This window comes from Arachis hypogaea, chromosome 15 (genome assembly GCF_003086295.3).
Source record: "Arachis hypogaea cultivar Tifrunner chromosome 15, arahy.Tifrunner.gnm2.J5K5, whole genome shotgun sequence".
In the NCBI taxonomy this organism is placed as follows: domain Eukaryota; kingdom Viridiplantae; phylum Streptophyta; class Magnoliopsida; order Fabales; family Fabaceae; genus Arachis; species Arachis hypogaea.
The window spans coordinates 133,816,507-133,888,595 of record NC_092050.1 but is presented as its reverse complement, the minus strand read 5'-3'; the positions used below and the strand labels follow the sequence as shown (position 1 = coordinate 133,888,595).

Here is a 72,089-nt window from a genome sequence, read left to right as displayed (position 1 = left end):
TCAGTGATGGGGGCACTCACTTCTGCAACAAACAACTTTACTCTGCCAAGGTCCGGTATGGGATTCGCCACAAGGTGGCGACTCCATATCATCCACAGACAAATGGGCAAGCTGAAGTCTCTAACAGAGAACTAAAAAGAATCCTGGAACGGACTGTAAGTACCCGTAGAAAGGATTGGGCACGAAGCTTGGATGATGCTCTGTGGGCTTACAGAACAGCATTCAAGACTCCTATAGGGACCTCTCTATACCAACTTGTGTATGGTAAGGCATGCCACCTGCCCGTGGAACTGGAACATAAAGCCTACTGGGCAACCAGATTCCTAAACTTTGATGCCAAATTAGCCGGAGAAAAAAGATTGCTCCAGCTAAATGAGCTAGAGGAATTCAGATTCACTGCTTTCGAAAATGCCAAGCTTTATAAAGAAAAATAAAAAAAGTGGCATGACAGAAAGCTGTCATCTAGAATCTTTGAACCAGGACAAAAGGTTCTGTTGTTCAACTCTAGGCTCAGGCTATTTCCCGGGAAACTGAAGTCCCGGTGGAGGGGACCATATGTGATTACAAGTGTATCACCATATGGTTATGTGGAGCTTCAAGATATTGATTCTGATAAGAAGTTCATTGTTAATGGACAGAGAATCAAGCACTATCTTGAAGGCAATATTGAGCAAGAGTGCTCAAGGCTGAAGCTAGATTAAAAGCTCAGCAAGGTCCAGCTAAAGACTATAAAGAAGCGCTTGCTGGGAGGCAACCCAGCCATGGGGCATCACTTCCTCTAAGCATTTTGCCCTATTCTTGATTTTATTTGTTTATATAAAGTTCACTGATACTAAGGTAAAGAGTCAATTGCATGAGTTCACAGGGTTACAGAAGGATTCTGCTCACAAAACAGAGAAAAAGAGCTCACTGGCAAGAAAACGCCAGTAAGGATAGCCTTCTGGGCGTTAAACGCCAGAAAGAAGCTCCTTCTGGGCGTTTAACGCCAGATTTACAGCGTCCTGGGCGTTCAGAAAAACGCCCAGTGACAAAGGAGTTCCTGGCGTTCAACGCCAGAAAGAAGCAGCAGCTGGGCGTTGAACGCCCAAGAGAGGCAGCAACGCCCAAAACATGCAGCGTTTGGGCGTTCAAACGCCAGGATGGTGGGGAGGAGGTGAATTCATTTTTTACTTCACATTTTTCATTCTAAATTTAATTTTCATGTTTCAATTCTTGATTTCTTGCATAAACATGTTAAGAACACTGATTTCTAAAATCCCTAATTTCTAAAAACCCTATTTTAAAAATATCAAATATATCTTAATCCATAAGCACAAATCCTTTTTTTTATCCAATTCAACTCTTTTTCAAAATTTTCAAAACAAATCTATCTCTTTTCATTCAAAAATCTTTTCAACTAATCAATATCTTTTTCCAATCTCCATACTATCTTTTTCAAAAATCCAAATCTATCTTTTTCAAATATCTTTCATATCCTTTTAATCTTAAATCATATCTTCTATCTTATCTTTCTTTGTATTTTCGAAATAACCCACCCCCTCCCTTTAAATATGGGTTCGGCCTCCCTCCCCTCCCATCTACAATTGCACCTAGCTCTCCTTCTCTCCCTATCCTTTCTTTTCTTTTTGCTTGAGGACAAGCAAACCTCTAAGTTTGGTGTGCCTATCCGTGATCACTAAGATCATGGCTCCTAAAGAAAAACAACCCACTCCAAGAGGCAAGAAAGAGAGTGTTCCAAAACCACTTTGGAATCAAGGGAAGTTCTTAACTAAAGAACATTCAGACCATTATTACAAAATAATGGGTCTAAGATCAGTGATCCCGGAAGTTAGATTCGATCTGAAAGAAGACGAATATCCGGAGATCCAGGAGCAAATCCGAATCAGGAACTGGGAGATCCTAGCCAATCCTGAAACGAAAGTGGGAAGGAATATGGTCCAGGAGTTTTATGCTAATATGTGGCATACAGACAGGCAAAGACTATCTGGATCTGCTATCTATGACTATCGGACCTTGGTCAGAGGAAAGATTGTTCATACCCACCCTGACAAGATCAGGGAAATCTTAAAGCTACCTCAGCTGAAAGATGATCCAGACTCCTTCAATAGGAGAATGATGAGAACAGACAAGGGCCTGGATAAGATTCTAGAGGATATATGCATCCCTGGAGCCAGGTGGACCACCAGCACGAAGGGTGTCCCAATTCAACTCAAAAGAGAAGATCTCAAACCAATCGCCAGAGGATGGCTGGACTTCATTGGGCATTCTCTGCTGCCCACAAGCAACCGTTCTGAAGTCACTATTAGAAGAGCAGTGATGATCCATTGCATCATGATGGGAAAAGAAGTGGAAGTTCATCAACTGATTTCAATTGAATTCTACAAAATTGCAAATAAAAATTCCAAAGATGCCAGGTTGGCTTATCCAAGCGTGATTTCTATGCTCTGCAAGGACGCTGGAGTAAGGATGGGAATAACTGAGTATATCTCAGTTGAGTGGCCAATCACCAAAGCATCAATGGAAAAACAACAAGCACAGGATGGCCCCATCAAGAAGAGAACACAGGAGATTCTCCCAGAAATCCCTCAATCTGAATACTGGGAGTATCTTGAAACATCTATTACCAAGATGCAAGAAGCTATGGAACAAATACAGAAAGAACAGAAAGAACAAAGTAGCATTCTTTGCTATTTGCTTAAAGAATAGGAGGAGCAAGGGCGTGATTTAAGGGAATTGAAGTGCCAGAAATTATCTCTTGAAGGACCAAGCACCCCGCAAATTAGAGGAACATCCACTTCCCAGAACAAAGGTTGTTAAATTCCAATCTTAGCCTTAACTCTGTGATAACTGTTTTTATTTTAGTTTTACCTTAGGAGTCATATAGTAGTAATTAGTATCTATATTTTTGATTTTATCCCCAATTAAGCTATAATTTAATTTTATCATCATCATTGAACATGAATAAAATAGAAGAATTTCTTTAGAATAAGAGGCAATATTTTTCGAGTTTTTAATAAGATAAATTCTAATTATTTACATGTGGTGGCAATGCTTTCTGTCTTCTGAATGAATGCTTGAACAGTGCATATGTCTTTTGAATTTGATGTTTAAGACTGTTAAATATGTTGGCTCTTAAAAGAATGATGAACATGAGACATGTTATTGATAATCTGAAAAATCATAAAAATGATTCTTGAAGCAAGAAAAAGCAGCAAAGAACAAAGCTTGCAGAAAAAAAAAAAGCAAGCAGAAAAAGCCAAATGCTCTTAAAACCAAGAGGCAAGAGCAAAAAGCCAATAGCCCTTAAAACCAAAAGGCAAGGGTAATAAAAAGGATCCCAAGGCTTTGAGCATCAGTGGATAGGAGGGCCTAAAGGAATAAAATCCTGGCCTAAGCGGCTAAACCAAGCTGTCCCTAACCATGTGCTTGTGGCGTGAAGGTGTCAAGTGAGACTGAGCGGTTAAAGTCAAGGTCCAAAGCAAGGAGAAGAGTGTGCTTAAGAACCCTGGACACCTCTAATTGGGGACTTTAGCAAAGCTGAGTCACAATCTGAAAAGGTTCACCCAATTATGTGTCTGTGGCATTTATGTATCCGGTGGTAATACTGGAAAACAAAGTGCTTAGGGCCACGGCCAAGACTCATAAAGTAGCTGTGTTCAAGAATCAACATACTGAACTAGGAGAATCAATATCACTATCTGAATTCTGAGTTCCTATAGATGCCAATCACTCTGAGCTTCAATGGATAAAGTGAGATGCCAAAACTGTTCAGAAGCAAAAAGCTACTAGTCCCGCTCATCTAATTAGAATCTGAGCTTCACTCAAAAACTCTGAGATATTATTGCTTCTTAAAAATTATTTGTATTCTATTTTATTTATCTAGTTGCTTGAGGACAAGCAACAGTTTAAGTTTGGTGTTGTGATGAGCGGATATTTTATATGCTTTTTGGGGTTAATTTCATATAGTTTTTAGTGTGTTTTAGTTAGTTTTTAGTTTATTTTTAGTAGTTTCTAGGCAAAATTCATATTTCTGGACTTTACTATGGGTTTGTGTGTTTTTCTGTAATTTCAGGTATTTTCTTGCTGAAATTGAGGGAGCTGAGCAAAAATCTGATTCAGACTGAAAAAGGACTGCTGATGCTGTTGGATTTTGACCTCCCTGCACTCAAAATGGATTTTATGGAGCTAAAAAACTCCAAATGGCGCGCTTCTAATTGCGTTGGAAAGTAGACATCCAGGGCTTTCCAGAAATATATAATAATCCATACTTTGCTCAAGGATAGATGATGTAAACTGGCGTTCAACGCTAGTTCCATGCTGCTGTCTGGCGTCCAGCGCCAGAAACAAGTTACAAAGTGGAGTTCAACGCCAGAAAAGGATCCAAAGCTGGCGTTGAACGCCCAAAACAGCCCTATGCACGTGATTAGCTTAAGTCTCAGCCCCAGCACACACCAAGTGGGCCCCAGAAGTGGATTTCTGCACCATTCATCATAGTTTACTCATTTACGGTAAACCTAGTTTACTAGTCTAGTATTTAAACAACTTTTAGAGACTTGTTTTGTATCTCATGACATTTTAGATCTGAACTTTGTACCTTTTGATGGCATGAGTCTCTAAACTCCATTGTTGGGGGGTGAGGAGCTCTGCTGTGCCTCGATGAATTAATGCCAGTATTTCTGTTTTCTATTCAATCACGTTTGTTCCTATCTAAGATGTTCATTTGCGCCTCATTATGATGAATGTGATGATCCGTGACACTCATCACCATTCTCAACCTATGAACGTGTGCCTGACAACCACCTCCGTTCTATATTAGATTGAATGAGTATCTCTTAGATTCCTTAATCGGAATCTCCGTGGTATAAGTTAGAATCCATTGGCAGCATCCTTGAGAATCCGGAAAGTCTAAACCTTGTCTGTGGTATTCCTAGTAGGATTCTGGGATTGGATGACTGTGACAAGCTTCAAACTCGCGAGTGCTAGGCGTAGTGACAGACGCAAAAGGATAGCGAATCCTATTCCGGTATGATCGAGAACCTACAGATGATTAGCCGTGCGGTGACAGCGCACTTGGACCATTTTCACTGAAAGGAAGGATGGTAGCCATTGACAACAGTGATCCTCCAACACACAGCTTGCCATAGGAGGGACGTGCGTGCGTGAAGAAGAAGATAGGGAGAAAGCAGAGATTCAAAAGGCAAAGCATCTCCAAAACTCCAACATATTCTCATTTACTGCATAACAAGTAACCTTTAATTCATGCTCTCTTGTTCATTTGTAAGTCAATTGATAACCACTAATTACTATCCTGACTAAGAGTTGCAAGATAACCATAGCTTGCTTCAAGCCAACAATCTCCGTGGGATCGACCCTTACTCACGTAAGGTATTACTTGGACGACCCAGTGCACTTGCTGGTTAGTGGTACGAGTTGTAAAAAGTGTGATTTACAATTCGTGCACCACCCATATAAAGAGAAGCTGCACTAAGAAACTTTAAAATTAATTAATCAAAATATATCGTATTAAGCAAATAGAAGACATAAACTAGTTAAAAATGTTTGAATATATGAAATTAATTACTGCCCACTTTTGAAACCATCGCTCTCTGGTCTCAGAGGGAATTTTCTTGTAGCTCGGCCATGGATGGTTGTACATTGACGGGCTCCCAAGGGTGTATTGGTAAAGATTTTTCTCCAATAAAACCGCGTTGCAAGTATAGCTCTACCAACAACAATTCTCGGGGGTCAAATTTAGAAGAGGGATTTGGTTGTCACAAGTTCAACCCCAATAGAAATAACCGAAGTATTCAAACCTCGGGTCATCTCACAAGGAATGGGCAAACATGTGCTTCAACATTGGTTAGAAATCCGGGGTTGTGAGTTATGAGCATGAAAATGAATGGGAATCTTAACAAGCAAGTAATCTTAGATTGCAACAAGCTAATTCAATTAACTAAGCAAAACATGAGCAATTCCAATGAACAAGCAACATTCCACTTAATTCTATTATAAACCAAGCAAGTAACTATAACTAAAGCAAAGAATTGAGAAAATTGGTTTTCAAATATGAATAATAAAAGCAACTCTTGGCTAGGCATGGGAATTTGGGTCACCATCCTTGTCTAACAACCATATCTTGACAATTATGAGGAACCAAGCTCATTAAGTCTACCCTCAAAATCTTAAGTACGTGATATCTACTCCTAGACTTGAAGTACGTCAAATGGCTTTGATCACATCAACCCATAAGTCCCAACCTACCTACTAATTAGATTATAGTGGGTTGGCGTCAATGAGTATCAAATTGACCACCAAGGGCTCCCAAATCATCAAATCCATTAGACCCAATGACTTAAGTTTACCCAATTCCCTTGACCTAGGCCAAGAGTGAAAAAGACTACTCCATAATCAAAGTAAACAATTCATCAAACACTTGGTAAGCATTAACAAAAGACATGTTCAAAATAGCAATTAAATTGAAATCTACAAGTACCCACTAACAATTATCAACTTACAATCATCCAAACAACGAGATTAAACATAGAAATCATCAATGCAACATCAACAAGTCAAGATTCACAACATTCATGAAATGAGTATAAAATAACAATTGACAAAAATTCATAAACTATCACAAGATATAAGCAAAATTGTAACAAGGAATTCAAATTGAACAATTAAAACTAGTGATTAACAAGATTCAATCCACAATCTAACAAGGGAAGATCAAATTAAGACTAGATCTAGAGAGGAACAATGGTTTCTCTCTCTAGAATAAACAAAGAACCCCAAAAACTAACTAAAATTATGTCTTAGTGTAAAATGATTGATCCCCCCTTTTCCCCTAGCATCCTTGGGCCTTTTTCACGCAGAAACAGCTTGAAATTGGGCCTGATGAGCCTCAAAAATTGCCAGGCACAATTTTCTTTAATGAGGTCACGTGCAGCTTCCCACGCGTGCGTGCCATGCGTGCGTGCGCGCCGATTGCTTTTGCGATCCACGCGTGCGCGCCAAGTGCGCGTGCGCGTCGATAGGAATCTTCTGATCCGCGCGGATGCGTCCATCCTTGCGCGCCGCTTCCAGCCAATCCCATCCACGCGTGCGCGTGGAGTGCGCGGGCGCGCCGATGCTGCTCTTCCCAAGATTTTAATTCTTCATGTTCCTCCCTTTTTGTACATGCTTTCTCCCTCTCTTCTAAATCATTCCTACCCTATAATTCCTGAAATTACTCAACAAATACATCACGGTATCGAATGGCAATAGAAGAGGATTAAAATATGACAATTTTAAGGCAAAATAAGCATGTTTTCCATCATGGAGCAATATTGGGAAGTGAACACAAAATCATGTATTTCTTGCGAATAAGTGTGAAAAATATTGATAAAATCCCCCAAAATAAGCACAAGATAAACCACAAAATCGGGGTTTATCAAATCTCCCCACACTTAAACCAAGCATGTCCTCATGCTTAAAATAAAAAAGACCAAAGATCATGATGGGAAAGGGTTTATGAAATGCAAACTACCTAAATGGATGCATGCAACTAATGTAAAATCATCTACCTATTTGGTCAAGAGTAAATCTATCCTCCAAGAATACATGTGAGCATATAGGGTGAAAATAGTATATGATTCATGAATCCTACCAAATTGAACATTACCATGGAATGCATATGACTTGTTAAACGAACGCTTGTGAAAGCCAGGAACAAGCATTGAGCATCGAACCCTCACCGGAAGTGTATCCGCTCTATTCGCTCAAGTGTATAGGGTTCGTCACTCAATCTTCTCCTAATCATGCTTTCCAAGATTTGTCTTTCATCTAACAATCGATAATTACTTAATGCATGCTTACAAGTATCATGAGGTCTTATTCATGGGTTGTAACGGGGCTGGGGTGAAGGTAAGGATGTATATGGCCAAGTGGGCTTAAAATTTAAGTCCTTGATCAACCTAGGATCCACTAGACACATAGAACAACCTATACAACTACAATACATTACCTAGCTACCCTTGAGTTTTACTCTTTTTGCATACTCATGTATTCTTTTCAATTCACACCCATATGCATTATTTTTGTCACTTTATCTTGGGACATCTTTGTCCCCTTTCATTGCTTTCTCTCTCTTTTTTTTAATTATTATTATTATTATCCCCTTTTTCTTGGGGTTTCTTTGTGAACAAAAGTTTCACTGCATACAGTTTCGTCATTCAACACATGAGTATGTTCCCAAATCCTAGAAATTTTCAATTACACTACAATTACACACCTATATATCTACCCGAATTTCCCAAGTATACCCTCCTATTTGAATGATACACATCCTAACTTACCTAAGCTAATCAAGGATTCAAATTTTGGGACATTCATGGTTTTTTGCTTAGGGTTGTTGATGTGCTCTATTTAAGAACAAAAGGGTTTATCATGGGCTCAAAATTGGTTAGCAACGGTAGATAAAAGGGTTAAGGCCATTTGGAAAAAGTGACTATTAAAATGATGGCCTCAATCATGTAAATACATTCATACACCAAGCAATGGACATATAGAATCAGACAAAGCAAGGATCACAATCATAGAGAGAGAGATATGCACACAAGAATGGAAATAATGGTTAAAAGATGTAACCATGCAATAGGCTCAAAACTTTCATGCTCGTGTTCTTAGCTCAATCACTATGTTTCAAAATACATTCTTAAAGCATGTTTACTGCAAAAATTTTTTCAGAATTTTGGTAGGTCACCCAGAACACAGTTTCTTGAAAAAGAAGTTATTGTTTTGACCAAGTAACTCTATAGAAACTAACTATCATGCAAGGGTATTTACAAGCAAAACTAACTACACATGCAATATACTAACTTCTAAGCAAAAGATAAATCTATGGGTATTGAGGGGAAGAGAATGTTACCCATGGAGATCGGTCGAACGACCTCCCCACACTTTAGAAATTAGCATGGTTCTCCGTGCTACGAATAATACGTAAGGGACAGTCGGGACCAGAACCTTCACTATCCCCTTCATCAGAGCTCCCATCACTTGGGTTTGAGGTGGATGTGAACATTTCGGGTTCCTCCATGCTAGGGGTAACACAATGCAGAAGCTTCTTGATGTAAGTGTACCAGCGGTGGTTGCGCCGCTCATATCTATCAAGCTTCCGGTGAAGATCTTCTATCCTTTGATGTGTGGATCTCAGTGGTGGTGATGATGAGCTAGAAGAAAAAAGAAGTGGCGAGGCCATGTCGAGGCTTGGTTTGCTCATGGGAAGGTGTAGGTATTTCCCGCTTGGGACCACATCGCCCTTAGCCGGAACTATGATCTTTTTGTCCTTGGCTTCCCAAGAAACACCCGCAGCAGCAACTAAGTCAGACACCAATGCTGGAAATGGCAAATTACCCCAGTCGTGAACTTGACTCATCGCTTGCCTGACAAGAAGCGGAATATTCACCAGCTTCTCCGTGAGGGACGACTTGTGGGTGCTAGATAGCACATAGTGGGATAGGATCTGGGCCCAAGCTCTAGCTTCCACAGTGAGGAAGCGAGCGTCAATGCTCTTGGGCCTCATCCGGAGTCGACCATGGATCCAAAATGCCTCTGGTTCAGCAATGACTCAGAGAATCGAGTCCCAATTGAATCCATACTTCTCACGCTGACGTAAGACTTCTTGGTAGCCATCCATGTCACTTGGCACTGGTAGGACATTAAGTACTTGCTGAATAGCCTCTTCTGAAACTGAGACTTGCTTTCGGCGCATGTATACCGATTGGAAAGAAGGAAGATGGTAGTTAGTGTAGAATTCTTCCACCCAAGAGAGGTTGATTTCCCTTGGTTTCCTCAAGAGAAACTCCCATCCTCGCTGTTCAATGCGGGGCAAAATATAAGGAGCAACCTTGTCCGGCGGAGCGAGTAGATGCTCAGGATGATAGTTCCTTACAGCTATGGAGGGGAACATAAGTTCACAAAAGCGGTTGGGGAATCTTGAAGAATCTTTCGCCGGTTTGCCCTTGTCATTCTCATCAATAGGAGCAGGTGTCTTCCTTTTCTTAGATAGGGGTTTGGCTCCTAATGAAGAGCGCGCCTTAGAATTTGACTTTTGGGGTGCCCTTTTTGCGGCCGGTTTCCTTGGAGCTATCTCCTTGCCTTTCTTGGTGGCTATCCTGAAAAGGAAGAGAAGGAAGGAAAACATTAAACCCAAGAATCAATTTGACAAAAAAACATGCAAGTGACTTGTGGTGCCCATGATGAATGTAAAAGCAAGGGTCATAACACTTGGCATGGGATGCAAGAGGAAGTAAAACATGCAATGACATGAGAAGAGTGGTCTCAAGCATCCATAATAAAGAGCAAGTCATGTTCAATTAATATCTAATTGGCAAGTATAAACCTTAAGCACACAAATTAGACTCAATGCATTTAAGAGAAAGCAAGTGAATGAGGAGGGAGCACCAATTTGAAAAATATATGACTAAAATGAACCAAAATGGTATGTGTGTATTTCCTCGAACACTTGGCGTGCAATAATCAAGCAATGAGAAATTATGAGATACTAAACCAATTCAAAGTCCAAAATGGAACATTAATCATCACATAAACATCACATAATGGCAAAGATAAGAAAAAGAATGACAAAAGATCTATTAATGCAAAGTAAGCTCAAATTCAACATCCATGGAGAAATAAGGAAAAAGGAAAGGTAAGCAAACAAAAAGCAAGAAACATCATCATGCAAGTAAAAAGGGAAACTAAGTAAAGCAATAAGAAGCATCTAACTAGAGGAAATAATGCAAGAGAAAATAAAGAAGAGAAGTAGAAGAAGTGAAACCTTGAAAAGTATGAAGGAACAAGGTTGAATCTTCTTGTGTGAAGATGAGAAAGAAAATAGGAGAAGTGTAGTGCCACCGGAAAAAGGTGGTCGTCGCCAGTGAGTGGCCGAAAATAGTGGTGGTGGATTATGGAAGAAGAAGAAGAGAAGGGAAATAAAGGAGGGAGAAGGAAAAGAAACTAAGAGAGAAAAGGGTTTGAGAGAAAGAAAAAAAAACAGGGCAAGGCGCGAAGTACAAAACTGACTCGCGCAACCGGCACGCACGCGCAAGGTGCACTGGCGCGTCGGCGAGGATGCTAGCAGGGGACGCGTGCGCGTCAGTGGCGCGCGTGCGCGAGGGGAGTTGTGCTTCAGGCACAGAAGTGGCATAAAGTTGGCTCAAGTCTCTAGTTTTTTGTACCAGAGTGAGTCAGTGAAGCAGGCGCGCGGATGCGCACCTTGCGCGGACGCGTGCTTGAGGTATTTCGCAACTGGCGCAGACGCGTACAACGCGCGGACCCGTCAGTTTTGGCACAAAGTTGGCCCAGCTGTGGCACAACTCTCTGGCTTTTTGTACCAGAGAGTCCACATATCTCCATCGGCGCGCCAGCGCACTGGTTAAATTGCAAGGGTGCGCGCAGGCGGCATGTACGCGGACGCATGGGTGCCTGGCGCGAGTTGGGCACGAAGTGGGCATGACTCTCGGGTATTTGGCCCAAGAGTGGAATTCAGCCACCGGCGCGCGCGCGCACTGTGCACTGGCGCGTCGGTGCCCTTCTTCAAAGAATTTTTTTTTGTTTTCTTTATCTTTTTCACATCCTATTTACATGAACATTCTACCTACCCAATAAAATCAACAAAGCTAGCATTTCTCAGCATTCAATCAATCATCAAAGGATCACAAAATTCACAATAAACTAAAGATGGTATAAACAAGGAAGATCTTACCATGGTGGGGTGCCTCCCACCAAGCACTTTTCTTTAACGTCCTTAAGTTAGACAGTCCTTTTCTTAAGCTTCCTCTTTCCGTGGTGCATCCTCCAATATGTACACCTATAGCTCTCTTGGGGGCTTGCAACCATGATACTTCTTCACTCTATGTCCATTTACTTTGAAATTTGCTTCACTCTTGGGATCAAATAATTTCACCACTCCATAGGGCTTCATCTCCTTCACCTTGAAAGGTCTTTCCCATCTAGAGCGGAGCTTGCCAGGCATAAATCGGAGCCTTGAGTTGTAGAGGAGGACCTCATCACCTTCTTGAAAGTCCTTCTTCCGGATGTGATGATCATGGAATGCTTTAGTCTTTTCCTTGTAGATTCGGGCATTCTCATATGACTCGTTCCTCAAACACTCAAGCTCTTCTAGTTGTAACTTCCTAGCTTCACCCGCCTTGGCTAAATCCATGTTGCACTGCTTTACCGCCCAATAGGCTCGATGTTCAATCTCCATCGGAAGGTGGCATGCCTTACCATAGATGATCCGAAAAGAACTCATCCCTATCGGAGTCTTGTAGGCCGTTCTATACGCCCATAGCGCATCTCCTAACCGGAGGCTCCAATCCTTTCTTTGTGGATTGACCATTTTCTCTAAGATTCTCTTGATTTCCTGGTTGGACACTTCCGCTTGTCCATTTGTTTGCGGATGATAAGCAGTAGCAACCTTATGCGACACTCCATAGCGCTTGAGCAATGCTTCTACCTTCCTGTTACAAAAGTGGGATCCTTGGTCGCTCACGATTGCTCGTGGCGACACATAACGACATACAATGTGATTCCTAATAAAAGAAACAACGGCATTGGCGTCATCAAGGCGGGTAAGTACGGCCTCTACCCACTTTGACACGTAGTCAACCGCTAACAGAATATACAGATACCCACTAGAGTTGGGAAACGGTCCTATAAAGTCAATGCCCCATACATCAAATATCTCACAGAACAACATAGGTTGCTGAGGTATTTCATCCCTTTGGGATGTGTTTTCTGACTTTTGACACTGATGGCAGGACACACATAACTGGTTAGCATCCTTGAATAAGGTTGGCCACCAGAATCCACAATCCAACACTTTTTTAGCGGTCCTTTGTGGGCCAAAGTGGCCACCACATTCGGATGAATGACAAGCTTCAAGAATTGGTTGGAATTTAGACTCCGGGACACATCTTCGAATTACTTAGTCTACGCCCCTCTTCCACAAGTGAGGGTCATCCCAAATATAGTATTTGGAATCACTCCTCAACTTGTCCCTTTGGTTTTTCAAAAAGTTGGGAGGGAAGATTCTTGCAACCAAGTAGTTTTCCATTGGGGCAAACCAAGGAAAGCTATCCGACACAGCATGCAAACTATCCAATGGGAATGAGTCATTGATCGGAAATGGATCAATTTTTAAATTCTCAATGCGGCTTAAATGATCCGCAACCAGGTTTTGAGATCCACTCCGGTCCCTAATCTCAATGTCGAATTCTTGCAAAAGCAAGATCCAACGTATGAGTCTAGGCTTTGACTCATTCTTTGTCAATAAGTACTTTAAAGCTGCATGATCCGTGTATACCACTATCTTTGAACCTAGAAAATAAGATCTAAATTTATCTAAAGCATGAACAATAGCTATGAGTTCTTTTTCAATAGTGGTATAGTTGGATTGTGCCGCATCTAGTGTCTTAGAAGAGTAAGCAATGACATAAGGAAGTTTACCATCGCGTTGTGCAAGCGCGGCACCCACAGCATAGTTTGACGCATTGCACATTATCTCAAATGGCAACGTCCAGTTGGGGCCTCGCACAATTGGTGCCGTGGTAAGAACTCTCCTTAGCTCTTCAAAAGCCTTTATACATTCACCATCAAACTCAAAATCCACATCTTTTTGGAGTAGGCGCGACAATGGCAAAGCAATCTTGCTGAAGTCCTTGATAAAGCGCCTATAAAATCCTGCATGTCCCAAAAACGAGTGGACCTCCCTCACGGATGAGGGGTGAGGCAAAGTGGTGATAACATCGACCTTGGCCGGGTCTACAGAAATGCCTTCATGAGATACTACATGTCCTAACACTATACCTTATTGTACCATAAAGTGACATTTTTCAAAATTTAAGACAAGGTTAGTGTCAACACATGTAGCTAGGACCTTGGCCAAGCTCTCTAAACAAAAATCGAATGAAGTACCATAAACGCTTAAGTCGTCCATGAAGACCTCCAGACAATTCTCCATTAGATCGGAGAAGACACTCGTCATGCACCGCTGAAAAGTAGCGGGTGTGTTACATAGTCCAAATGGCATCCTTTTATAGGCAAAGGTGCCAAACGAACAAGTAAACGTGGTCTTCTCCTGATCTTCAGAAGCAATATGTATCTGGAAGTAGGCAGTAAATCCATCAAGAAAGCACTAGTGAGATTTACCTGCCAAGCGGTCTAGCATCTGATCGATGAAAGGTAAGGGATAATGGTCCTTCCGTGTGGCGACGTTCAATCTTCTATAGTCAATACATACTCGCCACGCATTTTGTACTCTTTTAATGACCATTTCACCGTCGTCCTTCTTGACCGTTGTGATGCCTGACTTCTTGGGGACAAGTTGAACTGGGCTCACCCACTCACTGTTGAAAATTGGGTATATGATATCCGCATCCAGTAATCGGGTGACCTCTTTCTTCACTACATCGAGGATGGTTGGGTTGAGCCTCCTTTGCGGTTGCCTAACCGGCTTAGCTCCATCTTGGAGAAATATCCTATGCATGCACTTGCGGGGGGTTAATTACCACAATATCCGCTAGGCTCCATCCTATTGCTTTCTTGTACTTTCTTAGAACATCTAGGAGCTTTCCCTCTTCTTCAATTGAGAGCTCACTAGCAATAATGACCGGAAACCTTTGGTTATCCTCTAAGAAAGCATACTTCAAATGAGATGGAAGGGGCTTCAATTCACTTTTTATCTCAAGTTGAGGTTCCTTTTCATCAATCTCATGGGATTCATTCTCGACAACTTCTTCATGTTCATCTTCTTGGTCATCCGTCTCCTCAACAATGGGGTAGTACAACTTGTCATGGTATTCTTCTTGCACTTCCGCTACCACTTCATCAATCACATCACATCGGAGCACGGAATGTTCTTCGGGAGGATGTTTCATGGCTTCCTCTAAATTGAACTTGATAGTCTTATCTCCAACCCCAAAGGAATATATACCGGTGAAGGCATCTAACTTGAATTTGGAGGTTTTGAGGAAGGGTCTACCAAGTAGAATAGAGGAGGAGCTTCTATTTTCTGTTGGAGGCATTTCAAGGATGTAAAAGTCAACCGGAAAAACCAAATCCTTAATTGCCATGAATACATCTTCCGCTATCCCCATCACTGTGATCACACTTTTATCGGCTAAGGCAAACCTCGCCGCCGACTTCTTTAATGGAGCTAAATTCAACCGCACATAGATAGAAAGTGGCATGATGCTTACACAAGCTCCCAAGTCACACATACAGTCATGAAAAGTGCATCCACCAATACAACAAGACACTAAGCACGGTACAGGGTCACCACATTTTCTTGGAATAGGTTCCATCAAGGAAGAAATTGAACTACCCAAGGATAATGTCTCCAATTCTCCTATCCTATCCTTGTGTATACACAAGTCTTTCAAAAATTTTGCATACTTTGGAATTTGTTGAATAGCATCAAGGAGTGGTATGGTTACCTCAACCTTTTTGAACACTTGAAGCATGTTCAAATCAAACTCCGGTGTCTTCTTCGCCTTCTTCACCATGGAAGGAAATGGAATAGGAATTGACTCATCCACTATAGCTTTCCTCTTGGGTTCCTTGAGGTTTACTCCTTCTTCCTCATGCCTTTTGTCTACCACTTCTTCTTCATGTGGAGCTTCAATAATAACCTCTTCCTCATGAATTTCTCCCACGACCCTTGGAGGTATCTTCTCTAATGTAGTCCCCGACCGTAGAGTGATGGCATTGAGACCGCCTCTTGGGTTTGGTTGGGGTTGGGATGGAAGGTTAGAGGAACTTGAGGGTTGATTGGTGTTGTTATTGGGGGTTGGTGATTAGCTTGACATGTTCTTCTTTGAAAGCATGTTGGTGAGGTTGACCAATTGAGTATTCAAGGCCTCGAATTGAGCCTTGCTGCTCTCATTTCATTTTTCCATAGCGGCTCTAAGCTCATCAACTTGATTATTGGAAGATGGAGGAGTTTGGTTTTGATTTTGTTGTCTATGGTGTGGTGCTTGGTACTTGGTGTAGTTGTTTTGGTTTTGGTTAGAGTGGCCTTGGTTGGCTTGGTAGTTGGTGTTGTTGTGGTGGTATTGGGATGAAGATTGGTTTTTGTTGTTGTGATGAGAAGAAGAGTTATTCCACCTTTGGTTTTGATTGCTTCCTTGTGCATTATCTCTCCACCCTTGATGTTGATTGCCACCTTGATGGTAGTTGTTTTGACCTTGAGAAGGGTAGGGTGGACGGTTATTGTAATTCACATTGGCCACCACAAGAGCATGTTCCTCTTGAATTTGATGGCATTGGTCAGTGTAATGTGTGGTGCTAGAGCACAAACCACAAATTCTAGGAGGGCCTTCAAGTTGAGCAATCGGAGGTGGGGCTTGGACGGCTTGGATGGAGTAGTATTCCTTTTGATCCCTTTAGATTTGTGTAAGGATGGTGGTCATGTCCCCAAGTGCTTTGGTTAGACTTGCTTCGGAGGGGGATGATTCTACCACACCCTTGAGAGGATTACTTCTCACCCTTGTGTGTTGTGTAGCTTCGGCAACATCTTTTATCAAATTCCAAGCTTCTCCCTCCGTCTTGTTTTTCGAAAGGGAACCGCCACTAGAAGCGGTGAGCAATCTTCTATCTTCCGCACAAAGACCTCTGGTAAAGTAGCTAATGAGCAAGTGAGTGGTCATTCCGTGGTATGGACATGACTCTAATAACCTCTTGAATCGAGACCAATACTCGTACAAACTCTCTTGGTCTCTTTGTATTATACCCGAAATTTCTTTCTGGATGTAGTCGGTCTTCTCCGGTGGGAAGAACTTATCAAGAAACTCTCTTCTCAAGAAATCCCAATCAGTCACAATCTCATCCGGTAGCGAGTAGAACCATGTTTTTGCTTGCGCTTCAAGAGAGAAATGGAAGGCAAAAACCATGATAGCTACCTCATCGGCTCCATGCCTTCGAGCCGTAGAACAAGCAACTTGAAAATCCTTCAAATGTCGGATGAGGTCTTGACCCGGCAACCCATGATACTTAGAAAGTAGATTTATCAAGCTACTCTTCAACTCAAAGTTTGGATCAAGGTTAGGATACCTTGCTTGCAACGGTTGAAGTATGATATCCGGAGCTTCTTGCTCATGCAAAGTGATCCGGCGTGTCTCCGCCATGTGTGGCTCACCTGTAGGATGCAAAGATGTATTAGTAGTGTCAACAGAAGAATAGGAAGTAGCGGACTCCAAGTCACTTTCGGTGACGTCTAGTGATTTGGTATTTTCCTCAAGAGATGCCGAAGTACTAGGCGTATAGTCCAACCTCCGTCTAGCTTGCCGAGTGTGTAACAAAGTTCTTTCGATCTCGGGATCAAAATTGGCTAAGCTAGAATTCGGTTGAGACCGAGTCATCAAACTTGAAAGTCATAGCACAAATGTAAAAGAAATCTAAAATATAGCTAAGTATTGAAAGAGGTAAAATATCTACAATATTCACATATTCACATAACCAATATCAAGGCATATGTTGCAACCATTCCCCGGCAACAGCGCCAAAAATTTTGACGGGCTCCCAAGGGTGTATTGGTAAAGATTTTTCTCCAATAAAACCGCGTTGCAAGTATAGCTCTACCAACAACAATCCTCGGGGGTCAAATTTAGAAGAGGGATTTGGTTGTCACAAGTTCAACCCCAATAGAAATAACCGAAGTATTCAAATCTCGGGTCGTCTCACAAGGAATGGGCAAACATGTGCTTCAACATTGGTTAGAAATCCGGGGTTGTGAGTTATGAGCATGAAAATGAATGGGAATCTTAACAAGCAAGTAATCTTAGATTGCAACAAGCTAATTCAATTAACTAAGCAAAACATGAGCAATTCCAATGAACAAGCAACATTCCACTTAATTCTATTATACACCAAGCAAGTAACTATAACTAAAGCAAAGAATTGAGAAAATTGGTTTTCAAATATGAATAATAAAAGCAACTCTTGGCTAGGCATCGGAATTGGGGTCACCATCCTTGTCTAACAACCATATCTTGACAATTATGAGGAACCAAGCTCATTAAGTCTACCCTCAAAGTCTTAAGTACGTGATATCTACTCCTAGACTTGAAGTATGTCAAATGGCTTTGATCACATCAACCCATAAGTCCCAACCTACCTACTAATTAGATTAGTAGTGGGTTGGCATCAATGAGTATCAAATTGACCACCAAGGGCTCCCAAATCATCAAATCCATTAGACCCAATGACTCAAGTTTACCCAATTCCCTTGACCTAGGCCAAGAGTGAAAAAGACTACTCCATAATCAAAGTAAACAATTCATCAAACACTTGGTAAGCATTAACAAAAGACATGTTCAAAATAGCAATTAAATTGAAATCTACAAGTACCCACTAACAATTATCAACTTACAATCATCCAAACAACGAGATTAAACATAGAAATCATCAATGCAACATCAACAAGTCAAGATTCACAACATTCATGAAATGGGTATAAAATAACAATTGACAAGAATTCATAAACTATCACAAGATATAAGCAAAATTGTAACAAGGAATTCAAATTGAACAATTAAAACTAGTGATTAACAAGATTCAATCCACAATCTAACAAGGGAAGATCAAATTAAGACTAGATCTAGAGAGGAACAATGGTTTCTCTCTCTAGAATAAACAAAGAACCCCAAAAACTAACTAAAATTATGTCTTAGTGTAAAATGATTGATCCCCCCTTTCCCCCTAGCATCCTTGGGACTTTTCTATGCAGAAACAGCTTGAAATTGGGCCTGATGAGCCTCAGAAATTGCCAGGCACGATTTCCTTTAATGAGGTCACGTGCAGCTTCCTACGCGTGCGCGCCATGCGTGCGTGCGCGTGCGCGTCGATAGGAATCTTCTGATCCGCGCGGATGCATCCATCCTTGCGCGCCGCTTCCAGCCAATCCCATCCACGCGTGCGCGTGGAGTGTGCGGGCGCGCCGATGCTGCTCTTCCCAAGATTTCAATTCTTCATGTTTCTCCCTTTTTGTACATGCTTTCTCCCTCTCTTCTAAGTCATTCCTACCCTATAATTCCTGAAATTACTCAACAAATACATCACGGCATCGAATGGCAATAGAAGAGGATTAAAATATGGCAATTTTAAGGCAAAATAAGCATGTTTTCCATCATGGAGTAATATTGGAAAGTGAACACAAAACCATGCATTTCTTGCGAATAAGTGTGAGAAATATTGATAAAATCCCCCAAAATAAGCACAAGATAAACCACAAAATTGGGGTTTATCATACATCAACTTGATGACGTTGGTTATCTCCTGAGTACATGCGATGTTGTTTGGCGGAAACCTATCAGCAATTCATAAACAAACTAATATGGCAATATAAATTTAAACTTCAGAATCAAATAACCATAATATATAGAGATTTTTTTAGAAAATTTAGCAGAGTTTCATCTATAATTGGAATGCGCCACAAACTCTATCCATAAACAATTAACTTAAACAGTACCAAATGTCAAAATCAATGAACAACAGGCAATAATCAGACACTTTCAGCAATTCAATAATCAGGATATATTAAACACTTTCAGCAATTCAAACCTACAACCCTAAATCCACTAAAACTAGAATCAACTATCAAGAATCACTAATCACGACATATCAAACACTTTGAGCAGTTCAAACCTACAACCCTAAATCTACTAAACTAGAATCAATAATCAGACACTTTCAGCATATAGAAGACTTAAAGTAGTACTTACTATGTTCTGCCATCAGGCCAAATCATCAACCGTACAATAGGAGGTGGTGAAGGGGCATCGGCTGGCTCACTTCCGTGAGAGGATTCTGGGGCCACAGTGTCTGTCGCTAGAGGCAGCGTCATCGAGACATTGGGCTGCTGAGCGGATAGAGGCGGGGTCGTCGACGTAGACGCAGGAACATAATTAGGGTTTGGGACTATGATGAACGGCTAGTCTGATGCACTCGCTACCTGTGACGTCACCGGAGTAGTCAGAGTAAAGGGAGAAGATCCAGAATTTTCAGGGGTACTGATGAGCAGATAATTTATACGCTTTTTGGCATTGTTTTTAGGTAGTTTTTAATATGTTTTAGTCACTTTTTATTATATTTTTATTAGTTTTTAAATAAAAATCACATTTCTAGACTTTACTATGAGTTGGTGTGTTTTTTTGTGATTTCAGGTAATTTCTGGCTGAAATTGAGGGAGCTGAGCAAAAATCTGATTCAGGCTGAAAAAGGACTGCTAATGCTGTTGGATTCTGACCTCCCTGTACTCAGAATGGATTTTTTGGAGCTACAGGATTCCAATTGGCGTGCTTTTAATTGCATTGGAAATTAGACATCCAGGTCTTTCCAGAAATATATAATAGTCCATACTTTGCTCAAGAATAGACGACGTAAACTGGTATTCAACGCCAGTTCCATGTTGCATTCTGGCGTTAAACGCTAGAAACAGGTTACAAGTTGGAGTTAAACGCCAGAAAGAGGTTACAACCTGGCGTTTAACTCTAGAAACAGCCTAGGCACGTGTAAAGCTCAAGTCTCAGCCCCAGCACACACCAAGTGGGCCCCAGAAGTAGATTTCTGCACTATCTATCTTAGTTTACTCATTTTCTGTAAACGTAGGTTACTAGTTTAGTATTTAAACAACTTTTAGAGATTTATTTTGCACCTCATGACATTTTTAGATCTAAACTTTGTACTCTTTGATGGCATGAGTCTCTAAACTCCATTGTTGGGGGTGAGAAGCTCTGCTGTGTCTCGATGAATTAATGCAATTATTTCTGTTTTCTATTCAAACACGCTTGTTTCTATCTAAGATGTTCATTCGCACTTCAATATGATGGATGTGATGATCCGTGATATTCATCACCATTCTCAATCTATGAATGTGTGCCTGACAACCACCTCCGTTCTACTTTCGATTGAATGAGTATCTCTTGGATTCCTTATTTAGAATATTCGTGGTATAAGCTAGAATCCATTGGCAGCATTCTTGAGAATTCGGAAAGTCTAAACCTTGTCTGTGGTATTCCGAGTAGGATTCAGGGATTGAATGACTGTGACGAGCTTCAAACTCACAAGGGTTGGGCGTAGTGACAGACGCAAAAGGATCAATGGATCCTATTCCAGCATGAGTGAGAACCGACAGATGATTAGCCGTGCGGTGACAGCGCACCTAGACCATTTTCACTGAGAGGACGGATGGTAGCCATTGACAACAGTGATCCACCAACACACAGCTTACCATAGGAGGAACCTTACGTGCGTGAAGAAGAAGACATGGGGAAAGCAGAGATTCAGAAGACAAAGCATCTCCAAAACTCCAACATATTCTCCATTACTGTATAACAAGTATTTAATTCATGCTCTTTTATTTTTCGCTATCCAAACTGATAATTATAATTGATATCCTGACTAAGAATTAGAAGATAACCATAGATTGCTTCAAGCCAACAATCTCCGTGGGATTCGACCCTTACTCACGTAAGGTATTACTTCGACGACCCAGTGCACTTGCTGGTTAGTGGTACGAGTTGTGAAAAGTGTGATTCACAATTTGTGCACCAAGTTTTTGGCGCCGTTGTCGGGGATTGTTCGAGTTTGGACAACTGACGGTTTATTTTGTTGCTTAGATTAGGAAAAATTTTTCTTTTTTAGTTTAGAGTCTTCTATTATTGTTTTTGGTTGAAATTTTTTTTCTCTAATCCTTATTTTCTCTTTTTAATTGTTTCAAAAAATTTTATAAACTAATAATTGAGCTTTTCTATTTAAGTTTAGTTTCATATTTTAAGTTTGGTGTCAATTGCATGTTTTTATTTCCTTTTAAATTTTCGAATTTGTGTTCATTGTTCTTTCTTAATCTTCAAGTTGTTCTTGTTTATTTTCCTTGTTTGATCTTTAGTTTTTCTTGTTTTGTGATTTTTCTTGTTTTTCTTGTGCATTTTCGAATTATCAGTATTCAAAAAAAAAAATTATACATTAAATACCTTTATTAAAACACTTTAAATTTATAGCTCAATTGGCTAGAGCAGTGTGCTTATGTTCTTGGTAATTAGGAATTTTCTTTCTAAAATCTTTTCAAAAATAATTTTTCTTTGAATAAATCTTGTGCCAAACTTTAAGTTTGGTGTTCTCCTGTTAACTTTTCTTTAGTTTTCAAAAATTTTATTTTGATTTTCTAAAAATTTTAAGTTTGGTGTTCTTTCTTCATGTTCTTGTTGTTCTTGTGAGTCTTCAAAGTGTTCTTGAGTCTTCCTTGCATTTTGATCTTAAAATTTTTAAGTTTGGTGTTCCTTGGTGTTTTTCCTCCAAAATTTTCGAAAACAAGGAGTATTAGATCTAAAAATTTTAAGTTGTGTGTCTTTTGTGTGTTTTTCTTTTTCATCATAAAATTCAAAAATAAAAAAATATCTTCTCTAACTATTTTTGAGCAAATATTTCGAAATATTTTCAAAAAAATTCAGATTTTTATTTTAAATTTTCTATTTTATCTTATCTTAGTTTTAAAAATTTCAAAATTCAATTTTTTTCAAAAAAATCATATCTTTTTCAAAATTTTATCTTATCTTATTTCAAATTTCAAATTTCAACTTTCAAAATTTCAAATTTTAAAATTCAAAATCTAATTTTCAAATTTAAAAATAAAATCTTTTCAAAATTCAAATCTTTTTCAAATCCTTATCTTATATTGTTGATTTTTTCGAAAATTCAAAATTCAATTTTCAAATTTCAACTTTCAAATTTTAATTTTCAAATTTCAAATTTCAAAATTTTAAAATTTTAAATTTCAAATTTCAAATTTCAAATTTCAAATTTAAATTTCAAAACTTTTTAATTTAAATTCCTTATCTTCTCTTACCTAGCTTATCTTATCTTTTCTAATCTCAAATCTTAAAATCAAATCTTTTTCATATCTTTTCTTTTTTATTTTATTTTATTTTATTTTCTTACAAGTATCTTTAATTTTAAGACATATCTTTTTCAAAACTTCCTAACAAATTTCTCTCTCTTCATTTTTTTCGAAAATCCTCACCCACATCTTTTTCAAATCTTTTTAATTAATTAATTTAGTTTTCAATTTTCTTTTATTTCTTTTTCTTCTAATTTTCGAAAATATAGTCAATTTTTCATTTATTTTATTTAATTTTATTTAATTTTACTTTCGGTTTTCAAAAAAAAAATTATTTGCAATCCGCATCATCTCCCTTTCTCCATCATGGACCTAAGTGAAAATGCACAGTCCAGAAGGACTCTGGGGTCATATACTAACCCCATTACTGTTGCATATGGGAGTAGCATCTGTATACCTCCCATCAAAGCAAGTAGTTTTGAGCTAAATCTTCAGCTCATTGTCATGGTGCAGCAAAATTGCCAGTATTCCGGTCTTCCACAGGAAGAACCTATTGAGTTTCTGGTGCAGTTCTTGCAAATTGCTGACATAGTGCATGACAAGGAGGTAGATCAGGATGTATAAAGGCTGTTACTGTTTCTGTTTGCCGTAAAAGATCAAGCTAAAAGGTGGTTAAATAACCAACCCACAACAAGCATAAGAACATGGAAACAGTTATCAGACAAATTCCTGAATCAATATTTCCCTCAAAAAAGGATGACACAGCTAAGGCTGGACATCCAAGGCTTTAAACAAGAGGATGATGAATCCCTTTATAATGCCTGGAAGAGGTACAAAGGGATGCTAAGGAAATGCCCCTCTGAAATATTTTCAGAGTGGGTGCAATTAGACATCTTCTACTATGGGCTTACAGAAAGAGCTCAGATATCTCTAGACCACTCAGCTGGTGGATGTATACACATGAGAAAAATTATTGAAGAGGCTCAAGAGCTTATTGATATATTTGCTAGAAATCAGCATCTGTACATAAGTAGTGGGTCCTCCATAAAAAAGAAGCCAAAGCAGTGTCTACTGAACTTGGTCCTCCAGAACAAGTTGCTGAACTCAATCAACATTTGTGCTTTCTAACAAAACAGCTAGCAGAATTCAAGGAGATGCTACAAGACACTAAAAATGCTAATAAAAATATGGAGGCATAATTGAATCAGACAAAACAGCAGTTATCAAAGCAGATAACAGAAGAGTGCCAGGCAGTTCAATTAAGAAGTGGGAAAACATTAAATATCTCACTTCAGAGCAGCAGAAAGCCAAGAAAAGAACAACTGACAGAGGATGAGCAAAATATTATCCAAAATCCCTCTTAGGACAGTAAGGGCTCAGAGAGGAACAACTCTGGCGTTCAAACGCCAGAAAAGGATGCAAGGTTGGCGTTAAACGCCCAACCCACGTGCAGTTCTGGCGTTCAAACGCCAGGAACAGGCATGGAGCTGGCGTCAAATGCCCAATGGAAGCTCAGTTCTGGCGTTCAAACACCAGAAACAGGTAGGAAGTTGGCGTCCAACGCCAATCAAGCTTCCAACCCTGGCATTCAAACGCCAGTGAGGGATCAGACACACACAAGTGCTGATAACAACCCCTGTAAAAAGGCTTCTCCAACCACTTCTATAGGAAATAAACCTGCAGCAACCAAGGTTGAGGAATACAAAGCCAAGATGCCTTATCCTCAAAAACTCCGCCAAGAGGAGCAGGATAAGCAATTTGCCCGCTTTGCAGACTATCTCAGGACTCTTGAAATAAAGATTCCGTTTGCAGAGGCACTTGAGCAAATACCCTCTTATGCCAAGTTCATGAAAGATATCTTGAGTCATAAGAAGGATTGGAGAGAAATTGAAAGAGTTCTCCTCACTGAAGAATGCAGTGCAGTCATTCTGAAAAGCTTCCCAGAAAAGCTTAAAGATCCCGGGAACTTTATGATACCATGCATATTAGAGGGTAATTGCACCAAGACAGCTTTATGTGATCTTGGGGCAAGCATCAACCTAATCCCTGCATCCACTATCAGAAAGCTTGGCTTGACTGAAGAGGTCAAACCAACCCAGATCTGTCTTCAACTTGCTGATGGCTCCATTAAATACCCATCAGGCATAATTGAGGACATGATTGTCAAGGTTGGGCCATTTGCCTTCCCTACTGACTTTGTAGTGCTGGAAATAGAGGAGCATAAGAGTGCAACTCTCATTCTAGAAAGACCATTCATTCCTAGCAACTGGACAAACCCTCATTGACGTCCAAAAAGGGGAGATAACCTTGAGAGTCAATGAGGATGAGTTTAAGTTGAATGTTGTCAAAGCTATGCAACATCCAGACACATCAGACGACTGCCTGAGTGTTGATATTATTGACTCCCTGGTGGAAGAGGTCAATATGACTGAGAGTCTCGAATCAGAGCTAGAGGAAATTTTTAAAGATGTTCAGCCTGATCTGGAGGAACCAGAGGAAATAAAAGAACCTCTGAAAACTCCTTAGAAAGAGGAGAAACCTCCTAAACCCGAGCTCAAACCACTACCACCATCCCTGAAATATGCATTTCTGGGAGAAGGTTTCACTTTTCCTGTAATCATAAGCTCTGCTTTAGAGCCACAGGAAGAGAAAGCACTAATTCAGGTGCTAAGGACACACAAGACAGCTCTTGGGTGGTCCATAAGTGATCTTAAGGGCATTAGCCCAGCCAGATGCATGCACAAGATCCTATTGGAGGATGAGGCTAAGCCAGTGGTTCAACCACAGAGGCGGCTAAATCCTGCCATGAAGGAGGTGGTGCAGAAAGAGGTCACTAAGTTACTAGAGGTTGGGATTATTTATCCTATTTCTGATAGCCCCTGGGTGTGTCATGTCCATGTTGTCCCTAAGAAGGGAGGTATGACAGTGGTTCATAATGAAAAAATAAACTGGTTCCTACAAGAACAGTTACAGGGTGACGTATGTGTATTGACTACAGAAGGCTCAATACAGCCACCAGGAAGGATCACTTCTCTTTACCATTCATAGACCAGATGCTAGAAAAACTAGCAGGTCATGAATACTAATACTTTTTGGATGGCTATTCAGGTTACAACCAAATTGCAGTAGATCCTCAGGACCAAGAGAAAACAACATTCACATGTCCATCTGGAGTATTTGCATAAAGAAGAATGCCTTTTGGTCTGTGCAATGCACCTGCAACCTTTCAGAGGTGCATGCTCTCTATATTCTCTGATATGGTAGAGAAATTTTTGGAAGTCTTCATGGATGACTTCTCAGTATTTAGAGACTCATTTAGCTCCTGTCTTAACCATCTAGCACTTGTTCTGAAAAGATGCCAAGAGACTAACCTGGTTCTAAATTGGGAAAAATGTCACTTTATGGTGACTGAAGGAATTGTCCTTGGGCATAAAATTTCGAACAAGGGAATAGAGGTGGATCAAGCTAAGGTAGAGGTAATTGAAAAATTACCACCACCCACCAATGTTAAGGCAATCAGAAGCTTTCTGGGGCATGCAGGATTCTATAGGAGGTTTATAAAAGATTTTTCAAAAATCACAAATCCTCTGAGCAATTTGCTAGCTGCTGACATGCCATTTGTGTTTGACACAGAGTGTCTGCAGGCGTTTAAAACCCTGAAAGCTAAGCTGGTCACAGTACCAGTTATTTCTGCACCAGATTGGACATTACCTTTGGAACTAATGTGTGATGCCAGTGACCATGCCATTGGTGCAGTATTGGGACAGAGGCATAACAAGCATCTGCATGTCATTTATTATGCTAGTCGTGTTTTAAATGATGCCCAAAAAAATTACACAACCACAGAAAAAGAGCTGCTTGCAGTGGTTTATGCCATTGACAAGTTTAGATCATACTTAGTAGGATCAAAAGTGATTGTGTACACTGACCATGCTGCTCTTAAATATCTACTCACAAAGCAGGATTCAAAGCCCAGGCTCATAAGATGGGTGTTGCTTCTGCAAGAGTTTGATATAGAAATAAGAGACAGAAAAGGGACAGAGAATCAAGTAGCTGATCACCTGTCCCGGATAGAACCAGTAGCAGGAGCATCCCTCCCTCCTACTGAGATCTCTAAAACCTTTTCGGATGAGCAATTATTTGCTATTCAGGAAGCTCTGTGGTTTGCAGACATTGCAAACTATAAGACACAAGGTTCTCCTTCTGTAACCATAGAGAGGAAGCATGAAAAGCTTCTCTCAATACAGAGTCAAACAAAACCCCCACATTCAAACTCTAAGTTTGGTGTTGGGAGGCCACAACCAAACTCTAAGTTTGGTGTTGAGAGGCCCCAACCCTACTCTGATTATCTGTGAGGCTCCATGAGAGCTCACTGTCAAGCTATTGACAATAAAGAAGCACTTATTGGGAGGCAACCCAATTTTTACTTATCTATGTTAATCTTCTGTTTTCCATTTTTATTTTATGTTTTCTTTAGGATGATGATCATGTGGAGTCACAGAAATCAAAGCAAAGTCAAAAACAGCATTAAAACAGCTCACCCTGGAGGAAGAGCTTACTGGCATTTAAACGCCAGTAAGAAGCATCAGACTGGCGTTTAACGCCAGAAAGAAGCATCAAGCTGGCGTTAAACGCCAGAAACAAGCACCAAGTTGGCGTTTAATGCCAAGAAAGGGAAAAAGCTGACGTTTAACGCCAGAAACAAGCAGTAGTCTAGCATTAAACGCCAGGATTGCACACTAAGGGCGTTTTGCATGCCTCAATGGAGTAGGGATGCTAAGTCCTTGACCCCTCAGGATCTGTGGACCCCACAAGATCCCCACCTACTTCACCATTCCAATTCAAACCATTCCCCTCCCATACCCACCCATTCACACACCTCCTTCTCCTCCACTTCTCCTTCTACTCCCTTCTATCTTCTTTTGCTCGAGGACGAGCAAACCTTTTAAGTTTGGTGTGGAAAAAAGCATTGCTTTTTGTTTTTCTATAACTATTTATGGCACCTAAGGCCGGAGAAACCTCTAGAAAGAGGAAAAGGAAGGCAGTTGCTTCCACCCCCGAGTCATGAGAGATGGAGAGGTTCATCTCAAGGGTCCATAGTTCAGTGGTAGAGCATTTGACTGCAGATCAAAGAGCTATGAGGAAGGAGCAACAAAGACAAGGAAGACACATAGAGGAGCTCAAGAGCACCATTGGTTCTTCAAGAAGAGGAAGACGCCACCCTCACTAAGGTGGACCTGTTCCTTAATCTCCTTGTTCTTATTTCTCTGTTTTTCGTTTACTATGCTTTATGTTTATTTATGTTTGGGTCTTATTACATGATCACTAGTATCTAAGTGTCTATGTCTTAAAGATATGAATGTCCTATGAATCCATCACCTTTCTTAAATGAAAAATATTTTCTGAAAAAGAAAAAGAAGTACATGAATTTCGAATTTTAAAATAGTTTAATTATTTTGATGTGGTGGCAATACTTTTTGTTTTCTGAATGAATGCTTGAACAGTGCATATGTCTTTTGAATTTGTTGTTTATGAATGTTAAAATTGTTAGCTCTTGAAAGAATGATGAAAAAGGAGAAATGTTATTTGATAATCTGAAAAATCATAAAAATGATTCTTAAAGCAAGAAAAAGCAGTGAAGAACAAAGCTTGCAGAAAAAAAATGCGAAAAAAAAGAGAGCAAGAAAAAGAAAAAGCAAGCAGAAAAAGCCAAAAGCTCTTTAAACCAAAAGGCAAGAGCAAAAAGCCAATAGCCCTTAAAACCAAAAGGCAAGGGTAATAAAAAGGATCCAAGGCTTTGAGCATCAGTGGATAGGAGGGCCTAAAGGAATAAAATCCTGGCCTAAGCGGCTAAACCAAGCTGTCCCTAACCATGTGCTTGTGGCGTGAAGGTGTCAAGTGAAAACTTGAGACTGAGCGGTTAAAGTCGAGGTCTAAAGCAAAAATAGAGTGTGCTTAAGAACCCTAGACACCTCTAATTGGGGACTTTAGCAAAGCTGAGTCACAATCTAAAGAGGTTCACCCAGTTATATGTCTGTGGCATGTATGTATCCGGTGGTAATACTGGAAAATAGAGTGCTTAGGGCCACGGCCAAGACTCATAAAGTAGCTGTGTTCAAGAATCAACATACTGAACTAGGAGAATCAATAACACTATCTGAATTCTGAGTTCTTATAGATACCAATCATTCTGAACTTCAAAGGATAAAATGAGATGCCAAAACTGTTCAGAAGCAAAAAGCTAATAGCCCCGGTCATCTAATTAAGACTGGTCTTTATAGATATTTTTGGAATTCATTGTATATTCTCTTCTTTTTATCCTACTTTGTTTTTAGTTGCTTGGGGACAAGCAACAATTTAATTTTGGTGTTGTGATGAGCAGATAATTTATACGCTTTTTGGCATTGTTTTTAGGTAGTTTTTAATATGTTTTAGTCATTTTTTATTATATTTTTATTAGTTTTTAAATAAAAATCACATTTCTGGACTTTACTATGAGTTTGTGTATTTTTTTGTGATTTCAACTAATTTCTGGCTGAAATTGAGGGAGCTTAGCAAAAATCTGATTCAGGCTGAAAAAGGACTGCGGATGCTGTTGGATTCTGACCTCCCTGCACTCGGAATAGATTTTTTGGAGCTATAGGATTCCAATTGGCATGCTCTCAATTGCGTTGGAAATTAGACATCCAAGGCTTTTCAGCAATATATAATAGTCCATACTTTGCTCAAGGATAGATGACATAAACTGGCATTCAACGCCAGTTCCATGTTGCATTCTGGCGTTAAACGCCAGAAACAGGTTACAAGTTGGAGTTAAACGTCAGAAACAGGTTACAACCTGACGTTTAACTCTAGAAACAGCCTAGGCACGTGTAAAGCTCAAGTCTCAGCCCCAGCACACACCAAGTGGGCCCCAGAAGTGGATTTCTGCACTATCTATCTTAGTTTACTCATTTTCTGTAAACCTAGGTTACTATTTTAGTATTTAAACAACTTTTAGAGATTTATTTTGCACCTCATGACATTTTTAGATCTGAACTTTGTACTCTTTGACGGCATGAGTCTCTAAACTCCATTGTTGGGGGTGAGGAGCTCTGCTGTGTCTCGATGAATTAATACAATTATTTCTATTTTCTATTCAAACACGCTTGTTTCTATCTAAGATGTTCATTCGCACTTCAATATGATGGATGTGATGATCCGTGACATTCATCACCATTCTCAACCTATGAACGCGTGCCTGACAATCACCTCTATTCTACCTTCGATTGAATGAGTATCTCTTGGATTCCTTAATCAGAATCTTTGTGGTATAAGCTAGAATCCATTGGCAGCATTCTTGAGAATCTGGAAAGTCTAAACCTTGTCTGTGGTATTCCAAGTAGGATTCATGGATTGAATGACTATGATGAACTTCAAACTCACAAGGGTTGGGCGTAGTGACAGACGCAAAAGGATCAATGGATCCTATTCCAGCATGAGTGAGAACCGACAGATGATTAGCCGTGCGGTGACAGCGCACCTAGACCATTTTCACTGAGAGGACGGATGGTATCCATTGACAACGGTGATCCACCAACACACAGCTTGCCATAGGAGGAACCTTGCGTGCGTGAAGAAGAAGACAGGGGGAAAGCAGAGATTCAAAAGACAAAGCATCTCCAAAACTCCAACATATTCTTCATTACTGCATAACAAGTATTTAATTCATGCTCTTTTATTTTTCGCAATCCAAACTGATAATTATAATTGATATCCTAACTAAGAATTACAAGATAACCATAGATTGCTTCAAGCCAACAATCTCCGTGGGATTCGACCCTTACTCACGTAAGGTATTACTTGGACGACACAGTGCACTTGCTGGTTAGTGGTACGAGTTGTGAAAAGTGTGATTCACAATTCGTGCACTAGGTACCAGTAGAAACCCTCCCTCTACCACGACCATGACCCTGATCCGCAACACCTCTACTTGTCATTATGTCTGCAAAGAGCATGCCAATTAAAAATGTGCTAAACATATTCCCAACATCATTCAAAATGCTTAATCAAAATAAACTACGCTAAACTTAGTTCAAAATCAAGCAAAGAAAACTAAATCAACAATAATCAATACAAATCAACAATAATCAACACAAATTATAATGACTACTTCAAAACAAATCAACAATAATCAAAATATGTTTTAGTTAGAATTGGAAGAAATTTAGTACCCTAAGTTTAAAACAAGTTCAGTACCCTAAAGTCAGAACTAAATAGGAAACACAAATCCGCCAATATTCTAATTAAAATTGAAGCTACACAAGTTCAGTACCCTAAGTTCAGAACTAAATAAGAAACAGAAATCAGAACATGTTCTAATTAAAATTGAAACTAAACAAGTTCAATATTCTAAGTTCAGAATTTTAGAAAATCCTAAATTCAAAACAAGTTCAGTACCCTAAGTTCAGAACTAAATAATCAATGATAAGTCGACATACCAATGTAATTCTTATGACTAATACCACAAGATTAATTTTAACATTTAAAATTCATTCCTAATATAACCCAAAACTAATTAAACATACAAAGTTGATATAATTGGATTAAAAAAGACTAAATTAGTCTTGTACTATTAAATAAATGCCTCAATAATTAAAAAATTCAAAAGTTTTGGACAATTAAAAATAAATCAAATTCTATTATCAATGCATAATAACAATCATAACATGCAAACGAGCATTGATTTTTAAGAATTAAACCAAAAATTGCATTAAATACTCTGAGGCATATTGACAAACACTTGGCATGCACAAACATCAAACATGCAAATTTAAGATCAAATAGCAATTGACAGCCCCAATTTCAAAACAACAATCAACATCAGCAACAAATAATTCAAAATCAGCAACAACCAAGCATAATCTAAATAATTCGGCAATCAAATCTCAACAAAACCAGCCATAACACAATGAATCAACATAATTCATACAATTTCAAACAAGTCCAGCAACAATATTCAGCAAGTCAGTTTAATAATCCAAACATTTTTCAGTAATTTAGAACCTAATAACCTAATTTAACCTATCCTAACCACCTAAATTTCACTAACAGAAAATTAATTCTAACTAACTAGAAATCAGATTAATAAAACTAAAATTAATTGAAACAAAAATTAAAAACAGAGTAGTAACCTAGGTTGCCAAAACAAAACAGAACGAAAAAAGAGGAAAGGAGTTGTAGCGACACTACGATATTGCTGGTGTGAGAAGCGGCAAACGAATGGTTGCCGGAGTTGGAAGCTAGCCGAAACGAGGAACAGGGGCTGTGTTGTTGCTTTGTTCTACGAAGAAGAATGAGTGACAGAGTTCGAGCTAGAGTAGGTTAGAGAGAGAAGGGAAGAAAGAGAAGGTCGCCGTGACGGCTTAGGGTGGCTGCGGCGACAGGGAAGGTAGAGGGTTAGAGAGAGAGTGAAAGGCGATAGGTTTAGAGAGAGAGAGAGAAATTCAAATGAGGGGGAAGATGGTTCGGGCTTCAATTTTACGGCACTATTACCGTCAAATTTATCGTCAAAAAATCTGACAGTAAATCATTGCAGGTCAGCAAAATGCAGTGTTTCAATAAGTGGGTTTACCGTCAGATGTTTTCGATGGTAAATCCGACCCTAAAGGTGGATCCAATTTAATTTTGTTTTTCTCCAATTATTACCGACGAATTTACTATCAAAAACGTAAATCCGCCGGTAATTATTCAACCTTACAAATTCGACGCTTACCACCGGTAAATCCGCCGCTACTCTGCGATGCTAAATCCAATGGTAAATTCAATGGTACTCAGCATTTTTTTGTAGTGCCAAATAAAATAGTATCTATGATTTTATTCTCATTTAATTTCAAATCAGAAATAATAATGACTTATTCAATTCAGTATTTATGACAATAAATAAGATTACCATTATATAAGTCATTTAATGTGACGTAACTTAATTTGTGATTATAATTGATAGATCTATTGCCCATAAATAGATTAGAAAATTAATAATTTTCTAACAATACACTGATGCAGATTGGATGGAAAACCCAAACGATAGAAGAGTAACATCGGGTTACTTTATACTTGTTGGAGGGAACCTGGTAACATGGAGAAACAAGAAGCAGAAAGTTGTAGCACTTTCAAGCACAGATGTAGAATTTTGAGAGATTGTTAAAGGAATAATTGAAGTCTTGTGGAATAGAAAATTAATGACTGAGATTGGGTTTCCACCATAATTGTCAAGCCAGTTGTAATGTGATAATAAAGCCACAATTACCATTTCAGAGAATCTCGTACAACATGATAGAACAAAGCATGTTGAGGTAGATCGACACTTTATCAAAGAAAAGATTGAAAATGGTACTATCGAGCTTCTATTTGTAAGATCAAATGATCAACTAGCTGATATCTTTACTAAAACTGTCCCAAGACAAACCTTTGCCAAAGTTCTAAATAAGCTAAGTATTAGTGATTCCACTACTCATTTTGAGAGGGAGTGTTAGAATATTATAATTAAAAAATAAAATCAGGAAAAAATATCAAATAATGAGGGAAAAGATCAAGGAAAAAAACCAATGTAATTCTTAGGATATTATTTTATAATTAGCTCCCTCATGATCTATATATTGGAGAAACCTTGTAATCAAAATATAAATAAAAAAATCTAATTATTTCACTGCTCTAAATATTTTTTTTCTTCTTTTCTTTCTAAACTCTTGGTACCATCGTAAGAGAAATAGCTTTGAGATCTAATATACCTTTGTAGTTATGAGATCCATCATTGGGACTATAAATAATGGAGTGCAAAGTTTGAACATTAGTCATTTTTTTGTGATGGTTGAATTGATTAAAGATTGATCAAAGTTCTTACTGAAATGGCAATAAAAATTGAAGGAGTATTAAGACTATTTCTCTGGCAGTAAAGGCTATACTTGTTATGCATATCATCTATAATACAACTGTTAAGTTAAGAGAATATTTGACAACTTTAATGATGATAAACATTTGATTCAGGTATAATTGATTGAGTGCATTAATTATATATTCCAACTGTTGCAAGAAAGATTTGATAGCTTCTGATTTTCAGCAACAAATATAAAGAATATAAGCAATTACTGTGATATATTGTTACCAAAACAAGAAGGCAACAAAAAGAAAAGATTCTATATATTCAGATTTAGAATATTCAATCTTGAAGATTGGCCTTCATTATATAGTTGGCAATCCCTCAAGAAAAAAGAATCAATCATAAGCAAGAATCATGTCACATAAATTGGATAGCTGCTGCACTTGATATTGATGAACAAAGAAGGAAAGATTCTCTCCTCAATGCCAATGATTTGAGCATTAAAGAGTGCAACAGTTAGCTTGATCAAAAGAAAATATATTCCTACATTAAATAAAGAAGAGATATGAAGCTCTATATATTGATAAAATCATCGAAGAAGAAGGCAACTATTTTTATACATAATAAAGATAATAAAAATCTGTTCTTGTTTTTCTTGTTTTTGAATGTGTTCTTATTTCTCTTTTGTCTAGATTCAAGCTTACTTTAAGAGATACAAAAGGCAAAGAAAATAGTGCGTACAAAAGCCATTTATCCTTTGTTTGAGTGTTTTGATTTAGAAAGTGTGCTGGGTTAGAGTGCACTTGGTTCTCCTTAACTAGGTTGGGTTAGCACCTAAGTGATTTACTAAGCTTGGGATAGTTTAGGTGGTCTACAAGAGTGTGAGTCTCTTGAAATTGGTGATTCTAATCTAGATTATAATAGAAATTGTATCATTATTGTGGTGGAGACTGAACATAGGTCACATTGTACTTCGTGGCCAAACCAGGATATATCGAGGCATCATTCTTCTCCTTTTCTGTTTTCTACACTTTCGGTTCTGCATATTCAGGAGACAAAATCGTAAATAATCTTCTGATTTATCAGTCCACTGCATAATCTTTAAAAGTGGTTCCTTGATTCAACCTCCCTTCTCAACTTACTTGAAAACCTTCAACAACCTTACCTAAAAAGAAAATACAATTGCGTTATCTTCCAAATGACAAGTTAATGTGTTATTTCTTGCTGAGTAAGACTCAGATAAACCTCCTTCACTATATCATCAAAAGCTATACTAGAAAAAGAGAAAGTTAAAACAAAGAAAATGACAATTATTGCTTGTGGAATGTTTTTTACATCAATCTTTAAACACAAACAGATTGATCTATTCAAATAACTATACGTTGATAAGATAAAGTTATTATCATGACCGGATCTAGTCATGACTAACACATAAAAAATTCATTCTCAATAAGTCTCAGAAATAAATTTCATAGAAAAAGAAATAAATAGTTCATAAAATACTATTAGCACATACTTAGATATCAGATTTAACACAAATATATTATAATTACAAAAAAATTAGTTAATGTATTTACAATAAAGGGTACTACAATAGTTCCATGTAACCTCCAAATTTAGTGTCCGACCACTTTAGTTCTGAGGTGCCACCTGTCCGAGTTCCTCCTAAGAAGGTGGGGAGTGGTACCTGCAAGAGACTCCGATACTTAAGTTAGCAAAGGCTTTAGGCAGGTTTTTAGTAGATAGAATGTGAATATACCTAAGGGGTGTCAGTGCATTTATAGTAGAGTCGATAACCACCTTTGTTGGAGTAGTTCCATCTTTTCTGATGGATAAATGTTCCCTTTTTTCTTGGAAGTTCATTAGCACTTATCTTATCAGAGAAGATAAATATTTCAGTCGAGATTACCTGAGGCAACTACCTATTTGGGAAGGGTAGCCTAGCCCCTTATGTGGGTGCCCAACCTCTTTTAAAAGGTCGGGTATGCGGGTGTATGCCATCTTTTCTAGATGGGCCTTTTGTATTTGTTGGGCCTGGCTTTCATTTATTGGGCCAGGGTATGAACAGTGCCCCTGCTTGAGTCTGGATCCTTTTATGGGTCGGGCTCAAGCATCTCGTGGCTTCTGTTTTTGATGTCGGTCCTATTACCGTTGAGAGGTCGGGTTACCTGACGTGTTTGAAATTTTCGAGCATTGCTACTTTAATGATGTACGAACATTACGGGACAGTTTCTCCTTGGAATCCGTGTCCATTTTGAGGAGGAGTAAAGGAGCCATTTGTGCTTTGGCTCTTATAAAAGACTCTTCAGCTCTTTTTCCCTCTTTTTCCTTATTTCTAAAAAAATGGTTCATTTCCTTTTCTTTCACAAAGAACTTCTCTGTGTTCTTCGATCACTTTTGTCGCTTCCAATACTTCTTTATCTTGGCTCTGAAGGGTTTCATTTTGCCGTTGTGAAGATGAACGTTCATGGTTCTTGCTGCTTTAGACGTGCCCGCCTCTTTTTTTCGTAATCCCATCAAGGTTGGTTTCTTGGCTTCTTTTCTCTTTTTCTTGAACTCTTACTTCTACTTGCTTAGGATTTTTGTTGTTTTTATTGAGCTTTACCTGCACTATCATTGCCCTTTTTTCTTTTTGTTGAAAAAAGTTTGTTTTGACTTTCTTGCGAGTTTGATGTGGAATGCTTTGTAATGTTTAAAGACGTTTAAAAATGAAAGATTCTCTTTTTGTACTACTGTAGTCATTACCCTATTGATTGTGTATTGTGTTGCCCCTAACGGTGTCTCTTTAATGTGACGATGTTGCATAGGAGAGGCACCATTTGATTACTCTGTAGGAAAATTTTTTGAAAAGAGTGGCTTTCTTTTGGCATTGTTGATTTATCCGACCTATTTTGGATGAGGTCCGACTTCTTTTAGTAAATGTCTTCTTTACTTTTGCATTTGTAGTTGTAGCCTTTATGTCGTGTACTGTTTTTACGAATATATCAACCAAAGTCCCTCCTAGTCTTCGAGTTTGGGTATACACTACTGTTCTTTCTTGTGTCCCTATGACTGATAGGGAGTATTGTGAGGAATTTCATAAGCATCATAATATATGTGAGAGTAGAGAAGATGAGAGGAACTATGTTTTAGAGGCACCTGGTCCAGAAAAGAGAGTGTGTTTCCCTCCTTAAGAGGATTCTGAGCGACCCTTCTTCTATGCTTATGATTGCTTCTTCACTAGGTTAGGTATCCGATCTCCTTTTACTGCCTTTGAAATGGATGTGCTACGGTCTTGTAACCTTGCCCTAGTCAATTGCACCCAAATTCTTGGGCTTTCATGAAAATATACCAGCTCCTATGTTAGGAGCTGAATGTCCGACCTTCATTGAATGTCTTCTTTTACTTTTTTGTTGCCACACAACCCTATAGCTCCACAAAAAAGTCAGGTTGGATATCCTTTCGGGCCATACAAGGTCGGAAGGTCTTCTCTATTTTCAATGATTCTTTTCATGATTTTAAAAATCATTTTTTCAAGGTCCGAAGTGTTGAGGGAGTCCGACCTTTCTTTCTACCCGAAAACCAAGAACACCTTTTTCCCTTGTACTGGCAAGATACCTTTATAACCCTTAGGCGTGATGTAGCCGAGTTAGACGACCTGGAGAGGGGTGTCATAGATTTTCTTTTAGATACCTGGGGTCGGGCTCCTTACTTGAATACAAAAAGATTTTTGGGAGATCCCAACCTTCTGAAGTCTGAGCTCGGTAGCTCCCTCTTCCTTTACTTGTTGACTTCCGTTATTTATCATTATCATTTTTGAATGCGTTTTGTTTAGTTTTGTAGAAAATATGGCTCTGAAATCGGCTGTGAGAGTTATTCGGAGCACTAAAAAAATTGTTGTAGCCTAAAATCTTCAGCAGCATAAAGAAGTCTGGGTCGGATCCTCTGTCCGATCTCCCCCGAGGAAGTCGGGGTCAGGTCCTTCTGACTCGAAGGTCATCATTCCTACTCCCCTCTCCAAACTTATACCTCCTGAATCTTCCCCTCGGTCTCCTTCTTTTACTGAACCTCCATCCAAGAAACAGAAAGTGGACGAGGAGGAAAGCATTTATACAAGAAATTTAGATGCCTTGGCTTGGGAGGAAAAGAACGTTCTTCTTTATCAACACATGAGCACGGACGATGTAGCACTTCAAAACTACCTCCAGACATTGGCACGTGGAGGCCTCCGTACAGTCAAAGTGTGCATTACTCTTGCTAGGGAGTTAAGGAGCTCTCCCAAGCTCACGTGGAGAGGTTAAATGAAATCAAAATGGAGTTGGAGCAGGAGATGGAGACCTTGAGCACCGACCTGGAGAAAGCTCGGGAGAGAGCGAACAACTCGAAGGCTGCTGCTGCTTTAGCTGAGGAGAAGGTGAAGAGGTTTGAAGAGAGCTATAAACATGTCTTCGGGGAAAGACTGGCACCTGAAGAGGAGTTGGAGAAAATGAAGGAAAAGTTTTCCAACCTTGAGGAGTCGACGACATTGGGGATGGATGAAATGTTTGAGAACCTAGAGGCTAAGGTTAAGGTCTTGGCTCCCGACCTTGATCTTTCGCTCTTTATTATGGACAATATAGTAGTGGATGGCAAGATAGTCCCTGCACTCGAGAAAACGAGGAGGAGCCTCCGCTTAATCCAAAGACCTCGGGGACTTAAGTCGGTCAGACCTCAGCATTGGAAGCCCAACCAGAAGCTGCTATTGTGGATACCTCTTCTTCAGCTCCTGTTGTTGTTTCAGCCGTGTTAGTCTCTGTGCATCCTTCTACTCCTTCGGATAGGGAAAAAATGTGGTGACGGGTGAGGACCTTAATCTTCTCTTTGGCGAGAAGTCCTGAGCCCTTTTATTTCTGTTTTAGATTCCTGTGATAGCCCGATCTGTGGGTCCTATAACACTTTAATTTTTTGTAATAGTTTGTAGTTTTTTCTAAATATTTTTACCCTTTAGTTGTTTCCACAACTTTTTATGAGGTAATGTCCAAAAATTGTTCTTTTTATATCGTATAGTACCCTTCTGTTTTTTTGAAATAATATTTTCGTAGCTAGAAACAGTTTGCTTTGACTTTGGGGCCTTAGCAAAGTTTAAGAGTTTCTTTCCATAGTTCTGACTTTAAATAATTGGTCTTTGTTAAGTTACTTTTACAACTCATTTTTTATCCGTCCTTCTTGAGGTCGCTTTGTACGAGTTGTTTATATAACTTCTTACATTAACTTGTACCTCGTCGCTTTATCTTGCCGACCATTTTAGGTCGGACAATGATTTTCGCGGTTTATCAAGCTTAAATTAATGCGTTCAAGATAGGAAATAAAACTTAAAAAAAATAAAATAGGAATTTTTATTGATATTTAAGAAATTCCTTTACAAAAGCATACTAGGGGTTTGAACATCCCTAGCCCTCATGTTGGTGCCTCGTTAAAAAACCCTTGAAGTCGGAAAAAAGGGTGTGCTAATTAAATTAGGTTTACAACCTAGCTATAGTATTTTCTTAGGTTACAAGTGTCCCAGCACCTTTGGAGCTCCCACCCTTGGAAGTCGAACACTTTGTAATAACCCTTACCTAAGACCTCTACTATCTTGTAAGATCCCTTCCAATTGGCCGCCAACTTTCCTTCTCCTGACTTTTGTATTCTGATGTCATTTCGGATTAGGATGAGGTCGTTGGTGGTGAAGTTTCTTTTGATCACCTTTTGGTTGTACCTTAGAGCCATCCTTTGCTTCAAGGCTTCCTCCCTAATCCGAGCTCTTTCTCAGACTTCGTGAAGGAGGTCGAGCTCTTCCTTTTGCATCTGGGTGTTAACTCTTTCATTGTAAAATATGACTCTAGGTGATTCTTTAGCTACTTCTATGGGAATCATTGCTTCCATTCCGTAAGAAAGTCGGAAGGGTGATTCTCCCATTATGGAATGTGGGGTGGTCCGATATACCACAAGACTTGAGGGAGCTCGTTGGCCCAAGTCCCTTTTGCATCTTATAGTCGGCGCTTTAATTTGGCCAATATAACTTTGTTAGCTGCTTCAGCCTATCCATTGCCTTGGGGGTCTTCTACCGACGTAAACGGTTGTTTTATTTTGAGGTCAACCACTAAGTTCCTGAAGGCTGAGTCGGTAAATTGGGTCCCATTGTCTATGGTGATGGAGTGGGGAACCCAAACCTTTTGACAATATTCTTATACAAGAATTTTCGACTTCTTTGAGCAGTGATAGTTGCTAAGAGTTCTGCCTCAATCCATTTGGTGAAGTAGTCAATCCCTACTATGAGGTATTTGACTTAGCCTAGTGCTTATGGAAATGGTCCGAGTAGATCAAGGCCCATTTCGTGAATCGCCATGGTGAGGTAACACTGATGAGCTCTTCAAGAGGCACCACGTGAAAATTAGCATGTTTCTGGCAAGGTGGATATGCCTTAACAAACTTGGCTGCCTTCTTTTGTAAGGTCGGCCAGAAAAAACCAGTTCGGATCACTTTTTTGGCTAGTGATCGAGCTCCCAAGTGGTTTTCACATATGTCACTATGTACGTCCTCTAAAGACTTCCTTGGTGTTAGAGGTCGAGACACATTTTAAGAGGGGTGTTGATATCCCTCTTTTATATAAGACATTGTGGACCAGTGTGTAATTTTGTGCCTCTTTTACGAGCCTTCTGGCTTCCTTTTTATCCTTGGGAAGTACATCTAATTTGAGGTAGTTGACTATGGGAGTCATCCACCCTAAATGTTGATTAGATATGGTCAGTACTTCCTTCTCCTTTTATATGGATGGTGATTGCAGAGTCTCTTGAATGAGACTTCTATTGTTGTCCCCTGCCTTGGTGCTGCCTAATTTTGAGAAGACATCAGCTCGGGCATTGGATTCCCGAGCTATATGTCGGACCTCACTTTTAGAAAAGTATGTCAGTTGTTCTCGGGTTTTATCCAAGTTTTTCTTGATAGTGGGGTCTTTAGCTTGATAGGTGCCATTAATTTGCGAAGTTATTACTTGGAATCACTGAACACTACCACTTTTTTTGCCTCCACTTCCTTAGCCAGCTTCAAGCGAGCAGGTAAGGCTTCATATTTTGCTTGATTATTGGAAGGAGAAAACTCGAACCTTAAGGAGAGTTCTATTTGGATTCCTTGGTCACTTTCTAGAATAACACCTGCTCCACTTCCAACTTTATTTGATGATCCATCTACGTATAGACTCCATATTACTGGGTTTCCCAGGCTTTCAGTGTATTCAGCAATAAAATCGGCAATGTATTGTGATTTAATTGCTGTTCGAGCTTCGTACTTTAAGTCGAACTCGGACAGCTCCACAGCCCATTGTAGCATCCGACCTACCAAGTCTGTCTTTTATAAGGTCGGAGTCTTTGAGTAGTAAGGACAAGAGTGCAAGCAAATTTTTCTATCTTTTGGTAGTTTAGCTCTGCCCCTTATAAGACTTTGCTGATAAAATAGATAGGTTGTTGCCCTTTATCTTCCTCCCAGACTAGGGTGGAGGCTATTACCTGGCTTGCCATAGCTAGGTATAATATGCGTTCCTCTCGCTCTATAGGTCAGAAAAGTATGGGGGGCTGTCCTAGGAAGGATTTAAAGTCTTGGAAAGCTTGCTCGTACTCTTGAGTCCATTCAAACTGAATTCCCTTTTTTAGAATGGCATATAAGGGTAGTGACTTTAGTGCTGATCCTGCTAGAAATCTGGATAAAGTCGCTAATCTCCCATTTAATTGCTGGACTTCTTTTAGGCAAGTCGGACTCTTCATGGCGAGTATAGCTCAACACTTGTCCGAGTTCGTACTTTAAGTCAAACTCGGACTTCTTTTATGCATTTCGATGGGTTCAACCTCATCTTATGCTTCCTTACTATAGAGAAGACTTCGAAAAGGTCAATCAACAGCGTTAAATCCTCTTTACGCTTGACAAGCATGTCGTCCACATAGACCTCCATTAGTTTTCCTAGATGAGGTGAAAACACTTTGTTTATCAATCGCTGATACGTGGCTCTAGCATTTTTTAGCTCAAAGGGCACCACTACATAGCAATAGTCAGCCTTTGGGGTTATGAACAAGGTCTTTTCTTGATCCGACTTACGCATTGGGATTTGATTGTATCCCGAGTAGGCATCCATGAAGGATAAATACCGATATCCTGAGACTAAATCAACTAAGACGTCAATGTTGGAAAGAGGATAGAGATCTTTAGGACAAGCTTTATTGAGGTCAGTCTATTCAACACACATCCTCCACTTTCCATTTTGTTTTTTCACCAAAATAACATTGGCTAGCCACAGTGGATATTTAACTTCCCCTATGAAGTGTCCTTTTTGGTCTGAGCTTTCGACGCTTTTGTTGAACAGGTCGGGAACCTGGATATACTGTGAGTTTGTGGGTCATCAGGTCGGGGTTCATACCGGGCATGTCGGAGGCTTTCCAGGCGAAGAGGTCAGAATATTTCCTTAGTAGCTCAACGAGTTGTTCCTTCAGGCTTCCTTCTAAGTTAGTTCCTATGTTCATGGTTTTATCAGAGTGGTCTCCGATTTGGACCTCTTCTACCCTGTCTATAGGTTGAGGGTGCAACTCTTCATGAACTTGGACTCCACTCAATTCAATGGTATTGACTTCTTTGCCCGCCCCCGAATTACCTTTCAAATTAAGGCTCTCATTATAGCATTTCCTTGCTAATTTTTAATCCCATTTGATGATAGCAATCCCTTCGGCTATAGGGAATTTCATGCAGAGGTGGGGGGTTGAATCAACAGCTGCAAGTCGATTCAAAGTGGTCCAGCCTATTAAGGTGTTGTACGCCGAGTTTACATTGACTAGGATGTAATCGATGTTTAACATCTTCGATTTTACACCCTTTCCAAAAGTGGTGTATAACGAGATGTATCCCAAAGGTTGGATCAACATATCTTCCAAACCGAAGAGACTGTTGGGATATGCCTTTAGATCATTCCCTTCCAGCCCGAGCTTATAGAAGGCTGGTTTGAATAGGATGTCGGTCGAGCTACCCCGATCTATCATGGTTCTATGGAGGTTAGCATTTGCTAGAATCATGGTTATCACCACGGAATCATCATGCCCAGGCGTTACCCCTTGAGCATCTTCTTTGGTGAACGAGAGAGTGGGTAAATCGGATGGTTGACTATCTTCCATGACTTGATATACCTCCTTGAGGTGTCTTTTCCATGATGATTTTGTTATTTTCCCTCCAGCAAATCCTCCATTGATCATGTGTATATGTCGCTCCGAGATTTGAGGTGGATGTTCTTGTCGTCCTCCTTCCTCATTCCGTCTTCTTTTCCTCGGGTCGTCCGACTTATCAGCCAAGTATCGGTCTAGTCAACTTTCTCTGGCTAGCTTTCCTATGACATTCTTCATATCGTAACATTCATTGGTAGAATGTCCATGGAGCTTATGGTACTCACAGTATTATGTCTGACTTCCTGCCTTCTTGTGTTTGATTGGGCGAGGTGGTGGAAGCTTCTCCGTGTGGTATATTTCTCTGTAAACATCCACCAGGAAAACCCTAAGATGAGTATAGTTATGGTATTATCGATGTTTCTCTACATTTTGCTCCTCCTTCTTTTTGGGTTCCTTGATGCCAGGGCATTTTGGCCAGTTTCACTGACCTTTTCTTTATTGTTTTTAGGGTAGTTTCATGCATTTCCTTAGGAAATAAGCTGGTTTTGGGTAGATATTCACTTACATCTTGATTCAAGCATGCATTGTGAAATTTACATGATTTCATGAGAATTTTGCAGGAATTTAAGGACAAATTGGATGTTGCATTTCCCATGACTTGGACTAGAACTTTGATGCACTTTATTGCTTGATTTCAGGACAAAGGAAGCAAAGAAGAACCACATTAGTGGCTACGTTAGTTACACTAACGTTAACACTAACGTGGAATGGGAGTAACTTGCAAAGTTAATGAGAAAAGTGATTGCCAATAACGCTCTCGAAGCCATCATTGCCCACGTTAAGAGTCACATTAACTAAGTTAACGTGAACTCTAACGTGGAAGAAAGGAAATGGAGCCAACGTTAGTGACACTTAACATTATCACTAACGTTGGACCAAGCTCATAAGTGGCCACGTTAGTCACCACGTTAACTTAGTTAACGTGGCCTCTAACGTTAAGAAGAAAGGGGGGAAGCCAACGTTAGTGACATTCAACATTATCACTAACGTTGGCCAAGTCACATTAAGCCACGTTAACTCCCACGTTAACCTAGTTAACGTGGAAGCTAACGTGAGGAAACAAGGTGGTCGACAACGTTAGTGACACTAAACATTGTCACTAACGTTGGAAGGAACCCACACAAGCCCCAATAAACCACGTTAACTTAGTTAACGTGGAAGTTAACGTGAAGAAGGGAGGTGACGCCAACGTTAGTGACACCCAACATTGTCACTAACGTTGGAAGGAGCCCACACATGCCACCATGAGCCACGTTAACTCCCACGTTAACTTAGTTAACGTGGAAGCTAACGTGGATAAGGGAATGTTGAGCTAACGTTAGTGACACTCAACTTTGTCACTAACGTTGGAGATGGCTAGCATGGCCACGTTAGAAGCCACGTTAACCTAGTTAACGTGGACTCTAACGTGAGAAATAGGGGCACATTGGAACGTTAGTGACAATGGTAAGTGTCACTAACGTTCTCGAAGGTTGGCAAGCCTACGTTAAAAGAGCCACGTTAACTAAGTTAACGTGGACTCTAACGTAGGGAAGGGGGAGATTTCTCAATGTTATTGGGAAAGGTGAGTCCCAATAACGTGTGCGAAGGATAAAGGGGCAACGTTAGTGGCAACGTTTGTTCCACTAACGTTGAGGTTAACGTGGCTCTTACTTGGGTGAGGAACGTTAGTGAAAAAGTTGAATATCACTAACGTTCTCGAACCCATATTTTCACTGAACGTTAACACCACTAACGTCCTGAGCTAAAGTCTCTGCCCACTTCACACTTTCTCTCTGCAAGTAAAGCCAAGCCCAATGAAGAAGATAACTGCTTCAAACTCAAGATCCAAAGGCCCAGACCCAAGACTTGAAGAACCAACTAGAAGAGTAGAAGAGTAGTATATATAGGAGTAGCTTTGAATTAAATTGGGGAGTTGGAAATTATAGGGAGCCTCTGGGCATAGAACTACTCTCTGTATTTTACTTTCTCTGCACTTCTAGTTTTCATCATGTATTCTCCATCTTTGTTTTCATTTTTCAGAGGTATGAACAACTAAACCCCTTTCATTGGGTTAGGGAGCTCTGTTGTAATTTGATGGATCAATACTAGTTTTCATTATTCTTCTTCTATCTTTTCTCTTGATTTTACTTGAAAGCTTTCGATCTTCATCCAATTGGGTAGTTATCTTGGAAAAGAAGCTATTCATACTTGGATCTCTTCTGAACCTTGAAAGAGGAATGAAGAGATCATGCTAGAAATGCTTTCTCATGCTGGACCAAATTGGGTTTGGATGGATATGTGACTATAATCCTCTCAACACTTGATTTGGGAAATGCATGTGGTATAATCAGTGACCATACTTCATCTCTTCTCATGAGCAATTGACCAAGGAATTGGCTATTGATCAAGATTTGAGAGATTGAATTACAAGAAATTGTAATTCAATCACTTAAGATTGCCAAGGAGATCAATAAGTGCATTGATTGAGGAAGAGATGAAAATGAAATTGATCCGGAGAATGCAACATCTCCTAAGCCCAATGAACTCCCCATTTCTGATCTTACCCATTCTCTTTATTTTCTGTCATTTACTTTCATGAGCGATTCCCCCATTCCCATTTACAATTCTGCACTTTACTTTCAGTCATTTACTTTCAGTTCTTTAATTCTAGCATTTACTTTTTCTGCATTTACCTTCCCGCAATTTTATTTTCTGCAATTCTAAACTCAAATTCTGGATTCGCTCAACTAGAACATTCCTCTAATTAAAGTTGCTTGATCAATCAATCCTTTTGGGATTCGACCTCACTCTATTGTGAGTTTTTACTTGACGACAAATTTGGTACACTTGCCGAAGGGAAATTTGTCACGAGACAAGTTTTTCGTGCATCAAGTTTATGGCGCCGTTGCCGGGGATTGATTGTGCATCAACAATGATTAAATTGGAAGATAACTAGATTGAGCATTTTTGTTTTGTTTGATTTAATTTTTTGTTTGAGTCATTTACTTTCTGTTTTAGTTAATTTCTTCCCTTCCCCCTACTCTTTCTTTGTTATTTACCATTCATTTCACTAACCCACTAACTGTTTGATATATTGCATCACTCACACTAACAGTAATTCTGACAGAAATACTTTCTGCACTTATTCTCTTTGCTTGTACTAGTTGGTTGTATGACAGGGAGAAAAAGCGGGGCTTCAACTTCTTTTGATTCTGAACCTAAGAGGACCTTCTTGAGATTAAGAAGGGAAGCAAGAGAAAAACGTGTAGTTGGTGCTGAGGAAGAGGAGGAATACTTTGAACCAAACATGGAAAAAAACATGGAAAATCATCGTGAAGAAGAAGCTCACAACCATGGCGGAGGAGGACGAACAAATCATGCTGGGGAGGATAGAAGAGTTTTAGGCTCTTACATCAATCCAAACCCAGGAAACTGTGGAAGTAGCATTCAAAAGCCAACCATCCATGCCAACAATTTTGAACTGAAGCCACAGCTCATCACCCTTGTTCAGAACAACTGTTCGTTCGGAGGGAGTGTCCAAGAGGACCCCAATCAACATTTAACCACCTTCCTGAGAATATGTGACACAGTGAAGTCTAATGGTGTTCATCCTGACGCCTATAGACTGCTCTTATTTCCATTTTCACTCAAGGATAAGGCAGCCAAGTGGCTGGAGTCTTTCCCAAAGGAGAGCTTGACAACTTGGGAAGATGTGGTGAACAAATTCTTAGCAAGATTTTACCCCCCTCAACGAATCAATAGGCTGAGAGATGAGGTCCAAACTTTCAGGTAACAAGATGGTGAGACTCTATATGAAGCATGGGAGAGGTTTAAGGACCTAACAAGGAGGTGCCCACCAGATATGTTCAATGAATGGGTGCAGCTGCACATTTTCTATGAAGGGCTCTCTTATGAGTCAAAGAAGGCCGTAGACCATTCATCTGGAGGATCTTTGAACAAGAAGAAGACCATTGAGGAGGCCATAGATGTCATTGAAACAGTAGCAGAGAACGACTACTTCTATGCTTCCGAAAGAGGGAACACAAGAGGAGTGATGGAGCTAAAAAATGTAGATGCTCTGCTGGCTCAGAACAATCTCATTACCCAACAACTGGCTGACCTCACCAAGAAGATGGAGAGGAACCAAGTAGCGACAATCACCACTTCATCAACAACCCAAGAAGGAGTGAATGAAGAAGCAGAGGTAAGTCAGGAGCAAGCCAACTACATTGGAAATTCACCTAAGCAAAACCATGATCCATACTCCAAGACCTACAACCCTGGATGGAGGAATCACCCAAACTTTGGGTGGGAAAATCAACAAGACCAAAGCCTTGATCAAAGACGCCCAAATCCCAACAATGCAAGCCACCAACACTTCACATCTAGACCATATCAACACCCCAATAACAACACCTCTCCACATCCACATCAAAACCAAAATAACTTACCTCATCCTTCCACTTCTAATCATGATCTACAATCATTTGATGACAGACTCTCAAGGATTGAGAATCTACTTGAAGGCATGGGCAAGGAGATTCAAGACAACAAGGTGTTCAAGGAAGAAGTGCGAGCCAGTTTCAAGAACCAGGGAGACACAATCAAGAGGTTGGAATCTCAAGTGGGGTATCTCTCTGAGCAAATTCCCAAACCCACAGATGGATTCCCAAGTGACACAGAGAAGAATTCGAGAGGTGAAACAAAGAAGGTAAGATGGGAAGATTGCAAGATGGTCACTATAAGTGATAAGGAGACTGAGGACAAGCCAAGCAAGCTGTCAGAACAACCTGAAGATACCTCAGTAGAGAAGAAGGAAAAAGATCATCAAGAACCAGAAATCTCACAACAGGAGCTACTGAGACTCTATGCACCTTTTCCCCAACTGCTCAATGGTGCTGTGGAGAAGAGAATATACTCAAGGTTTCTAGATTTGTTTGCATCTCTGCATGTCAACATACCATTCATCAAGACTATTCAACAAATGCCTGCATACATCAAGTATATGAAGGAGCTGCTTCCCAGGAAAAGCTCACTCAAGGGAGGCCAAACTATAGTGATGAACAATGAGTGCAGTGCACTCATTCAACCACAGTTGCCTATGAAAAGAAAAGATCCAGGGAGTTTTCATGTCCCCTGTGCCATAGGGGAAACAATGTTTGATAAAGCACTCTGCGATTTGGGAGCAAGCATCAACTTAATGCCCTTATCCCTGGTGAAGAAGCTGCAGATCAATGAGATATTGCCCACAGATGTAGTCATCAGGCTGGCTGACAAAACTCAAAAACAAGCAATAGGGGTGGTGGAAAATGTGTTGTTAAAGGTTGGGAAATACTTTCTTTCCACAGACTTTGTCATCTTGGACATGGAAGAGAGTCACACTCACCCAATCATATTGGGAAGACCATTCCTAGCTACAGCCAGAGCACTCATAGATGTGGAGCGAGGGGAGCTAATATTGAGGATCCATGATGAACGACTCAGCTTTAATGTCTTCAAACTCTCGCAAGAAGAAGATCAAGAAAACAAAGAACTAAGCAATGATCATAATGAGATGCTGACAGAGGAAACAAGCACTGAAGCACAACCAGCCCATCTGGGAAAGCCCTTGGTTGATAAACAAGGAAATAAGCAGTTGTCACAGCTCAAGGAAAAGCTGGAGGAACCTAAACCACCAGAGACATGTGAAGACAACAACAAAATTTCCTTAGAAGAAGAAGTCACCAAGAGCAAGGCAACATCAAAAGGGACAAAGAAGAAGATACCAAGGGGGTGGAGGAACAAGAAGATCCCTACGGAAGACTTCTCTCCAGGGGATAAAGTGATCTCAGCTTACTTCCCAGATATTCCCCCTAATCTCTCCACTGTACCATCTCAGTTACCTAAGGTCTTCACTATCAACAGAGTTCTCTCCTTGGAACATGTAGAGATCATTGATACAACCAATGGATATAAGTCCAAGGCAAGAGGGGAGGACTTGAAGCATTATCAACCTCCCTGATGAAGGAGAAACGTCAAGCTAGTGACGCTAAAGAAGCGCTTCATGGGAGGCAACCCATGTTTTATTAGCTTTTACTAGTGAATAAGTCAATATTCATGAATTCCAACCCAAACTTGACAAACACTTGGTGAAATCCTTATATTGCAGTAAATAGTGAAGAACAAGTTTGGTGTTCAAAGCGTGCCAAGAAAGCATGAATGCAACTGAAAGCATGCTAGTCTTGGAGCTTTGGACAGAACTTTTCATCACAGTGCTCCAAACTAAGTTTGGTGTCACCCCATGGTGCCACAAATTTGCATATAAGGATACACAAGTAGTTAGTTAGTTGGAGTTCATAAATAAACAAATCCTTTTTCTCTTTTTACTATTTTAGCTGTAAAGTTTAAATTGTTTTTTTTATTATTAATTCTTACCTTTCTTATTCTATCTTTATAGGGAAAGGGAGAGGAGCATTGAAGGGGATTGATTGGACAACTAAATGAAGAGGGCTCGGACACCACCAAATGAGGAACTACACACTTGTTCTAAAAAGGGAATGCATTGGAAAATGTTGACATGCAATATTGAAAAGAATGAGACCCTTGAAGACCGAGCAATCTCCATCATAAAGTGGTGATCCTTGTCCTTTATCCATGCACAACCCCAACCGTCCATCAAGCAACCACTCCATTAATCCACACCCTTCATCCACTCATCACTTCTCTATATAAGTGGATCCAATCCGCACCATCTCCACATTCGAAATTCCTATCCCTTGCACTTCACTTTCCAGCAACTAGTTCTTCAACTTTCCACTCTCTAAATCCTACATTTCTTCCCTTCACTACACCCTTTTTCGCATTAACTTCATTCATGGCAGCATCAAGCTCCAAGAGGCAAAAGAGGAAGGAACCAATGGAGAGCATTCTTTTTTATGAGAAGAGATTCAAAACTGCCTTTCATGAACGAGAATTTGAGCGGATAAAGCTCAAAAAGATACTGCTCGAGTTAACCTTCCAATTCAATGAAGACGAGTGCCCACAGATTTGGGAGAAGATTGAACAGAGAGGGTGGCAAAGGCTCACTAATCCAGAAGGGAAAATCAATGCGAACCTCATCAAAGAGTTCTACACAAATGTGGTCAGAGAAGACAAAGCCAGGGCCCCAACCTTCAAAAGTTATGTGAGAGGAAAGGAGGTGGACTTCAGCCCAATTGCTATAACAAGAGTTCTTCACCTGAAATCACCACACTTTGATGAGCCCAGTTATCATGCAAGGATAAGTAGGAGCCCAGACAATGATGAGCTCACTGAGATCGTGAATGACATCTGTGTTATAGCAGCTGACTGGGAGAGGTATGGAGATGGGAGACCCCGGTTCATCAAGAGGGGAGACCTTAGCCCGGAAGGCAAGGGGTGGTTTGAACTCGTGAGGAGATCCATCCTTCCAGCTGCAAATAATTCAGAGGTAAATATTAATCGAGCAACTATGGTACATTGCCTAATAGAAAGTGGAGAAATCAATGTGCATGAACTTATAGCTGAGGAAATTCAAGATTCAGCTAAGAAGCTTGAATCAGGTGCCAGACTTTGGTACCCCAGCACCATTCTCCGATTGTGTACAAAGGCCAAGGTAATCTTTGAGGATGGTAATCCAGACTGGGTGCACCCTGGGAGGCTAATGACGATCCAGCGTCTGGAATATACTACACCTGCTCAGCAACAGAGAAGGCCACAAATAGGAAAACTAAAGACAAAAGAAGGAGCTCACCAAGAGGAGTCTCATCAGGAAGAATATCAACAAGAAGAGCATCCTTACCCAGTCGACTTGAATATGAATCACCTTCTAAAAGCCATTGAAAATTTGGGGATGAGACATATGGAAGGACAAGAGCAAATACTAAACTTTCAGTCCAACTGGATGAGCCAACAAGAAGAGTGGCAAAAACAACAAATGGAGCAGCAACAGGAACAATACTCCCAGCTCACTCAAGCCATCCACCAAGTTACTGAGAGGCAAGAACGTCAAGATAAGCATTTGCAGGAACTCAATCAGCGACAAATAGCTCAGATGAAAGCATTCAATGAGTTCACTGTACTTAATGAAGGACGGCAACTACATAGGGAGGAGTTCAACGTAAACACTCAAGCCAAGTTGAACTACATGTCTAGTAATATGCATCATCTACACTATGCCATCCCTACATATGATGAGGTCTAAAAAGATTTTGTAGAACAAGAAGAGAGGAAGGTGAAACAGCAGAAGGAAACACTCAAGAAGAAGATGGAAGATGGTGGTTTCTGGAAGAAGCTGCTTGGAAAAGGCAAGGGAAGTGGGAGCACAAGCAATCAAGAAAAACACCAAGAGGACAAGCAAGAAGGATAGCATGGACATCCACAAGAGTAAAAGGTGGTGGAGTTCCTTCTTTGGTCCATCTTTTTCTATGCTTTAAATAAGGAAGATCTTGTATGAAATAGAACATGCTTCCATGTTAGTTGAACTTTTTAAATTCTGTCTTTAAAGTTTTCTTTCTGAATAAGTCTATGTTTGCTAGTCTTTATGTTACTACATCATCTCCTTACTTACTTGTATACCTATCCCTTTGAATCAAATGAAAAGAGAATGAGTGTTTTTAAAGACCAGAGAGGAGTTCATACTATGGAGTGAGTTCATGAGTTTATGGTATAGTCATAAATTAGCTAAGTTGGTTCAACCATAAGGTGGGAGGACAACTATCTGTCAGGAATACTATGCTGGAGACACACCCCATGAGACTAGCTAAATAAGAAGATCCTAATAAGAAAAAGGGAAAAGAAAATAAAGGTTAAAAAATAAAAGAAAAAGAGTAAGTAATAAGGCTAGGCACCAATGGTTTTTATCTTGAGGCATGTGTCTGTGGTGCTCCTGTGTGAGGGATCTACTTGGATGAATAAGCTCTTAGGGGTGCCTTATCACTTGGTAACTTGGGTTAACTAACTCGGGATTATCAGCTGAAAGTCCACTATCAAGAGTAACCCTCAATACAGAGCATTTAGTAACCCAAAGAGGTGCTGGACACCAAGGTCTCAAGAAAAGAAAATAAATAAACTATGTGCCTGTGGTGTGTATGTATGGGGGAGAGACTTGAGCAAGTAAGTCCTTAGGGGTGCTTCAACACTTAGCACCTTGAACCAACTGGTTCGGGAGTGTTGGCTGAAAGCTTATTTTAAAGAGTTGTCCCCTTAGAGAGCACTTAGCCTAAGAACAAAAATACGCCCTGAAATGACAATAAAAGGATCAATGAATAAAAGTCTCATGGGATGCAATCACAGTGAGTACTCTAGGACATGATAAAGGTCTGAAAGCCAGGAATGAACCGAAGTTGCTATGCATGAAACCACCATAAAACCAGGGACATGAATTCCACAAGAATGACTCATTTCTCTTGGCATTCCATTCATCATTCTCTTGCTCCAGTACTTGCTTAGGGACAAGCAAGCTTTAAGTTTGGTGTTGTGATGCCAAGGTATTTTGGCCAGTTTCACTGACCTTTTTTTTACTGTTTTTAGGGTAGTTTCATGCATTTCCTTAGGAAATAAGCTGGTTTTGGGTAGATATTCACTTACATCTTGATTCAAGCATGCATTGTGCAATTTACATGATTTCATGAGGATTTTGCATGAATTTAAGGACAAATTGGATGTTGCATTTCTCATGACTTGGACTAGAACTTTGATGCACTTTATTGCTTGATTTCAGGACAAAGGAAGCAAAGAAGAACCACATTAGTGGCTACGTTAGTTACACTAACGTTAACACTAACGTGGAATGGGAGTAACTTGCAAAGTTAATGAGAAAAGCGATTGCCAATAACGCTCTCGAAGCCATCATTGCCCACGTTAAGAGTCACGTTAACTAAGTTAACGTGAACTCTAACGTGGAAGAAAGGGAATGGAGCCAACGTTAGTGACACTTAACATTATCACTAACGTTGGACCAAGCTCATAAGTGGCCACGTTAGTCACCACGTTAACTTAGTTAACGTGGCCTCTAACGTTAAGAAGAAAGGGGGGAAGCCAACGTTAGTGACATTCAACATTATCACTAACGTTGGCCAAGTCACATTAAGCCACGTTAACACCCACGTTAACCTAGTTAACGTGGAAGCTAACGTGAGGAAACAAGGTGGTCGACAACGTTAGTGACACTAAACATTGTCACTAACGTTGGAAGGAACCCACACAAGCCCCAATAAGCCACGTTAACTTAGTTAACGTGGAAGTTAACGTGAAGAAGGGAGGTGACGCCAACGTTAGTGACACCCAACATTGTCACTAACGTAGGAAGGAGCCCACACATGCCACCATGAGCCACGTTAACTCCCACGTTAACTTAGTTAACGTAGAAGCTAACATGGATAAGGGAATGTTGAGCCAACGTTAGTGACACTCAACTTTGTTACTAACGTTGGAAATGGCTAGCATGGCCACGTTAGAAGCCACGTTAACCTAGTTAACGTGGACTCTAACGTGAGAAATAGGGGCACATTGGAACGTTAGTGACAATGGTAAGTGTCACTAACGTTCTCAAAGGTTGGCAAGCCTACGTTAAAAGAGCCACGTTAACTAAGTTAACGTGGACTCTAACGTAGGGAAGGGGGAGATTTCTCAATGTTATTGGGAAAGGTGAGTCCCAATAACGTGTGCGAAGGATAAAGGGGCAACGTTAGTGGCAACGTTTGTGCCACTAACGTTGAGGTTAACGTGGCTCTTACTTGGGTGAGGAACGTTAGTGAAAAAGTTGAATATCACTAACGTTCTCGAACCCATATTTTCACTGAACGTTAACACCACTAACGTTCTGAGCTAAAGTCTCTGCCCACTTCACACTTTCTCTCTGCAAGTAAAGCCAAGCCCAATGAAGAAGATAACTGCTTCAAACTCAAGATCCAAAGGCCCAGACCCAAGACTTGAAGAACCAACTAGAAGAGTAGAAGAGTAGTATATATAGGAGTAGCTTTGAATTAAATTGGGGAGTTGGAAATTATAGGGAGCCTCTGGGTATAGAACTACTCTCTGTATTTTACTTTCTCTGCACTTCTAGTTTTCATCATGCATTCTCCATCTTTGTTTTCATTTTCCAGAGCTATGAACAACTAAATCCCTTTCATTTGGTTAGGGAGCTCTGTTGTAATTTGATGGATCAATACTAGTTTTCATTATTCTTCTTCTATATTTTCTCTTGATTTTACTTGAAAGCTTTCGATCTTCATCCAATTGGGTAGTTATCTTGGAAAAGAAGCTATTCATACTTGGATCTCTTCTGAACCTTGAAAGAGGAATGAAGAGATCATGCTAGAAATGCTTTCTCATGCTGGACCAAATTGGGTTTGGATGGATATGTGACTATAATCCTCTCAACACTTGATTTGGGAAATGCATGTGGTATAATCAGTTACCATACTTCATCTCTTCTCATGAGCAATTAACCAAGGAATTGGCTATTGATCAAGATTTGAGAGATTGAATTACAAGAAATTGTAATTCAATCACTTAAGATTGCCAAGGAGATCAATAAGTGCATTGATTGAGGAAGAGATGAAAATGAAATTGATCCGGAGAATGCAACATCTCCTAAGCCCAATGAACTCCCCATTTATGATCTTACCCATTCTCTTTATTTTCTGTCATTTACTTTCATGAGCAATTCCCCCATTCCCATTTACAATTCTACATTTTACTTTCAGTCATTTACTTTCAGTTCTTTAATTCTAGCATTTACTTTTTCTGCATTTACCTTCCCGCAATTTTATTTTCTGCAATTCTAAACTCAAATTCTGGATTCGCTCAACTAGAACATTCCTCTAATTAAAGTTGCTTGATCAATCAATCCTTTTGGGATTCGACCTCACTCTATTGTGAGTTTTTACTTGACGATAAATTCGGTACACTTGCCGAAGGGAAATTTGTCACGAGACAAGTTTTCCGTGCATCATTCCTTGCCTTTATCGCGAGGTTGGTAGGGCAGGTTTGGCCGTGCGAAAGATTCCGTGAGTTAGAAATTTTCCTCCATGTTGATGTATTTCTCTGTCCTTTCTTGGACTTCATTCAAAGAAGTCGGGTGTCTTTTAGATATTGATTGGGAGAATGATCCTTCTTTGAGGCCATTGACTAAGCCCATAATCACAACTTCATTGGGTAGGTTTTGAATTTCCAGGCATGCCTTGTTGAACCTTTTCATATAATCACGGAAGGTTTCTCCGTCCTCTTGTTTAACTCCTAGCAAGCTCGGGGCGTGCTTGGTTTTATCCTTTTGGATAGAAAACCTGGTTAAAAACTTTCTGGCCAGGTCGTCAAAGCTAGTTATTGATTTGGGTGGCAGGTTTTCAAACCACTTCATAGCTGCCTTTGTTAAAGTAGTCGAAAAGGCCTTACAGCCTGTGGCGATACATGAGCATCTTGTACCCATTTTTCGCTTATTTTCTAGTGATTTTCAGTTGAATTTATTAAGTTTTATTTTATTTTAGTGTAAAAATCCTCTTTGAAGGCTACTTTGAGTATTTTAGTGTTTTCATTTATTTCAGGTGAAATTCGAAGCAATTTAGCAGAGTTTTGTTCAAGAAAGAGAAGGATTGAAGCTGCCACTCTGAGCACTAAACGCCCAACTGGCATTTAGCACCAGCAAGCCTCACAAAACAGGAACGTCTCTGTCCTCTTGGGGTGCTAAACATCCAACTAGCGTTTAGCGCCAGGTAATCCGAGCCAAGCCCACATCAATGAAGCATTTTCAAGTGGATTAAACTTTTATTAGTTATCTTTTATTTTATTTTTGTAATTTTTAATTACAAATAATATCTTTTAGTTTTAGAATTTAATATTTTATTTTTAGTTTTAAATCAAATTAGGTTAGATATAAAAAGGGAAAAGATTCACCCTTTAGGGGGAGTTCGGACTTTTGGGATCCTTGCTCTTCCACACACTTTTTAGAACCCTTATTTTTCCTGTAAGTCATGAGCCACTAAACCTCATTGGTTAAGGTTATGAGCTCTGTTTATTTCTATGGATTAAGACTATTGCTTTTCTATTTTAATTAATGTATTGATTCAGTTTCAAGGATTACTTTCGTTCTTCAATTTATGAATCTGGGTGGAACGAGAGAATGACCCTTATTCTAGGTGCGTTCTTGTGACCCTTGAAAGAGGTCCCTCACCTGAACATAGCTTGAAAGTAAATTCCTCCTAAATTGCTAATTACTTGATCTGGATACGTGACATATAATCCGCTTAGCTTTGGGTAATTAGAGTTTTTGTGGCCATAAACTAGATTTGCACTTAACCCTCTAATCGAAATCAAGTGACTAAGAGATTGGAGGTTGATGAAGGTTAGATGAGACTAAATCACTAAGAGATTAGGGTTTAGTCAATTACAGTTTATCCTGAAATGAATCCTGCACGATTAAAGTAGTTGGTAAGAAAACTTAATCTGGAAAAATAAACATCTCCGACACCTTAACTGTTTCTCTCATTGATTTTTATACCATTTCTATTAATTGCTTCCTTTACTCTTGAATTACTGTTTAATGCTATTTCAAACCACCAAACTAACTTTTCTGCCTGCCTAACTAACTAAGCCAATCATTCGATCATTGTTGCTCAGTCCATCAATCCTCGTGGAATCGACCCTCACTCACCTGAGGTATTACTTGGACGACCCAGTATACTTGTCGGTTTAGTTATGGATATTCTCCAAATTCACACCAAGTTTTTGGCGCTGTTGCTAGGGATTGTTTGTGATTGACAACTACTAGTTGTTTGATTACTTAGATTAGGCATTTTTAGTTTTTGATTTGTTTTTAATTTTGTTTTCTTCCTTTTTATTTTCAAAAATTAAATTTCAATTTAGTTAAAATTTTTCTTTAATTTTTGAATTTAAGTTTAGTGTCCCCGTAGTAATTTTTTCCTTTGAAATTTTCGAAAACATAGTGTCTTATCTTATTAGTTTTCAAAATTTTTGGTCTACTTTTTCTTGTTGTTTTCAAAATTTTTAGTTAATTGTTGCTTTGTTTTATTTTATTTCTTTTTACATAGGATACCTCACTGGGAACTCTCTACACTCTGATGTAGAGATTCCTATTTTTCTTTGTTTTCTATTTGTTTATGAATAGGAATAGGGACAAAGAACCCCTTCTTGATTTTGATCTTGAACCTGAGAGGGCCTTGAGGTGGCATTTGCAACAAGCTAGAGCTTACAGAGCCGATGAAAATCTCAGGGATACTTTTGAGAAGGAAGTTGAAGAGCTAACCATGGATCCCAACAATCCCAATAATGTTGTTAATGCTAATGGTGGGAATCCGAATGGTAATAAGCAAGTAAGGAGGACGTTGAGTTCCTATACTGCTCCCACTCCTGACTTTTATGGGCATAGTATTTTAGTACCTCCTATTGGTGCAAACAATTTTGAGCTGAAAGCACAATTGATCACTCCAGTATAGTAAAACTTTCAATTTCATGGACTCTCGCAGGAAGATCCAAATCTATTCATTTCCAACTTTCTGCAGATCTGTGATACTGTGAAGACGAATGGAGTGAACCCTGAAGTTTATAAGCTCATACTTTTCCCATTTGCTGTGAGGGACAGAGCAAAATAGTGGCTGGATACTCAGCCCAAGGAGAGCTTGGACTCTTGGAACAAGGTGGTCAATGAATTCTTGACCAAATTCTTCCCACCTCAGAAGATGACTAAGCTGAGGGTGGATGTTTAGACTTTCAGGTAGAGAGATGGTGAGTCTCTCTATGAGGTCTGGGAAAGATACAAGTTGATGCTCAGGAAGTGTCCTCTTGACATGTTCTCAGACTGGATTAAGGTGCATATTTTCTATGAAGGACTCTCCAACATGGCCAAAATGTCTCTAGACAATTCTGCAGGTAGTTCTTTGCACAAGAGGAAAATGCCTAAAGAGTCCAATGAGATGATTGAGATGGTTGCCAATAACCAATACTTATACTCCTCCGAGAGGACTTCAGTGAAGAAAGGAGTCATGGAGGTAGATGTTGTAGATGCATTGCTTGCTCAAAATAAGCTCTTATCTCAACAAATAAGTCTCATCACTCAGCAATTGAGTGGCATGCAGCATACAGTTGCTAATGTTCATAGTACTCCCTTAGATACTCGTTATGATATGAGTGGCAGCTCCCCTCTAGGTGAGACGTGCAACTATGGTCAGTGTACACCTGAGCAAGTCAATTACATGGAAAATTCCTCCAGAAACCCCAATGATGCTTCGTATTCTCATATTTTTAATCAAGGGTGGAGGAACCACTCAAACAATGAGTGGAGAGAGCAACCTTAGGGACAAAAACCGAATTATGCCAACAATTCTCAGGGTGGTTTCGATCAGAATCAATTTAATAGTCTTCCTTTGCAACCCTCTCAACCTCAAAGCATCTTTGACTTGGCATCTATTATTGCAGAACTCTCCAAAAGCCAATAAAATTTTATATAGGAAACCAGAGCCTCACTTAGGAATCTGGAGAAATGAGGGGATCAGTTGAACAAGCAAACACCTTGAGAGACCTCCTAACAACCATCACAGTGACACAGCTTCCAACTCTAGAGAAGAGTGCTAGGCTGTTCAATTGAGAAGTGGTAAGATCGTTGGGTCAGGAACCAAGAGTGGTGAGAAGCAGTTTGAAAAAGAGACACCAAAGAAGGAAATTGCAGAGACAGAGAGTGCCAGGGAGGGCGCTGAATGCCCAACAGTGGAGCCAGGGAGGGTGTTGAACGTCCATGAAAACTTAAAGAACGCCCCCTCAAAGCATCCAGATAACCCTTTTTCAGTCACTCTTGATACACATCTAGCTCTACCCAAGGTTCTAGAGTATAAGGCCAAAATTTCATACCCCCAGAGACTTCAGAAAGCATCTAAGAACAAGCAATTCTCCAAATTTTTGGAAGTCTTTAGGAAGCTGAAAATCAACATTCCTTTTGCAGAGGCCCTTGAACAAATACCTTTTTATGCTAAGTTCATGAAGGAGTTGTTGAGTAACAAGAGGGATTGGAAAGAGATTGAGACAGTAGTATTGACTAAGGAATGCAGTGCAATCATCCAAAAAAAACCTCCCAGAAAAATTGTAGGATCCTAGGAGCTTTCCAATTTCCTGTACCATTAGAGACACCCACTACAAGAATTTTGTTTATTTGTGAAGGTTTTTTTTTCTATTTGTGGAGGTTTATAACCCCATTGAATGGTTTTTGGGGGTTTCTAAAACCCCCAAAATTTGAGGTGCCACGAGGTCTTTTGTGGGGTTTTTATAAACCTCCACTATCTATTCAGTGGGGGGTTTTGTGTGTGTTTGGTGGGGGTTTTATAGTGGACTTTTGTGGGGGTTATAAAACACTTTTGTGGCAGTTTAAAACCCCCACAAATTGATTTTCTAGTTTAACAAAAATTAACTATTTTGTGGGATTTTTAAACTTCCACAAACCTTTTAATTATTTATTTATTTTTAATTTTAAAACATTTATTAATTCCATCTCATTTACACACTACTCAAATAAAAAATTTATTTTTTAATATTAAAATTTAAAAACTAAATCTTTTATAGCACAATAATTTCTCAATGACACTAAAAAAATAATAATTCCTCAATTTAAGACAATGTAACTATATATAAAAGTTCTTAATGTCAATAGTTCCAAATATAATTACATATAATATTGTTCTACATAACTATTACTATTTTTCATTAAAAAATAAAATAGAACAACTTCAATATTTCAATATCATCTAACTACATAATTGCAATAACAGAACCAGTAATGCACATGTCTATGGAGTTCTCCACACACATGATTGTCACGCAGTGTAACTGAATAGCATGACCCTGCAGATTATAAAATATTGATCACCATATATAGCCTTATTAAAGTGTTTACAGTAATTTATTTTTCAAAGTAAGAAAGAAAAACAAAGTATGGACAAGCATAGGAAAAACAAACAAAAGGGAAAAAAATGCACAATGTTGGTTGAATGATGAATGCATACCACACTTCTCGCAGTGGAAATAATTCTCTTGACCACCAACCCTGTTTCCAAATTAGATCATAAAAAGTTAGCTTGTATGTCATAAACTCAGGTGACATAAGAGATGGATCTACTCAAACACAGCTAAGTGAACCGCACCTACAGATTCCGCAATCATCACAATGAAACTGTTGTTTTTCTATCTGCAGATTGATTAAAAAATCATTCAGCATCATTGAGAAAGCAAGAATATTAACAATCCCAAGCTGGAATCATGCATCAAATTCAGTCTAGTCCATCTCCCAGAAATAAGTTGGAAGAAAAATACTTACCGGCTGCTTAGTGTCACAAACTGCACAAACAACCTAAAACACTTCAGAAACTGAAAAATATATATATGAGACTTCTAACATGATAAACTACAAATCGATAATAGACTTCTAACATATTTAAACCAAAATAGGATATAATTATTATCTTACCTCAACAAGTGCTTGTTCAAAAGCAATAGCAAGAAATTGGTGAGAGAAAAATCAGTACCCACTTCAATTATAATTATTATCTGTCAAGAAATTGAAGGATAATATGATCCATTAAATTAAACAATAAAAGAAGACACTAAAACAGGAATAAGAGGATAGGAAATAAGGTAGAAGAAGAAGGGCTTTAATTAACTAAGTAATTGTACTTGTACTAAGCATAAACAGAAGGTAGCTAGTTGATTATATATAGGTAGGTTGTAGATCGATAACTAATACACGTACTTGCTAGGAAACAAGACATGCATAAGGAGCCGTGGTTTTTATTATTATTATTATTATTATTATTATTATTATTATTATTATTATTATTATTATTATTATCTCTTTTTGTTGACACTGATAAAGTAGAGTCTAATCTTCTCTGCTAGTGAATGTCATTTAAAACAAGCAAACTAAAACTATGGTTTATCCTATCTACTACTATACTACTCACTACACTAGATGTACTGTGAGCATATGGCAAGAAGTAAGAAAGAGGGAATAGCTCTATTCTATTCTGATCCAAATTAAAACTAAAAATAAAGGATCATGTAGCAGAAAGAGTACTTTTTATTTTTTGTACAAGTGAATAGAAGAAGCAAAATCTTGAACCAAAGTAAATGTGCAAAAGTATCATAAAACAGCAAATCCAAGATAAGGAAATTCTTTACATTTTCCTACCAGCATCATAAAAATTGAACATGTATTCATTTAAAATTTTATATATTCTAATAATAATACTAAAATACATATACTGTGACCAATTAGCATAGAAGAAAAAAAATAAGTTCAATAAATTGTACTGACAACCACCTGCATGATGGATCACGGCATGCATAGGCAGATGGTGCAAATATAGCAAACGGGATAGAGAAGAATTCATTGTATATGAAGCCAGTGTAGATTGAGAAGATTGCCATCATCACAATAATATAGCGTTCGCCAAATGCCATTTGCATGATGTCTCCAAGTTTCTGCCATTGACATCAACAAGAAAAAATTAATGCAAGCATGGAAAATGAGGACGAGGAAGCAATCATCATGAATATAAAAATCGATGAGTTGAGTACCTGACTCGAATACTTTTTCTCTCTGATTATGAAGTACAAAGAAGCCAGCAATATGCATATGCCATGGCCCCAGTCACCAAACATGATAGCGAAAAGGAACGGAAAGGTGATGATTGTGTATACACCGGGATTTGCCTCCTGGCACTTGGCAACTCTGTCAGGTATTAGCAACTGGTGATTTTAGTTCCATGACTATCAATACATCAGGAGGCAAATAAGCAAATAAAGAAAGTAGTCGCAATAGACCAAAAATTTTATCGATACAAAGTTATTATTAGAAGTGCTGGTTTGATCAATATAAAGCTCATTGGAAAGGATATGCTAAGCCATGTGTAACTCACCCATAAGCATCTACAATTTATTGAAAAGAAGAAGTAAATTTGTTTGTGTAAAAATAGGTCGACGGTGATTCCTTGGTATAGAGAACCTGAAATATGGCTCCAACCTAGGAGTTACAATCCCTAGTTCAAGAGCAAATGTAAAGTTGCAATCCATATAAGCTTATGCACTTCATATCAGAATTAAATTCCTAGTTCAAGAGCAAACCTGACTTGTCGCAAAAACAGGACACCAACCTTCTGCAAGGAGACATTTTCTCGTCACATTAAAGCTAAGCATATTTAGGGTGTGATAAATGGCTTTTTCCCTCCTCAACTATCAATTAAAACATAATAAAGGAAATATCAGCGTTGGAATGAAAATTAATTAAACGCAGAAGCTTGGTACTTCGCAGCAAAACTGAAAGCAGAAAAAGTACTAGTTTATGTGTCTCTTTCAGCAGAGATAATATCATCGAAAATACTAAAACAAAGCTGTTAGCAAACCAGAAGGCTCCACTGATCATACTGATGTCCAATAGACTAGAGTAAAGTGTTCCAATGAAGCAATCCTACATCGATGGTAGTCTTCAACTCTGAAAGTTTTCCTGACACCTGACAAGTTTGTAATGTACAATAATTATTATAAGTGGCTTATCCACTGTCAGGCTATGAAGAGCATGAACGAATTTCATAAGTCAATTTTCTCTAACAAATACGCAACTTGGCAATAAGTAATGTACCTCTCTTATCATCTGAAATTGTTTTCCCAGGTCATCTGAGAAAGGATAGCGATTTGCTCCAAAAGCATCACATATTTTCAGAATTTTACTTTTAACTCTCTCCCCAGAATAAAATACAACAAATACATTTTTATCAACCTGTAAGATTACAGTCAAGATTTTATTATCTAAATAAAATCAATTTATTAATTATGTTATTAATCAGATCTGAATTCTAAACTCATGTGGCTGCCTTGTTCATTGATACTGAAAATGTATTTTTTGAGCTTCAAAGATAATCTGTCATGGTCTTCTCAAATTTTTACTAAACCTGGTCCAAAAATATATCACTATCATCTTAAATTTCAATTTGATATAGATGTCAAGTTTCCCTCACTGTATATATGTACCATTGAAATATATAAGATTAGAAAAAATATTCAGTGTTATGTAAGGACATGAAGGTTGTCTAAATCTACTTTTTACTAACTTAAGCTGACTATTAAAGCCTCAAAAGTTTTAACTAAAAGATGTTATGACAAAGTAAACACTAATACACTAAACACTCAGAATGATTGAACAACTCTCTTAAAAGTTATTACAATTTTCTTTTTCTCAACGTGTGTTATTTGAACAAAGATTTTCATTCTAGACCACTGGAGATATAGAAGCAGAGAAAATTTTTTTTTTTTATATAATTCATCAACACCTTTTCCTTCTAAGAACTTCAAGAACAGATTGTGCTGTGCAATAAGCTATAGCCTGAACAGTGATCATTGGATTCACACCCAATGCTGTAGGGAACACACTTGAATCTCAATTTATCAGTATCACGAAATATTAGTATCAAAATAAAAGAGTATCACGAAATCAAAATTCAAAAATTAGCAAATCAATTTATCAGAATTTCAATTAAGAGAATAAACAATTCATCAAACACTTGGAGTGCTTTATAATTTGAAACAATGTTATATCACATAGCAAAGCATTCGGAATTTGTGGCTGAAAAACAACGAAAACGAATAAAAAGAAAAAAGAGAAGGAGAACCAGAAACTGAGAACGAATGGAAAGAAGAGCGTACACAAGGGATAGAATGCCGATGGAGAACATGAGCGTCATTGGTGGAGGAGAGTTGACCGAAGAGGTACTTTCTCTCGATCTCAAAGGCTTGGGCGTTGCGATTAGATTTGGAAACGCGTTGGTGAAAGAGATGCCTTGGCTCGATCTCAATGGCTTTATGGCAGAAGCAGAAAGGAGATGAACTCTAGCGGTGGCCATGGCGGTGGAGGCGGCGGCGGAGGCAGCGGCGGAGATGGCGATGGAGATGTCTATCGCAAGCTTAGGGTTTTGATGAGCTCTGACTCTTCAGTTCTCTGTTCGAGTGTTCTCATGGATATTGAAAGAGTTTTAATTACTTGATAATTATAACGGTGGAGTTTCATTTTTAATCTGTGGGAGTTTATTAAAATGTCACAAATAAAATATATTGTGGAGGTTTTTAAAAACCCCCTTTAAAAAACACCCACAAATATATATAAATCTTGTAGTGACCACTATTCAGAAGGCCTTATGTGATCTTGGAGCCAGCATCAATCTTATGCCTCTAAAATTGATGAGAAAGCTCCAAATTGATTAGGTAAAGCCTACCTGTATTTGTCTTCAACTTGTTGACCGCTCCATCAAGTATCCTCTTAGAGTGGTCTACTTGTGAAAGTAGGGCCTTTTATCTTTCCTAATAATTTTGTGATATTGGAAATGGAAGAGGACAAAAATGCCTCTATTATTTTTGGAAGATCCTTCTTAACCACAGGAAGAGCCCTTATAGATGTTCAGAGCGGCGAATTAACTCTGAAGGTCAATGAAGAGGAAATTGTTCTCAATGTCTTAGAGGCCTTGTGACACCCTGATGATTCTGAAGGGTGTATGAGAGTTGACATGATCGAACCTCTAATTAAAGAGGTGTTTGAAGCTGAAAAGCTTGAAGATGTTCTAGAATCTCCCTCTGAAGGCACTTTGCTTGAGATTGATGAGTCACCACCTCAGAAGGAGAGATTTTACACGTCTAACACTTAGGAATGGCCTCCTAAGCTTGAGTTGAAGCCTTTGCCTCTATCCTTGAAGTATGCATTCCTGGGAGACAAATACACTTATCCAGTGATTATAAGCTCCTCCCTGAGACAGGAGGAAGAGGTGGCGCTACTTCAGGTGCTCAAAAGTCATAAAACGGCTTTTGGATGGACAATTAGTGACTTAAAAGAGATCAATCCAACCAAGTGTATGCATAAAATTTTACTTGAGGATGATGCTAAACCAGTTGTGCAAGCACAAAGGCGACTGAATCCAACCATGAAAGAAGTGGTCCAGAAATAAGTGATGAAGCTCTAGGAAGCCAGGATTATTTACCCTATTTTTAATAGCCTGTGGGTGAGTCCTGTATAAGTGGTTCCCAAGAAAGGAGGAAAGATAGTGATCCAGAATAAAAAAAAAAAAAAGAGCTTATTCGCACAAGAACTGTCACAGGGTGGCGCATGTGTATTGACAATAAGAGGCTCAATAATGCTACACGGAAGGATCACTTCCCCTTACCTTTCATTGATTAGATGCTTGAGAGCAGGCCATGCTTTCTACTTCTTTCTAGATGGATACTCTGGATATAACCAGATTGTTGTAGACCCTCAAGACCAGGAGAAGACGGTGTTCACTTATCCCTTTGGAGTATTTGCCTATCGGAGAATGACATTTGGACTCTATAATGCCCCAGTAAATTTTCAGAGGTGTATGCTATCTATTTTCTCAGACATGGTTAAAAAATTTATTAAGGTATTTATGGATGACTTCTCTATTTTTGGTGATTCTTTTAATTCTTGCCTTAAGCATCTAACCTTAGTTTTGAAATGGTATCAAAAAACAAACCTTGTTTTAGATTGGGAAAGATGCCACTTCATGGTAACCGAGGGTATTGTTCTTGGTCACCGGACTTCAAGCAAGGGAATAGAGGTTGATAAAGCAAAGGTGGAGGTGATTGAAAAATTATCACCACCTACTATTGTCAAGGCAATAAGGAGTTTCTTAGGACATGCAGGGTTTTACAGGAGGTTTATAAAGGATTTTTCTAAAATTGCAAAACCTCTGAGCAACCTTTTGGTTGATGACACTCCTTTTGTTTTTGACAGTGATTGCTTGCATGTCTTTGAAACTCTAAAAGCAAAACTTGTCTCTACACCCATCATAGCCCCTCCCAACTAGGATTTGTCATTTGAGCTAATGTGTGATTCCAGTGATTATGCTATAGGGACTGTCTTGGGATAGAGGCAAGATAAGCTTATGCACGTCATTTACTATGTTAGTCATGTTTTGAATGACGTGCAAAAGAATTACACCACCACAGAGAAGGAATTACTGGCTGTCATCTATGCAATTGATAAATTTAGATTCTTCTTAATTGGTTCCAAGATTATTGTTTATACTGACCATGCTGCTCTTAAGTACCTTCTAACCAAGAAGGATTCTAAACCAAGATTGATCAGGTGGATGCTACTGCTTCAAGAGTTTGACATTGAGATTAGAGATAGAAAAGGGTCAAAAAATTAGATAGCTGATCATCTATCTAGGATTGAACTTGAAGAAGGGATGCCACCCCCCACTGTCGTGACTGAGACCTTCCCAGATGAGTAGCTCTTCATGATTCAGAGGGCTCCATGGTTTGCAGACATTGCAAACTACAAGGCCATGAGGTTCATCCCCAAGGAGTATACAAAGCCACAAGATAGAAAGCTTTTGAATGATGCTAAATACTACTTGTGGGACGAACCTTACCTTTTTAAGAGATGCTCAGATGGAATGATCTGGCGTTGTGTCTCAGATGAGGAAGTACAACAGATCCTCTGGCATTGTCACGGTACTGAGTATGGAGGCCACTTTGGGGGTGAAAGGACAGCCACCAAGGTCCTTCAGAACAGTTTTTACTGGCTGACACTCTTCCAATACTTTCAGAAATTTGTAAGAAACTGTGACAAGTGTCAGAGAGTCAGAAAAATCCCTCACAATCATAAGATACCACAGCAGGAGATTCTAGAGATTGAGTTGTTTGATGTATGAGGAATTAATTTCACGGGGCCTTTCCCTCCCTTATACATAAACACTTACATCTTGGTGGTAGTGGATTATATGTCCAAATGGGTGGAAGCAGTGGCGCTACCCACCAATGATGCCAGAGTCATGCTGAGCTTCTTGTAAAGATACATTTTCAGTCGATTTGGTGTCCCAAGGACACTAATTAGTGATGGAGGAAGCCACTTCTGCAAGAAACAGTTAGACTCACTCCTACAAAGGTATGGAGTTTGTCATAAAGTGGTAACCCCCTATCACCCTTAGACAAGTGGACAGGCTAAGGTCTCTAACAGGGAACTCAAGAGGATACTAGAGAAGACTTTGAGTACCTCAAGGAAGGACTGAGCAAGAAAACTTGATGATGCCCTCTGGTATATTGGATTGCTTACAAGACCCCTATTGGAATATCTCCTTACTAGTTGATCTATGGTAAGGCCTGTCACTTGCTAGTGGAATTGAAGCACAAAGCATATTGGACAACAAAATTTCTAAACTTTGATGTCAAGGCTGTAGGAGAGAAAAGGCTTCTCTAACTGAATGAGTTTGATGAGTTCAGGAACTTTGCTTATGAGAATGCCAAGCTCTACAAGAAAAAAGCTAAAAAGGGGCATGATAATAAGATTTCCTCAAGAGTGTTTGAGCTAGGCCAGAAGGTTCTACTTTTCAATTCTAGGCTCAAGCTCTTCCCTGGGAAGCTCAAGTCCCGGTGGTCAGGACTTTTTGTGGTCACCATAGGGTTTCACCCTATGGTCATGTGGAACTTCAAAAAGAAAGCTCAGATAATAGATTCGTAGTCAATGGCCAGAGGGTGAAGCACAATCTGGGAGGCAAGATTGATCGCCAGAGATCCACCCATCTGCTGACTTAGCAGAAACAACCGTCAAGCTAATGATGATAAAGAAGCATTTGTTGGGAGGTAACCCAACCTTGAGTATCCTTTAGTTCTTCTTCCAATCTGATTCTTTGTTTTTTTTTTGTGTTATTCATAGTTTTTCTTAGTTTAATTTTGTTTGTGATCATACAAAATTCTTAGAACAGGGATAGGAGGACCTAGAAGGAAAAACAAAATATCCTGGAGCAAGGTTGAATCGAAATGTTCTGGCGCTAAATGCCAGGCTAGGCATTTAGTGCCAGGAAAGGGGCAACGAGAGCTTGCGTTAAACGCCAGAAGGGCGTTTAACGCCCACAAAGGACCCAAATTTTACCCCTACCAAGGGCGCTAAACGCCAGCTGGGTGTTTAGTGCCACCAATCTCATTTAAAAAAAAATCTCTGGTGTTTTACGCCAAGAGTGGCGTTTCACGCCACAAAGGGGATGCACTCTTTAGCGTTTGGGTGCTAAACGCTGAAAGTGGTGTTGAAGTCAACCTCATTCAAATATACAACATGGGTTCTGGCAATGCAATATGGTAAATCTTATTAATCTTAGGTATATCGCAAGAAAGAAATAATCGGCTATGTCCTTAGATTTTTTTAAGGCTTTCGAGGAGTCGTATGAGGTGAAAATCTCATGTATGGTTCTGATAGTATCATAAATCGAGTCAATGCATAGGAAATGAATGCATTTCAATTAAGTTAAGTGAAGTCGATAAGATAGAATCCGTATTAGACCACTTCAATTAGGGGAGATTCAATTTCAAGAATGCACAACTTGAAATTCCAAATGATCACTTTCCCTTTTTCACCACTTTTTAACCGTTTAACCTCTCTCTCTTCCCCCACTACTCATCTTCAACCATCATATTACCTTTTTCCTAACTATTTTCATCTCATATCACATCAAATCCTCATCACATCATTTTATATCATATCTCCAACAATAAAAAATTCATCCCCTTTTTTCACTCCTTCCCCATGACCGAACCTTATGCCTCCTCCACCCCTATAAATATCACTTCTTTTCTCACCTCTTACTAACTCTCTCCTCTACTTTTGTTTCTTCTTTTCCTCCCTTTTTTCTCCTTCCCATAGCCAAACCTAGTCACCACATCCCCTACCATTTTACTCCTTTCACTGTCTCTTCTCTTTCTCTGCCCTTCTTTCCCTACTCCTTTCTCGCATTCTTTTCTTTTCCTTTGCTCGAGGACGAGCAAAAGCTTTAAGTTTGGTGTTAAGGTGCTCCACTTTTTACTTCTCTCATAATCCCTATGGCACCAAAGGTTGGAGAATCATCTTCAAGGAAGAGGAAGGAAAAGGCTCCCTCCACAATCACACATGATGTCAACCGGTTTTACACTAAGATTCATGAGGAACACTATTATAAGATTGTCAGCAAAAAGAGAGTGATCCCGGAGGTGAGATTTGACTTGAAGCCAGACGAGTATCCAGAGATCTATGAACATATTCAGAGCAGGGTTGGAAAGTTCTGCCCAACCCTATGACTGAGGTTGGAGTTCTAAAGGTCAGAGAGTTTTATGTTAATTTATGGATGACTGACAAGAACTTCAAGAATGCGAATCCCGAGTTCAAGACTTGGTGCACCATAATCCGAGGGAAGACTCTACAGTTCGGTATGGAGAGAGTGAGGGAGATACTTCAGCTGCCTCTATCCAGAGATGACCCTCACTCCTACACCAAGAGGGTCAGAGCTGATCAGAGATTGGATCAAGTCCTCAATGACATATGCCTCTCCGGAGTACAGTGGAGGAGGGATGCCAAGGGTCAGCCATACCAGTTGGGAAGGCACGATCTGAAGGCAGTTGCTAGGGAATAGCTGGAGTTCATTCAGTGCTCCATCTTCCCCACCAGTAACCAGTTTGAAGTTACTGTAGACCGAGCAATGATTATTCACTGCATTATACTCAGCAATGAGGTGAAGGTTCACTGTATGATCCCTCTGGAGACATACAGCATAGCAGCAAAGGCCTCTACTTCTGCTAGATTAGCCTTCCCTCATCTCATCTCCCGCTTATGTGAGGCTGCTAATGTCTGGATTGATAGGGACACTCTTATTGCAGTTGATAGACCAATCACTAGAAGGGGTATAGAGTATGTTCGGGAACCTGGATAAGCACCGCCTCAGGAGCCAGTCCCACCTCCTCAGTAGGAATAGCCTGAGTTACCTCAGGGACACTATCTTTCTCCACACGAGTACTGGGCTCAGTTGGCCACATCCATTGGGCAGCTGATATCTTCTATGGACCGGCTGAGCTAGGAGCATCAAAGTTACTCTGCCCTCCTCTACCAGCTAGCAGAGGAGCAGCAGAGACAGGGGTGTGAGCTGGAGGAGCTTAGGCGCCAGAGAGGATTCCCAGGCAGGAGTAGCAGCCACCATGACTGAGGTGGTTGAGTTTCGTTATCCCTTGCTTTATCTTATCTTCTATTTTTTAGCATTTTATCTTATTTTCTATTTTCTATTTAAGCTTTTGCATGATCATTGGTAGAGTTTTATTGCTTTCTAGTTAGTTGGTTATTTTGATATTTTATGTTTATTTTAAAAGATGTCTCAGGTATTGCTCACTGAGCTTAAAAAAAATCAAAAGAAAAAGAAGTAGTAAAATGCATGAGGATTTGAGTTATATATTATGAGTTATTCTAGTAACTTTAATGTGGTGACCTTATCTTTAATTCTGAATGTATGAACTGAACAGTGCATATTTGATATTGGAGTTGAGCATATTGGTTTTTGAGGTACAGGAACTTAGAGAAATATTATAGATTCTCTGAAATAAGTAAGAAATTGATTCTTGAAACAAAACAAACAACAACAAAAAATTTGTCCAAGACTTTGAGAATCAATGGTTAGGAGGGTAAAAATTAATCAAAAAGCTCAAAAGAGTGGTTTTTCCTAACCATATGCTTGTGGTGTGAATGTGTCAAGTAATCCTTGAGACTGAGCACTTAAAGTCGTGACCAGTTGCAATTACAGAGTATGCCAAAGGCTCTGAGCACCACTGTCTGGGAGAAATAAAAAGAAAAATTAGAACTCAAAGAGTTTCTCAGTTAAGTGCTTGTAGTGTTGTTGTATCAAGTTGAGCTTGAGGACAAAACACTTAGAGTAACGACTAGGCTCAAGGTGCAAAGCACCAAAGGAAAAGAAAGGAAAAGTTGTGTTCAAGGATCAATTAGCGCCTAAAGAAGAGAATCCATAATATCATTCGAGTTCTAGTTTTGAAGGATACCAATATTTCTAAGTTTCAAAGGATAGTGAGATGCCAAACCTATTCAGAATTAGAGTGCCATTAGCCCCACTCAGTGACTAGACATGAGCTTAAATGAACACTCAAGTCTTGGACATTTTCTCTTCTTTGTCTTATATTATTTTTAGTTGCTTAAGGACAAGCAACAGTTTAACTTTGGTGTTAAGATGCGTGAGCATCTTGTACACAATTTTTGCTTATTTTCTAGTTATTTTCAGTATAATTTATTAAGTTTTATTTGATTTTAGTGCAAAATCCTCTTTGGAGGCTACTTTGAGTGTTTTAGTATTTTCATTTATTTCAGGTGAAATTCGGAGCAATTTGGCAGAGTTTTGTTCAAGAAAGAGAAGGATTGAAGCTGCCACTCTAAACACTAAACGCCCAACTGGCATTTAGCGCCAGCAAGCCTCACAAAACAGGAACGTCTCTGTCCTCTTGGGGTGCTAAACGCCCAACTAGCATTTAGCACCAGGCAATCCAAGCTAAGCCCACATCAATGAAGCATTTTCAAGTGGATTTAACTTTTATTAGTTATCTTTTATTTTATTTTTGTAATTTTTAATTACAAATAATATCTTTTAGTTTTAGAATTTAATATTTTGTTTTTAGTTTTAAATCAAATTATGTTAGATATAAAAAGGAAAAAGATTCACCCTTTAGGGGGAGTTCGGACTTTTGGGATCCTTGTTCTTCCACACACTTTTTAGAATCCTTATTTTTTCTGTAAATCATGAGCCACTAGACTTTTTATATTTGTTGGATCTGACTTTCATTTATTAGACCGGAATATGAACAAATAATAATAATAATAATAATAATAATAATAATAATAATAATAATTTACCATATAATTGGCAGTAATAAGTTACATATTTAAGAATAATAACAATAAAAATAAATAATAAGAAAACGAGCTAGCTAATTTTCAAAAGGATAAAAATAATGAAAAATAGCTAACATATGTCTATAGAGGTAACTGTTGAAGGAGGGACGTCATATATAAAAAATTAAAGGGTCAGGTACGATTTTAATTTTTAAGGTGTAGGCTAAAAAAATTTTTCATCCTCAACCTTTTTTTTGCATATAAAATGGTTCCTAAAATTTAATTTGGTTTTAAAATTGTCCCTAAAATTTAATTTAGTTTTAAATTTTGGCGGCGGAAGCGGAGGTAGAGGTGGATCATGGACATTGGACAACTTTTTTTTCTTCTTTCCTTTCTCCTTTTTCTTCTTCCCTTCTCCCTTAGTTGGAGTAGCAACACTCACCTTTTCTTATTTTTCTTATTATTTTATTTTAGAGAAAAGTTCACTCTCCTCTC

The 72,089-nt window shown here is 39.1% G+C and overlaps 1 protein-coding gene, 1 long non-coding RNA gene and 1 other non-coding gene across 3 annotated transcripts; all 3 read right to left on the bottom strand.

Moving 5' to 3' along the window:
* Positions 1–42,409: 42,409 nt before the first annotated feature.
* Positions 42,410–42,958, bottom strand: LOC140179333 (uncharacterized). Its single transcript, XM_072218088.1, has one exon. It carries the CDS (start codon positions 42,956–42,958, stop codon positions 42,410–42,412), a length of 549 nt encoding a protein of 182 aa, XP_072074189.1.
* Positions 42,959–46,670: 3,712 nt separating this feature from the next.
* LOC112752563 (small nucleolar RNA R71) lies at positions 46,671–46,777 on the bottom strand. Its single transcript, XR_003176994.1, has one exon. It is a non-coding gene; the product is annotated as a small nucleolar RNA R71 (small nucleolar RNA).
* Positions 46,778–59,699: 12,922 nt separating this feature from the next.
* On the bottom strand, positions 59,700–60,104 carry LOC112750778 (uncharacterized). Its single transcript, XR_003175998.3, has 3 exons — positions 60,052–60,104; positions 59,914–59,954; positions 59,700–59,752 (listed from the first exon to the last, which is right to left on the bottom strand). It is a non-coding gene; the product is annotated as an uncharacterized lncRNA (long non-coding RNA).
* Positions 60,105–72,089: the final 11,985 nt, after the last annotated feature.

Bases quoted from the DNA above. Each gene is read 5' to 3' on its own strand.
- LOC140179333 (XM_072218088.1), bottom strand. From the start codon at position 42,958: ATGATCAATGGAGGATTTGCTGGAGGGAAAATAACAAAATCATCATGG.